General features: G+C 36.4%; 2 protein-coding genes and 2 pseudogenes across 2 annotated transcripts; all 4 read left to right on the top strand.

Moving 5' to 3' along the window:
- The first annotated feature begins 5,785 nt into the window (after positions 1 to 5,785).
- On the top strand, positions 5,786 to 6,745 carry LOC103606013 (olfactory receptor 7C2-like). The gene has a single exon (XM_008590603.1). The coding sequence runs from the start codon at positions 5,786 to 5,788 to the stop codon at positions 6,743 to 6,745; it is 960 nt and encodes a 319-aa protein (XP_008588825.1).
- Positions 6,746 to 36,503: 29,758 nt separating this feature from the next.
- Positions 36,504 to 38,461, top strand: LOC103606011 (annotated as a pseudogene).
- Positions 38,462 to 46,595: 8,134 nt separating this feature from the next.
- Positions 46,596 to 47,549, top strand: LOC103606010 (olfactory receptor 7A10-like). Its single transcript, XM_008590602.1, has one exon. It carries the CDS (start codon positions 46,596 to 46,598, stop codon positions 47,547 to 47,549), a length of 954 nt encoding a protein of 317 aa, XP_008588824.1.
- A 1,031-nt stretch (positions 47,550 to 48,580) lies between these two features.
- On the top strand, positions 48,581 to 53,990 carry LOC103606009 (annotated as a pseudogene).
- Positions 53,991 to 54,986: the final 996 nt, after the last annotated feature.

The raw sequence follows: 54,986 nt of genomic DNA, 5'->3' as shown, positions 1-54,986 counted from the left end.
TCAACAACCTCAGTGATGTACACTGTGGTCACTCCCATGCTGAACCCCTTCATCTACAGTCGGAGGAATAAAGACATAAAAAGGACACTGAAGGGGCCAGCCCGGTGGCGCACTGCTACAGTGTGCCACTTGGGAGTGCGGCGGCACTCCCGCCGAGGGTTCGGATCCCACATACAGACAGGCTGCTCACTGGCTGAGCAATGTGCGGGCGCAACACCGAGGGTTGCGATCCCGTTGCCGGTCACGAAAAAAGACAAAAAGGAAAATAAAAAAAAAAAAGGACACTGAAGGACATTTGTGGACAGAAACTAGGAAACAGACAGTTATCTGTGGCTAAAGACGTGCACCTGATTGCAGGGTTTATATCCTCAGATCCAGAAATTGTTATTGTTTAATCAGATCATTGACATATAACTTGCTCCTTTTATTATATCCAGTACTTTCAATTTCTTTGATTTTGACTACTTTGTAAAATGTAAGCAATTTTCCACTATTAAGCATTCTTCTCTGTCAAATATACATTTTCCATTCATTGTTTTTCTGCTCTCTCAAAGTAATTTCCATCGGTGGATCAGAAACCATTTGGAGATTACCATATGTCTCATATAGTGATAAAGTTACACTAGTTTATGGAATAGACGATGCTTATCAACTAAGGCCATTTATAAAATCCTATTGTGTAAGAATTTCTGACACCACAGCTTCTCCCTTTTGTGTCTATCATTCATTTCTCTATCACTACTTTAAATTCTCTTTCTGATAATGCAGACTTTCTTAGACACATTAGTAGACATTTGATTGTGTCAAATCAAGGAGAATGGGTGTTTAATAGCTGGTTATGGCATTTTGTGCTTCTGTTAGGATCCTGTTCTCTTGTTGAGCTCAGTGTCCACGGTTCTTATTCTATTTTCTGGCACACAGTATTTCAGGCACACTGTCACTTCCGTGATATTCTACAGGCCGAAGCAACTAAAAAATTCTACATCCAACCCAGACTCAAAGGTGGAAAAACAGACTCTACTTATCATCATGAGGAGCTTCACAGTCACTTAGCAAAAACATGGATACATTACACCTTCAATAGTAGGAATAGAAGTTGTGGCAAAGTCATTGGAATAGTTTTGTTTGGAGTATGTGTGGTCCCGTTTCACAACTGCAAGTTAAGGTGCTTGGGACTCAAAGTGTCTCCAAAAATGTTCCTGTTCATGCCTTTGATAGACCAAACAAGCAAAAGCCTACCTCAAATATTTAGAAAATGCTCACAGAGGAGGACAATGGAAAATGTAGGTCAGATCCAGGTAAAAAATACCATGAGCAAAAAGGCCTGGGGAAAAGGATACACACATCTGGTTTCCAAGATGTTTCCAAGGATACAAAACTAGCAGAACATAACTTTCTTTCCACTTTGGCTGCCTCACTCACGGGAACCAAACTGCTCAAAGAACAATTAATTTAATGAGCATTTTGAGATTTCTACCTCTGAGGCCCTTGAAAAAGTAAACAAGCTCCTGATTCCTCTTCCCTGCAACTCTACTGTCACAGGAAGGAGGGAGGTCAACTGGAACCTTCCAGAGGACTTATGCCTCATGCCACCTCCATCACCAAAGGAAGAAATGACCCAGGGAACTCAAGGTTCTGCAACACCATTAGAGCACCTTGTGTGAGAAACAGGTGTGGAGACAGGCAGCGCTCTCACAGGAGGAACTTGTCTGGCAAAAATGGTGATAATGTGTTCATGAGAGTCCATCCACTCAAAGCACTTTATGCAACCTATTCTTGTATCTCTCCCAATTTCTCTTCCCCTCAGCTTCCTCTCATCTTGCTTCCACTCTCTTCTGGAACACAATTCTGAGGATCTCTTACCTTCCCAATAAAAATGGACCTTCTCTTAGCCTGCAGCATCTCTCAAAAGTTTATACCCAATCATCTCAGTCATTTTCTGTAGTCATTACAAGTACTTCCATTTTTTCTATCAGGGATGCTCTTTTATTCTTTTATCTGCAATATCTTACTCATTCATTCACTTATAAAACATTTTCTGAGGTTCCATGTAGTAAAAGCTTGCCAGCCCATTTCATATATCTTCTGACATTACCTTACTGAAAGTTTCTGTGTCTCTGTTTTCACATTTGTATAATGGGGATATTAGAGTTATCCAGTCCATAGAACTAATGTTAAGATGGCATTGAAGGAGATCATGTGTGGGAAGTATTCTAATAGCCTCTAATAGCTAGTGGACACCTATTCATTGTATTTATTATCACTGCATTGCTATAAACACATTTTTATTTGTTAAACCAAAAAAAAAGTGATAATGATAATATAAGCTAAGACATAAAGCATAGCACAAGTGCTTGTCAAACAAAGTTCCAACATAAATTTTAGTTATTATTACTCTCATTTGTTGACTGCTTAAAAGTTTCTAGCCCCTGTTTCTGGAGTTTTATATTTTTGTTAATATTTGAGATGATCAAGATCTGTTTCCTAAGAACTTCAACTGTACATAGGAATGCTATCCTTTTTCACGTATGCCCACATTTTGTTAATTTTATTTTTGCTTAATTTATGCTTATAGAAAAGTTGCAAAGAGAGGACAGAGCTCCCATAGTGATGAAAATGTTTGGAACTAGAGAGATGCAGTTGTTGCAAAACATTCTGAATGTACTACATGCCACTGAATGCCACATTAGAATGGCTACCTTTTTCCTGTATTTGTTTTGTATCAACAACTTACTAAAATGCTCAGACACAGTAGGTTTCCAGCCACCAATTCACTACCTGCAGCCATCATCTGAACACAGTGATATGTTGCCTCTTCAACACTTAGCTTTCATTTGTTTTTCTCTTTGTATTTCATTGATTGGAACTTCCAGGGCACTAATACACAATTACTGATCATAAACTTACTTTACTTCTTTAATACTTAAAGGAGAATTCTGCTATTGCTCCTGGCACAAGGGTCTAAAGTGCATTTTTGCAGGTAAGTTTTGCTGTACATTTAATTTTTTCCTTGTTGATTGATGTGTTTTCTTCCATCCTGAATGAACTTTGCACACACATTTTCTCAGAAATAAGTTTGATTTTGATGATATTAATGCCTTGAGCATGAAGTTGTAAGTAATATCATCTACGGCACCTGAGCGCTTATCTCTGTGTCCACTTTCGTCATTCTTAAATCTCGGTATTTCTGTTCTTTCTCTCTTTTGTTATCCCTTCCCTTAGACTTCTGTCTATTTTGATCTATTCATTAGTGAATGCTAAAAATTAGCTCTGAAATTTATTTTTCAGTTCTAGAGTCTTTCTTTTTTTTTTAGTGCCTTTCTCTTTTTTCTTTATCTGCTTTTATCTTTGCCTGCTAATTTCTACTTTAACTCGGTTTGTTTTCTAAAATTTTTAATGTCGATGCTTTCAAATTTTGAAATTTTTATTTCTTGAGTACAGACTACATCGTTATTCACTTGAAATTATTGAAAAATATACTAGAAAATGAATCAAAACTCATCGTTAATATTACCACTTAAGCATGATCCCTGTTCATATTTTGGTGTACCTTGTTGAAGATAATTATTCCTTTGCAAATATGTGTGTAATTAGAAAAGATCTATATGTTAACTTAATTTCTCCAGCCCAGAGAAGGAGACCAAGGACCTTTTAATAGGAGTATCTGAAATGTTATTTCTCTTTCCCCATGATAGAATTTTGCATTTTTGATCTAAAAAAAAAAAGAGGTCTTAATTTCCTCATTAAAAAAGGATATCTTCATTTTAATTTTTATTTCTTTGATTAATACTAAGAATGAAAAAATTTTTAAATACTTTTTCCATTCCTTCATAGGGATCTTTGATATTTCTATGCCTTTTTCCCAGAAATGCATTAATCACTCTATGATTTATTCTTAAGGTTTTAGAGATTAAAGTTATTAACTTTTATCACACAACTAGATTATTGTTACATTCTAATTTTCTGCATAAAACGTTTTTAACTCAAAAGTTTAGTTTATGATTCCATTATTTATCTTTTCTTCTGTTATTTCCATCAAAGTCATTGAACACTTATTCATACCATCTTTTAAAACCTCCAATGTGTGCAGAAATAAACAATACAAATTAACATGATAAAAAATTATATCTTTTAATCATGATGAGCATAATATTAAATTACAAAAATGTAGGGTTATTCCCTGGGGGAAGGGGGGGAAGGAAAAATAAGAATTTCAGCTCATTATGAATTGGAACAGGGTTTTGAAATTTCAGCCCAATGCAATAAGACATAGGAGAGAAATAAATGTTATTAATTAATATTATTCTAACAAAGTAGATGAATACTAAATTGTGAAATTAATAAGAAACACAAGAAAAGTAACGATACACCTCATCAATAGATAAAAAACAAAAGCTTTCATTATATAATAGCAATAACAGAGATAATGTGGAGAGATATCATTTGGAATAACATTAAATCTAAAATACACTAACTTCTCTTAACAAGAAATGAATGTAATCTACATTTTTTAAAAATTGCACAAATGTTTACTCATATAGGATTGAAATATCATCAGGGAAATTCCTGTTACTTGAATGGGAATCTGAACATGATAAAGATGTCCATTTTTTTCCAAATTAGTTTATAATTTTAATGGAATCACCAATAAAATTATAATGCTATCTTTCTTGTAACAAGTATACATGATTCTATAGTTCCCTGTGAGAATAAAGGGAAAGAGGAATAATTTTATGAAAGACAAAATTAATACTAGATGAGTTTCTCCACTCAACTTTTAAGCATATTATGAAAATAGATAAACATATACAACAAAAACTTTGACAGCCTACTTACAATTATGACACAGATGATGAATTACCAGAATATGAATAAGGAAATATTTTAACTTTTAACAACTGACAAAGGTCATTTATAGATTATCCTAAAAGAAAAAAATATAAAATTAAATTTAATCTAAGCTGTATTTTTTATTAAAAATCTTAGAAAGAAAGTAAATTTGTCCAGAAATCAGCAACATTTAAATAGCCATTTCCATTGGGTGGAATATTTTGATTTGATGAGAATCAGACGATGAAAAATGTACCTAACATGCACTGCTACATGTAAAACTCTAGGATACTACACCATCGAATTTCATGTTTTTTTGAAGGTATATAAAGAAATTGGTATAAAATTGAAATGGAAACAGCGATTCATAATAACAGTGGTTATTAATCATTTTTAGCAGAAGAAGCACCCAAGGTCCAGAGTATTTAACAAGTACACATCACAGAGAGGCAGCACAATGACAAAAAGAGCCTTCCACTGATTGAAAATCTGCCTAGATTTAGGAAATCTTCCTTCCACCATGGATTAAGCAGAAAGGGCAAGAGCAGCCCCCAGGGATGCTGGGGAAGGGAGCGCTGCTTAGGAATGTGGGAACTGCAATGGTGGTGTTCAAACTGTGTGTGCATCAGAATTCCTGAGAGGGCTTGTTAAATCACAGAGTGCCAGATGCATACACCAGGGCCTGACAGTACACATTTCTAACAACTTCCCAAGCGATGTGATGTTACTGTTCCAGGGACTACAATTTGAGACCACTATCCTAGAGACAATCTCCCCAGGTATTGATAGAAGCCACAACTTGTGCACAGTAGGATCCAATGGTTAGCCAAAATGAATGACTTCTTGAGTCACCCGGGTTTAAAAAAAGGATATTGCTCTCATTCTAGAGAATGTTTACTTAGAATGAACTTTGTCTTGCCTTTCCCCCCTCCCTCTGAGCAAACACAGCAGCCCCATGGAAGAAGGAAACCAAACAGGAGAGAAGAACTTTCTCCTCCTGGGATTCTCGGGGAACTCTGACCAGCAGTCCCTCTTCTTTGTGCTGTTCCTCTCCATGTACCTGGTCACAGTGCTTGGGAACCTGCTCATCATCCTGGCAATCATCTCAGACTCCCACCTCCACACCCCCATGTATTTCTTCCTCTCCAACCTGTCCTTTGTGGACATCTGTTTCACTTCCACAACCATCCCAAAGATGCTGGTGAATATTCAGATGCAGAGCAAAGATATCAGCTTTGCAGGCTGCCTCAGCCAGATATTTTTTTTCATTCTATTTGGATGCCTGGACAGTTTTCTCCTGACAGTGATGGCCTATGACCGGTTTGTGGCCATCTGTCACCCTCTGCACTACATGGTCATCATGAACCCCCGGCTCTGTGCACATTTGATTCTGGGGTCCTGGATCATGAGTGTCTTGGGCTCCCTGCTTGAAACTTTGACTGCTTTGAGGTTGTCCTTCTGTACAAACATGGAAATTGCAAACTTTTTTTGTGATCTTCCTGAAGTCCTGAAGCTTGCCTGTTGTGAAACTCTCATCAATAACATAGTGGTTTATTTTGTTACCATTGTCCTAGGTGTTTTCCCTCTGTCTGGGATACTCTTCACTTACTCTCAGATTTTCCTCTCCATCCTGAGAATTTCATCATCCACCGGCAAGTGCAAAGCCTTCTCCACCTGTGGGTCTCACCTATCAGTGGTCTCCTTGTTCTATGGTACAAGCCTTGGAGTTTACCTCAGTTCTGCAGCCACACTGTCCTCTAGTTCAAGTCTGATGTCCTCGGTGATGTACACCATGGTCACCCCCATGCTGAACCCCTTCATCTACAGTCTGAGGAACAGGGACATGAAAGGGGCTCTGGGGAGACTCCTCGGCAAGGCTCTGTATGAAGGGCCATTGCAGGATTCTCTTAAATAACATTATGTGCAATACTGAGGACCAGAAAGCCTAGCCTCTGCCATCCAATATTTTGAATAATTTGCAAAGCAAATCTTTCCTTGCCTTTTCCTTTGAGTTATTACCTGCTTTAGCTATTACTTATAAAGTTATATATTGGATAACACTTTTTACTTTCTAACCAGTACTTTTAAATTTTTGTAAATAAAACCTGTCATATTCTCTGTTATCTTCAGTCATAATTTTTTTTTTAATAAATCAAATTTTACATGTTTAAAATAAATCCTTAAAAGTGATGGGATGTGTTCCTCTGTTGGAAATGTTTCCCTGGAAACTCACTAACAAAGATGTTTTCTGATGTTATGTGAATAAAATTAACTCAAAGATTTCCTTTCTTTTCATTCAATTCACTTTTATTTCAGGCACAATGAATTTACTAAAGTTTTTTACTTTTGGAAATTGAAATTTCAGAACTATATCTCATACATCTTTGCACCCATGATACATAGAACAGTTTTGGTCAGGAGTATATGCTCAGTGAATATTTCCCAAATACAGTGAAAAATGGACAGATGGTTGGTTAAATACGACTCTGGACCAGAAAAATCCTGATTAGATCATTATAAAATGCATACATGTATTGAAGCAATCTGTTGCCAAAAAAATGTACAATGAAAACATAAATTCAAAATTTTCAAAAATTTTACAGCTAGAAAAGAAATGCAAAGATATTGATATTAATAGTAACGACACTCAGTATATGTCAGTACTGTTTAAGCATTTTATAGAAATTTGTGTTCACTATCTATTACCCAATCTCAGGTGTTGTTTGTTTGTTTGTTTAATTTATACTTTTTATTTTTCATTATACACAGTAGTTGATTTTCATGGCCCTTTGCCAATTCCTTCCTTTCCTCCCTCTCTCTACCCCTTTTCCCAACCCCATTAACATCATATCTGTTCTCTTCACTTAACAAGTTCAAGTAATTACTGTGATTGTTCTTTGTTCTATTTATTTATTTGTTTATTTATTTATAGCAGCACAACCAGACTAATATAGTGACTATAGTTAATAACAATGTAGTGAATTTCTCTTTCAAAAATTTTTAATTCACACATTGTAATTATACATATTTATGTGGTACAATCTCATGTTTTGATCCAGATATATGTTGTATAATAACTGGGTCTGGGTAACTAGTATCCCCAACCACCTGAATGGGCTCAGACATCCAGGCACCTGCACAATCCCAGCCACAGAGGCAGCTGCTGGCATCCACCAGAACTACTAAGTCTGACCAGAATTACTGAGTCTACCCTGAAAAAGTGAGTCTACCCAAAACTGCTAATACTATTCAGCCTGCCTGGAACCAAAATTAAAACACCGCGCTAAACAGGAAATGTGTAACAAATCTGTAGGAGGAAGTCTTTCTCCTCAAAAATGACCCCAGAATAAAAGAAGAAGCAAGAGTTCCACTGGATGACTAGATATCAACATAAGGATAACAGAAATATGAATAAACAAGAAAATATGGCACCACCAAAGTAATACTATAATTCTCAAATATCAGATCTCATACAAGAGAAAACACTTGAAATATCTAAACAGAAAATCCAACCAACAATCATTAGGAAACTGAGTGAAGCAAAGGAACACTCAGTTAGATGATACAATGAAATGAGAAAAACCATCCAGGTCATCAGGGAGGAAATTTAAAAAGGAATAAATACCATTAAAAAGAACATAACAGAACTTCTGGAACTGAAAGACTCATTCATTGAAATAAAAACTACAATTGAGAGTGTAAGCAGCAGTCTAGAGCAAGAAGAAGAAAGAATTTCTGATTTAGAACTCAGTTTTTTTGAGGTAAATCAAGGGGGAGAAAAAGAAAAAATTATTTTAAATAATGAAAATCTAAAACCCCTTGTAGACAAACTAAAGCACACAAACATCTGAACCGTGGTTGTTTCAGAAGGAAAGGAGAAAGTAAAATGTACTGAAATACATTCATTGAAACAATAGTGGAAAATTTCCCTGGTGTTTGTAGAGATACAAACTTACAGATCAAAGATGCTGAAAGGTCCTCAGATATATTTCAGAAATATCCTCTCTTGGACACATCAGAGTAAAACATTCAAAAAACAATGAGGAAGAGACAATCCTAAATACAGCATGAGAAAAACATCAAGTCACCTATAAGGGAGTCCCCATCAGTAAAACAGAAGACTTCTCAGCAGAAACCGTACAGGCAAAAGGAGAATGGAATGATATATCCAAATGACTAAAAGAACAAAAAAATGCCAAAGGAGAATACTCTATCCAGTAAGATTATCTATCAGAAATGAAGGGGGAAGGGTATGTTGCAAACAAACAACTGCAGGAATCCGTCACCACACAACCACCCCTACAAGAAATCCTGAAGGGAGTCCTGTATCTGGAGGCCAAAAAAATGATAATCACTGCTGGAGGAAAATGAAGAACACATGTTAAAAATGGAGGCACTCTTCCTCTCCAGGATTTAGACTATGTCAGCAGAAATGCAAATAGACTGGGTCAGCAAGAACTGGGAAGACTTAACTGCAAACCACAGACTTCCTATTGAGTAGCCTAGGAGATGAGGAGGGATGAGAGGGAATCACAGCTGGCTAAAACAAATACATGCCTGTAGACAATAAAGTTGCTTAGCTCATGTGCTAGGTCCCAGAACTTTGTTTCTGGTTTCTGGTTGCCCACCTCCCTAGGCAGCAGCTCAAGGAGTGACCTGAGAAATTGGGGGACTCCTGACAGAGGCTATATAAAATCTTGCCTCCTGAAACCCCCTGGACCGAGAGAAACATGCACACCATGATGAATACACAGGAAAGAACAAAACCCACTGGTAGAACAAAAAACATATAATCTTGCCTCCTGAAACCCCCTGGACCAAGAGAAACATGCACACCATGATGAATACACAGGAAAGAACAAAACCCACTGGTAGAACAAAAATTCAAATGAGAAAGAGAGAGAAATGACATCTAAGTCAAACACTAAACAGGGAAGAAAGAGGTATAAACCATCCCAGGAAAATTGATAAATTGCCAGGAGTAAGACAACATCTTTCAATAATAACCCTAAATGTAAATAGATTAAATTCTCTACAAAAAAGACACAGATTGACTGGATTATAAAGCTAGACCCTAGCATATGCTGTCTACAAGGGATTTACCTCACCAGTAAAGACACACAAAAACTAAAAATGAAAGGACAGAAAAAGATAGACCATGCAAACAGAAACCAAAAATGAGCAGGGGTAGTTATTCTTACATAGAGTAAAAAGGCATTAAATCAAAAACCATAAAAAGGGACAAAGAAGGTCACTACATAGTGATAATGGGATCTATCGAGCAAGAAGACAGAGTAATCATAAATATACACCCACCCAACACCAGACCACCAAGAATATAAAGCAAACACTACTAGACCTAAAGAAAGAGACCCCACGATGATAACAGTTGGAGACCTGAACATACCACTCTCAACCTTGGACAGATCATCTAGGCATAGAGAAACACAGGACTGATATCACACTTTAGAGCAATTTGGACTTGGCAGATACCTACAGAATATTTCTTTGAACAACTGCAAAATAAGCATTCCTCTCATCAGCACATGGAATATTCTTCAGGATAGATGACATGTTAGGTCACAAATGAAGTCTCAACAAATTTTTAAAAATTAAAATCATTTCAAGTATGTTTTCAGATCACCATGGATTAAATTTACAAATCAATAACAAGTGAATCTCTAGAAACCATACCAATACATGGAAACAAAACAATATGCTCCTGAACAACTTATGGGCCCAAGAAGAAATGAAACAGAAAATCAAAAAATGTTCTGAAACATATAAATAAAGATACATCATACCAAAAGATGTCCAAAACGCCCAAAGAAGTACTGAGCAAAGTTTGTTGCAATAAATGCTTACATCAAAAGAATAAAAAGATTTCAAATAAAAAACCTAACCCTACTCCTGAAAGAACTAGGAAAAAAAGAACAGTCCAATCCCAAAATTAGTAGAAGGAAAGAAATAATTAAGACCAGGGCAGAACTAAATGAAAGAGACCCCAAACGTGATACAAGAGGTCAATGAAACAGGGAGTTGTTTTGAGAACAGAGAAAATACGCAAAAGATCAGTTAAGCTACCTAAAAAAAGAAGAGAGAAGACCCAAATAACAAAAATCAGAAATGGAAGAGGAGACATTACAACCAATACCACACAAACACAAAGAATCATTAGAGACTACAACAAATTACTGTACACCACCAAATTTTAAAACATGGAGGAAATGGATAAATTTCTGGACACATACTGCCAAGGCTGAAACAAGGAGAAATAGAAAACCTGAACAGACCAATAACAACCAATGAAATTGAAGCAGTAATCAGCAGTCTCCCTACAAAGAAAAGTACAAGACTGGAAAGATTTACTGCTAAATTCTACCAAAATTTTAAGAGAAATTGACACAATTCTCTCAAAACTATTCCAAAAAATTGAAACAAACACCACTCTCCAAACTCTTTCTATTAGGCCAGCATCATCGTGATACCAAAACCAGACAAAGATACAACAAAAATAGAAAAGAATAGGCCAATATCTCTGATGAGCATAGAAGTAAAAATCCACAACCAAATATTAGCAAACAGAATACAGAAACACATACAAAAAATTATCCACCATGATCAAGTGGGCTTCTTCTAGGGAAGCAAGGATGGTTCAACATATGCAAATCAATAAATGTGACACACCACATCAACAAAATAAAAATAAAATTCTACAATTATCTCAATAAATAGCAAAAGCATTCAACAAAATTCAACATCCCTTCATGATAAAAGGTTTCAGGTAATTAGGTTTTAAAGGAGAGTATCTCAACACAATAAAAGGCATATATGACAAACCCACCTCTAGTGTCATCCTGAATAGGAAAAAGCTGAAAGCTTTTCCTTTAAAAACAGGAGGAATAAGACAAAGACGCCAATTCTCACCACTCGTATTTAACAAAGTATTGTAAGTACTAGCCAGAGCAATCAGGCAACAAAAAGAAATAAAGAGCATCTGTATTGAAAATCAGAAGTCAAACTGTCCCTATTTGCAGATGACATGATCCTATACGTAGAAAAAACCTAAAGATTCTACCAAAAACCTTTTAGAGCAGATTCATGATTTCAGTAAAGTTGAAGGATACAAAATCAACATGCAAAAATCAGTAGCATTTTTATACTCAAATAATGAACTAGCTGAAAAAGAAATCAAGAATGCGAACCCATTCACAATACTCATGAAAAAATTAAAATACTTAGGAATCAATTTATCCAAGGAGGAGAAAGATCTCTACAACAAGAACTACAAATCACTGCTGAAAGGAATTACAGAGGACACAAAAAAATGGAAAGATGTTCCATGCTCTTGGACTAGAGAAATAAACATTGTGAAAATGTCCATACCACCCAAAGAGATCTATACATTCAATGCAATCCCTGTCAAAATACCAATGACATTATTCACAGAAATAGAAGAAATAACCCTAACATTCATATGGAACAACAAAAGACCCCAAAGAACCAAAGCAGTCCTGAGCTAAAATAAAAATAAACTAAAATAAAGCTGTAGGCTTTATTTACGAATATTTTTGTTGCCTGTGTGGAAGATCAATTGGCCATTGTCGTGTGGGTTGATGTCTGGGTTCTCTATTCTGTTCCACTGCTCCAAGTGTCAATTTTTACACTAGTACCATGTTGTGTGGTTGCTATAGCTTCATACTATAATTTTTTTAGTTTTTTTATATTATTTTTATTGGTTATGAATATTCATGAAATAGAACACTGATGTCTCTACTTCTTAATTTCTTAATTTATTTCTTAATTTATTTGCGCATGATTGCTTTGGCTCTTTCGGGTCTTTTGTTGTTTTATATGAATGTCACGGTTGTTTCTTATATTTCTGTGAAGTACGTCATTGGTATTTTGATGCAGATTGCATTGAATGTGTAGATTGCTTCGGGTAGTATGGAAATTTTCACAATGTTTATGCTTCTAATCCAGGAGCATGGAATGTTTAAACAGCTTGACTTCCTAATTTCACAATGGTGAAAGAGCAGTCTCTTCCTTAAATTGTGTCTGGAAAAGTGGGTATCCATATACAGAGGAATAAAATTAGAACCTTATCTCAACCCATGTATAAAAGTCAACTCAAAATTGATTCCAGACTTAAATGCAAGAACAGAATCTACGGAATTACTACAAGAAAACGTTGGGGGAAATCTCTGTGACATTGGTCTGGACAATGATTTTTTTTCAATGTCACCTCAAAAGCACAAGCAACAAAAGCAAAAGTGAACAACTGGGATTAAAGCAAACTAAAAAACTCCTCTAAAGCAAAGGAAACAATCACAGAGTGAAGACACAACCTGAAGAATGGGAGAAAATATTTGCAAACTATACATCTGATAAGGAGTTCCTCAGTCTTAGACTTTGGGAAAAAAAATTTTTTTTTGACTGATAAGGGGATCGCAACCCTTGGCATGGTGTTGTGTGCACCACGCTCAGCCAGTGAGCGCACAGGCCATCCCGATATAGGATCCAAACCCGCGGCCTCGGCACTGCCCCGCACTCTCCTTAGTGAGCCACGGACCTGGCCCAACTTTGGAAAATTTTTGAATCAAGATTGGGATAAGATATTAGGAAGTTAGATCTGAAAGGCAGGTAATTTCATGAAGGAGTAAAAAAGCCTGGATTTCCCTGATGTTTCATCTGGTGTCTTGGGAACAGAGACTCTATAGGGGAAAAAATCATTTCAGTACAGAGCAATGTCCCATAGGAAAATTACATTCTTAGGCCTGTAGTGACAAGAAGGCAATGTGCCTAATGAGCAGGTATGTGGAGCTGTAAATATCTCTTCTGCTGTTTTCCCTCAGCATGTCCAACCTTGGGCTGGATGGTAATGGTTATTTCTTTGGGAGGCCTAAGTTTGACTCAGGGACTGCTGCTTGACCCTTTCTAGCTGTCCTGTCTGGTGACAGAGCTTCAGTCTCCATCATCAACTTTCCAGGAGAAATTCAGATTCCACATGGAGGCCTTCCTTTCATAAAACCAATCTAGGTGAGTCTGAGAGCCCAATTAACATTGCAGGAAGAGTCAGGAAGATGAAAACCATAAACATGTACCTGAGGTCACCTGGGAGCCAATCCAGCCTATCCCAGTGTGGAGAAATTTCTGTGGTTATTTGCTTGCTTGATTAATTAATTAAAAAAATTTGTGTATATATTATGATGTTGCAAAGAGGATGAACATTGAACTCATCCATGGAGGGTGATTGTCAACAATTAAATGATTGTAATAGAAGCCTAATTATAATAGAGAAATGGAGGTTTAACGTGGTTCCAGTAAAAGTAAAACATATATGCAAGGATCTTTGAAATTAAATCAAGATGACAAATAGGGTATTAGATGTGGAGGAATATGTGCTGAGATGAAGGCATTTCTTTTTTGTTTTTAAGATGAGGCAATTTGAATGTTTCCATATTGATGAGAATGGTCCAGACCAATGGATTCCTTTGAAATACTACCTCATGACCTCCATGAGGTCTAATTTTGCAATATTTCTCTCATGCTTGATACTCAAATAAAAATTTTAAAATTACGTAAAAGGTGAAAAGTGGTAAGTAACAACCCCCACTTTACAATTATTTCCCCACTCCCATGTCTGATTATATTTGTGTTTGTTATATTTGTGTTTGTTAGATATTTACTACTTATTACAAATTGCCTGTGCAAGTTCCTTGCCTTTGTGTGGTATATTGGGAGTATTTTTATTTCTGGTTTTTAATGCATTATTTTAAATATATGAATTGGAGCTTTTCAGTGGTTTCGATATTTGTCACTCAGTTCTTTCATGGAAGTATCAATGCATTTGGTGGGTAATGTATCAAAGTTTATAAATGTTCTGTAACTAAATCCATCTATCGCTTACACTGTGTTACTCTTACTGCTTCAACAATGTAGAAAGTTCTTCTGGACCATTTGGCTAAGTAAATTGCTTTCTATATATAAATTTCCCATTTGTTTTCATGCCTCCGTTATTCCTTATTGTGCCTTTTACCTTTTTGTATTAGATTTGTTTCTAAATGTTGCTCAAACTTGGCTCATCATTTGAAAGGTATTTATTATCATTTGACTACAATTACCTTTATCTTTCATAAATATATTTGAATTCTTCTATCCTTACATAAGATGAAGTTATAATATTAGAAACTGCTTCCTCCCCACATTTTACTGCATTTTCTGTTATATGGTTTTATTTCCAAGCCTTTGGCAATTTCATGTTGAATTAGAGACCTATGTTCATCTCATTAAATTACTATTTTATACCTTTATGTAAAGTTAGTTTCTGATTTTCATTCTATTCTGTTTCACACCATTATTTGGAAACCACTACATTTATCCCAATTGCATGCTCACTGCCATTCCTTGGTCTCTAAGTTCTTAGTTTCATTTAAAATTTCTCTTTCTATATTATGCAAATACATCCATACTCAATCGGTGTTTACTGAAATGCATGAGTAGTATCCTATGCACATCATGAATGTTCCTTGGGGTTTGGTGTACATTTGGGCTTGTCTTCCCTTTTCCTTTTTTATTTTATCAATACTATAAAATATTTGGGTATTTTTAGATTAAAATTGTGGTTCTCACCTCGGGGTGATTTTGTCCATGAAGAGATATAGAGCTATGACATTTTTAGCTTTCACCCCGGGGGAGGCACCCTATGGCCAGGGATTCTGATCAATGTGATACTCCAGAATGAGTCCACCACAAAGAGTGATCTGGCCCAGACCTTCAGCAGAGTTGGGACTGAGAAACTTTGAGTTAACAACCACCTGTATTTTTCCTACTAATAGCTGTCTTCAGATTGTTCTCCCAAGACATTGTAACACTTCACATTCCTGCCAGCAAAATCAGACAGTAACCCCTTGTTACCTGTTTAAAAGTTCCATCCCTACTCAGTGAGGCAACTCTTTACTTTTTTTCCAGGCTCATGTGTTTGAAAGAGATTTCTTGTTGTTGTCTTAAACCATGACTGAGTTTGAGCAAACATTCATATATAAAATCACCATCTTCATTTGCTCATTGTTAGTATATGCCACTGTTCTACAGTTATCAGCATCTCAAGTAATTTTACAGATAATTGTTTCTTTGTTGACATTTGGAGGGATATTTTAAACCATAAAATGTTTCATATTTTATCTAGTTGAATATATGTCTATCTTCTTACTTCTGTGTTTCTTGCCTTGGTTTTCCCATCATTCAGATTTTTGTATGTAGCTGTCTAGACATTCATCTAAAAGGCACTGTTTACTATTACACTGAGGTCCTTACGTCCTCTGAATTTTTGTAAGATGTGTGAGTTAGGGGACCAACTTCACTGCCTTCCAGGTAGATATCCATTTATGTCACCTTTAATTCATGCTTTTCCAAATAAATTCAAACACAATCTGGTCCTATAAATATCCTATATATATCCCTAAATATCATATATTTACTGAGACATTTCCTGATTCATTAAACAAATATTGAGTATGGGCCATGTGCCAGAACTTTCCAGGAACATTGTAAATTATATTGTTTTATGTGTAGATCCTTATTGAATTAATAAATAATTAATAGATAACTAAAAGATATTAATTATAATTAATAATTAATAAATATTAATTATGATGAATAAATTATCGATTATAATTGATAATAAATTATTAATTGTATGGTTAATAAAGAATAAATAATTAATGAATAATTTACTTTATACCAGTAAGTTATTGTTATATTATATCTTGTTTCAATTGCTTTTTGATGCTCATTCAATTTTGTTTAACATGGTTGTTTAAAAACCTCTATATTTAACCTGGTTTTACTCCCCCACCCTTCTTTTTATTTCATAACTTCTTCATTAATTTTTTCTACATAATGCACCCATATCCACACATCCTTGAGAAAATACATTGGAAACAAATCAGGTGAAGTCTCTGCTCATTTTTCTCTTGCACAATAAATATTAAGGTACAGAACAATAAAATAAATGTGTGCATGACATAAAATCCTCAGAGATTAATTTTTTGAGAACTTTTTTTCGGTGTAAAAGAGTAGAATTATCATGGTGTGTGCAATATTTCATGGAGTGATGTCAGGGAAGCATTTGTGTGTTGGACAAAGACCAGAACCAGAACTAGGGTGTACCTGCTGGATTTGTGAAACAGATCAAAATTCAAAGACTGAGTATAACAAAGAGAAGATGCCACACCAAAAAAGTGAGAGAGGGGCCTCTGTCATTCACTATGGAAACATAGAAATCTAATAGTTCAAGTAAATATGGAATAAGCACAAGAAGAACTAGTCTTCTGTTTTCATGTTTATTAAAACGCCCACATAAGTGTGTTATTTGTGTATTTCCTTTTTTTGCATTTTTGGTTTCTTCCATTTACTCATTTTTTCTACTGAGATGGTCCATCTATGAGCGTCTTGGCCCCCAAAATATATCATTCTCTTTGTTGTCTGATGCTGTAGACCGGATGCCCCACCTCCAACCTCACTGAAGCTTAAATCTGTTGAGGGTGGGAATCCTATTGTGGTAATTGAAATTTGGAGCCTTGAAGAGGTGATTAGACGGTAGGACCATGCAGTAGTAAATGGATTAAAAATGGTGGTCATGGGTATGCTTTGGAGGGCTTTAAAAACAGGGAGAATGATGAGCTTAGTCCTTTGCTGTCTCTGCTCCACAATTTTCACGATGTGATACCCTGCTGTCACTGTCACCATCACCAAGACCTTCCCTAGCTGTGTTCCTTGGACTTCCCAGCTGCATAAACTGTAAGCAATAATTTTGCTTTCTTTTTAAAATACCCAGTTCCATGTATTTTGATATAAGCAACAGAAATGGACTGATACATCTGGAAAATTTATCTTTGCCTTTTATTATTTCCTTTGGCCCTCAATGCAACATAACATGAGTAAGATTATCCCCAAAACCAATAAAACTTTTTCTTTCTTGCAGTTTCTTGAGGTCTATCTGAGTTTATTAGATGTTTCCCCCATTTAGTTTAAGTGAATTCATCTCCCTCTGTTTAAATGCAGATCTTGGGCTGACCCCGTGGCTCACTCAGGAGAGTGCGGCGCTGGGAGCACAGCTGTGATGGAAGCGCCCATAGGGATGGCCGGTGTGCTCACTGGCTGAGCATGGTGTGGGTGACACTGAGCCAAGGGTTACAATCCCCTTACTGGTCACAAAATGAATGAATGAATGAATAAATAAATAAATAAATAATGCAGATTTTTTGTCTTTCTTAAAACACAGGGCAGAAAATTGCCACTCCAGGGGCCGGCCCGGTGGTGCATGCGCTAGTGCGCCGCTTGGGAAGCACGGTGGCACTCCCGTCGAGGGTTCGGATCCCACATACAGACTGGTTCCCGCTCACTGGCTGAGCGAGGCGCGGGGGCAACACCGAGGGTTGCGATCCCGTTGCCGGTCCCGGTCCAGTACGGGGGCGACACTGAGGGTTGCGATCCATTGCCGGACATGAAAAAAGACAAAAAAAAAAAAGAAAGAAAATTGCCACTCCAAAATACAGCCTCAGGGAGCTGTATTTCAATCAAAGGGCACCTTTACAACCAAATTAATAAAGTGACATGCCACATCTGGACAGACAGACTCCTTGCATCTTGACATTTCAGCAGCTATGAGGCCTCTTCTTTCTTCAACATTCTCTAAGGCCACCTCTTATTACTCCTCTTGCTCATTCCCCTACCTCACTCATTACATGTATGTAGATTTACTAACTGGAAATCTGGGGACCAATTCTACATTCTCTGGGGGATAGACAATCTGATACTGACACCTTGCCCAGTATCCAACCCTTTCTAATAGACTGGGGGCAGGAAAAACATGGTATTAACATGGCCAATAGGACCACATTGTGCTGCTTGTCTGGGTGTGTGTGCATGCGTATACCTTTTGGGGTGGACACAGGTTTCAGTAAAAAGGTGCTGGGCTCAACATATTTGAAAAGATGACTAACAATATGAAGGGCTAAACAGAAGACCACCTGCGGAAATAGAATGAGCAGCATTTCTATCATAGGGGACATTAGCAAACAAATAAATAAAGTGACATGCCAAATCGGACAAAGGGACTCCTTGCATCCTAAACTTTCAGCAGCTACAAGGCCACCTCATTCTTCAACATTCTCTGACACCTCCTCTCATCACTCTCCTCTTGCTCATTCTCCTACCACACTGGCATCCTGTTGTCCATGAACAAGCACCTTCCTCAGGACCTTTGCACTGGCTGTTCCTCCTGCTGGGCACACACTTCTGCAGGTTATGTTGAGACACTTGCTGTGTGTTCTTTCCCATTTGTTCAATTGTCACCTTGTCTGGTGGTCTTTCCTGAATTCCCAGTAAAAAAAAAATAACATCACATCCCCTTTTTCCTTTCTATCTTCTTTTTTTCCTTCACAAAATGTGTCAAAATCTGGCATAGTTTATGGCAGTTAGAAATTTGGTTTTGTTCCTTCTCTATTTTTAGATTGGAGGGACATTTCTTTAATAGCTCTGTTCACTCAATGTCTAGAAATTCCTGGAATGTGCCAAAATACAATTTATTTTTCTCAAGTGCATTAAAGATTTTCTCATTAAAATTGGAGAAAACATGCTGTCAGGAAAAGGCTGAGAGTGGGATGGAAATTCTTAATCAGAGATAGAGTGGGTATCCCTACAGGGGATCACATTCACACACAAAATATAGAAATTACCTTCTTGTAGATTGGAGATTACCAGAGAGGAGGACAGTAGTAATGGGGTGGGGTTGGGGTTGAAAGAATATAAGTGGGAAATAGAACAATACACTAAGATAAGAGGAATATGTCCAAGAGATCTATACTTCAACATGGTGGCATGTTAACGGTGGTAATTTGTACTATTGAAAAATGCAAAGAAAGCAGACATTAAGTATTCTCAGCGTTACAATGATGACTGTTGAGTAATGTATAGGTTAATGGCTAGATTTAACCATATCAAAATGCATATATATTACAAATCATGTTCTACACAATAAATATATAAAATTTTATCTGTCAATATAGAAAGAAAAATGAAAGAATAATAGGAAGAAAGAATTAAAGAAAAAGAGAGAAGAAGAAGGAAAGGAGAACAGGACAGAAGACAGGAGGGAGGTAGAAAGGAATGAAGACAGAGAGAGAGAGAACTTATCTTCTCCCACTTTTTCTGTGAACTTCATCAGGTGGTCCATCTTGCCTGTTCTGACACCTTTCTTAATGACATGGTGATGTGTTTTGCAGCAAGGCTGCTGGGTAGTGGAACCCTCTGTAGGATTCTTTACTGTTATTCCAAGATAGTTTCCATCATTCATGGAATTTCATCAGCTCAGGGGAAGTATAAAGCATTTTCCACCTGTGCGTCTCACCTCTCAGTCGTCTCCTTATTTTGTGGTACAGGCCTGAGAGTGTACCTTAGTTCTGCTGCTGCACAGAACTCACACTCAAGTGCAACAGCCTCAGTGATGTACACTGTGGTCACACCCCATGCAAAACACCTTCATCTACAGTATGAGGAATAAGGATATAAAAAGGGCTCTGAGAAGATTCTTCAGAGTAAAGCAATGAAAGAACCATATTTTCTTTCTTTTTTTATCATGATAAAATTTATAAAACATAAAATTTGCCATTTAAACCATATTTAAACATAAAATTCCATGGAATTAATTACAGTCACAATGATGTAAAACCATCACCTCTGTTTCTAAACTTTTCCATCATCATCACAAACATAAACTCTGCACCAATCAAGCATTAACTTCTCATTATTCCTCTACACCATACCCCACCCTCAGAAGCTTTTAATCTACATCTGTCTCTGAATTTTTCAAATTTATATTTTCTAAAGTGACCCATGATAACTGTATACATTTATTCAGTGCAATGTGATATTTGGGTACATTTATATAGTGTGCGATGATCCTCCAATAGCTGGGGGGCATGAGAAAGGTTCCCTCGGAAAGGCACCTGGACTTTGAGAATGAGACAGAGAGCGAGTCAGGGGAACCTGAGATGAGAAAGGACTGACCTACTGATTCACCCTTAATTGAGGCCATTGTTGGATGCATTGGTCTGAAATGGCAAAAGGGGAGAGTCCTGAGTGTACCCGGTTTGGCAGGTCCAGGAACGGTGGCCGTGGGCCAGTCAACCCAAGCAAGGGGACCATCCAACTGTCCAGCCAAAACCCTTCCCATGTTTCAGCACCATAATGAAGGAAAGTGAGCTGAGACACCAGGTACCAATCGAGCTTTATTAAAGGAAAGGAATCTGCCAGGCTGCACTCAAAATGGGACACAGCACCAGGTGTGGGGGTAGGAGAGCTTATATAGTGTGCAAAGGGATAGCTGATACCATCAAGGAGGGGCATTATGTTAATGTGGAAACTATGTGACGAGGGGGTACTGCACCCTTGCAGAAGCAAAAGGGTTTCTGTTTAAGTCGCAAGGCTTCTCATAAAGGGAAGGGGGAGAGGTTTGGTGCTGGAGTGGAAAACAAGGCCAGCAGCTATTTCGTGCTTATTGTGAACACAATGGCACCGGTCACATCCAAAATCCATCAGTCCTCACTTTGTTTATTGTACCATTTACTATTGCTACATAACAAACTATCTTAAAAGCAAATGGTTTAATATAATGCCTTTATTAACAATTGTGATTGCATGGCAAGGAGTTCATCTGAGCTCTCCTGCTCTCTTCATACATATTTAGTCTGCTGTGGGTTAGCTGGGGAGTCTGCTGATTTTGGCTGGGCTTTCTTATATCTTTGGTACTTGGCTGGCTTTTAGTTAATGTATGGTGGCCTTGCCTGGGACAATGGCTTCTCTTCCACATGTGTTCTGTTTCTACTAAAGGCTAACCTGAATATATTCATGTGGCTGAAGCAGGGTTCCAAGAAATATCAGTAGAAATGCAACAAGGACCCCTCAGGCTGGTTATCAATATCAATATTTTCTAATGACCAAAACAAATTAAAATGCCTAAATCTGGCTCGAGCCTTGAAGGACACCTTCCACCACCTTCCACAGTAGCTGGATGATCTTAGATAAGATAGTGAGGGTGAATGTATATGTTTAATTAGCAGCTATAAAAATTCAATTTCAGGGAGTCTAGCTGACCCAATTGTAAATATTCCTTTTCTACCCTGCCCTTCTAGCTCGCTACTCCTAGGTGAAAAAAAAAAAAAATGAACATTTTTGCTCCCATTTACTGCATAAAGGCCAGAAACATCACATCTAATTAATTGATTAACAGAGCTAGAAAAATGATGCTCCACTGATAGTGTTGATGCCATCCTCATGGATGCATTGCTTTTCTTTTGAATGACCTGAACTTTAATATATTTGTAAAGGTTTCCATCCAGATACTGATGTTTGTTAAAAGAGTCTTTATTGGAGAAAGTGGCACTGGGAATTCAAATAAAAGGAGAGATCTAAAAATTGAAAAGAAGAGGGGAAATTCAGATACGAGTTCCATTGTGAATTCACTGAAAGTAAGGCTTGAGAAGAGATGGGAATCACTAGAATCCACAGGATACCCAGGAGGGACAGAACTAATAGATGTACAAAAAGCTATGCCACAATCCTTTACATTTTCAGACATGTTTCATCACCAGTAAGCCTTCACTTCTGCAGAAAAAATAAAAGAGTGGTTCTTAATTTGTTAAGGGATACACAATATAAAAAGATGTAAATTTTGACAACAAAACCATAAAATGGGGTGAGAGTGGGAGAGTAGTTTTGATATGCAATCAAAGTTATCAGCTTAAAATACTCTGACATATTTATAAATTATTTCATCCAAATTTCATGGTAACCACAAAGCAGAAACCTGTAGTAGATACCAAAAATTAAAAAGTAGTAAATCAAAGCCTTCCACTAGAGAAAATCACTTAATCACAATGGAAAATACAAGCAACAAAAGAAAGAAAGGATCTACAAAACAACTAGAAAACAATTACAAATTATTTACATGGCATTAATTTCCTTGACTGTAAATAACCTGAATTTTCCAGTCAAAAGACACAGTGGCTGAGTATATTTAAAAGAAAAAAATCATACTCTACTACAAGAGATTCACTTCACCTGCAAGAACACACTTAGACTAAAAGTGAAGGTATGAAAAAAGATAATCCATGCAAATGGAAAGCAAATGAGAGCAGGAATAGCTTTATTATATCAGCTAAAATAGATTTTAAGTCAAGAACTGTAAAAAGAGACAAAGAATGTTGCATAATAGTAAATGCACCAATTCATCAAGAGAATATCATCATTTTAAGTAAAGATGCACTCAACATCAGAGCACCTAAACATATAAATAAATTTTAGTAGGTCTGAAGAGAGAGATAGACTATATTACAACAAGAGTAGGGGATCACAATACCCAACTTTAAGCAATGGACACATCATCCATAATAGAAATCGATTAGAGCACATTGACCTTAAATTACACTGTAGGTCAAATGGACCTAACAGACATATACAACACATTTGACAGTAGCAAAGTACACATTCCTCACAACCACATAAAGAGCATTCACCATATAGATCATATGTAAGACCACAGAACAAGTCTTAACAAATTTTAAGATTGGTATCATATTAAGTATCTTTACTGACCACAGTGGTATAAAACTAGAAATCAATAACAGGAGAAACCTTAAAAATTTTACAAATAGGTAAAAATTAAACAACATGCCCCTGAATAACCAATAGGTCAATAAAAGAATTAAAAGGGAAATTTTTTAAAATTTTGAGAACAATAAAAATGAAAACAAAACATACCAAAACCTATGGATACAGTAATAGCATTTCAAATAGTTAAGTTTTTAGCAATAAACATCTATACAGAGAGAGAGACTACAAATAAATAATCTAATGCTACACCTCAAGGACCTAGAAAAAGAAGAACAAACTGAGCCAAAGATTAAAAAGATAAGAACAGAAATGAATGTGATAGACACACAAAAAAGCAATATAAAAGGTGAGCAACATGAGTTGGTAGTTTGAAAAGACGCACAAAATTAACAAAACTTTATCTAGACTAGCAAAGAAAAGCAAAGACTCAAAGAAAGGATAATATAAGAGATAAAACAGGAGATATTGCAACTGATTTCACAGAAATAAAAAAGACACTATAATGGACAATTTCATGCCAATTGTATAACACAGAAAAATTAATACACTTGTGGACACATAGAATCGATCAAAATTGAATTACAAAGAAATGGAAAATCTGAACAGATCAATAACAAGTAAAGAGATATAATCAGGAATAAAATGTGTCTCATGAAGGACAATCTCAGGACCCGATGGTCTCACTACTGAATTCTATCAAACACTAAAAACAAACAAACAAACAAAAAACTAATAACAATCCTCCTCAAACTCTTTGAAAATATTGAAGAAAAGGGCATACTCCCAAACTCATTTTACAAGGCCAGCATTACCATTATACCAAAAACAGACAAGGATACAACAACAACAACAACAAAGACTATAGGTGAATATCCCTGATTTTTACAGATGCAAAAATTTTCAACAAAATATTAGGAAACTGAATTCTACAGCACATTTGCAAAAACCATTCACCACGATGAAGTGGGATTCTTCCCAGGGATGCCAAGAACGGTTCAACATATGAATATTAATAAATGTCATACATCACATTAACAAAATCAGGGACAAAAACCATATGATTATGTCATTAGTTGCAGAAAAAGCACATGACAAAATTCAACATGCCCTCATGATGAAAACAACAAAGTAGATGTATAAAGAACATGTAGCTAACATCATCCTGAAGAAGGAAAAGTTGAAAACTAATACCTGGAAGAAGACAAGGATTACCCACTCTCACCACTTTTATTCAACACAGTATAAATCCCACACAGAGAAATTAGACAAGAGAAATAAAAAGCATTTGAATTGAAAATATATAAAGAATATATACCTAACATCATCCTGAAGAAGGAAAAGTTGAAAACTAATACATTGAACAAAACAAGGATTATGCACTCTCACCACTTCTATTCAGCACAGTATAAGTCCCACACAGAGCAATTACACAAGATAAATAAATAAAAAGCATTTGCAATGAAAAGGATCAAACCGTCTGTTTGTAGATAACATGATTTTATACATGCAAAACTCAAAAGACTCCACAAATAAACAAAAAAAGAACTAATAAGAAAATTTGGTAAAGTTTCAAGATACAAAATCACATAGAAAAATCAGTCATCGTTCTAGAATCTAACAGTAATCCGAAAAAGAAGTGAAGAAAATAATCCCATCTACAATAGCTACAAAAATAAAATAATTATGAATAAATTTAAACAAGGGATGAAAGATTTTACACTGAAAGCTATAAAACATTGATGAAAGGAATACTTTTTAAAAACAAAAACATTTAGAGTTATCCCATGTTCATGTATTGGAAGAATTAATATTGTTATAAATGTCCATACTACTATTAGAGTTATCCCATGTTCATGTATTGGAAGAATTAATATTGTTATAAATGTCTATACTACTCAAAGAGATCCATGGATTCAAAGCAATATCTATCAAAATACCTATGACGTTTTTCACAGAAATAGAAAAACAATTCTAAAACATGTGGGCAACTACAGAAGACCCCAAACAGCCCAAGCAATATTGAGCAAAAGGAACTAACTGGAGGCATCACACTACCTGACTTCAAAATATACTACAATGCTATAGTAACCAAAACACCATGATACTGACATTACAACAGACATGTGGACCAATGGAACAGAACACCATTCAGAAATAAATCCATGCATTTGCAGCCATCTGAATTTCCACAAAGATGCCCAGAACACACAGTGGGAAAAGAACAGTCTCTTCAATAAATAGTGTAGGGGAAACAGTATACCTACATGCAGCAGATCAAAATTAGACCCTTATCTCAAACCATACATAAAAATCAGCTCAATATTGATTAAAGACTTAAATGTAAGAGCAGAATCTATGAAATTACTACAAGAAAACACTGGGGCAAAGCTTGGTGATACCGGTCTGGGCAATGAATTTTTTTAATGTGACCTCAAAAGCACAGGCAACAAAACCAAAGGTAGACAAATGGGACTGCAACAAATGAAAAACCTTCTGCACAGGGCCGGCCAGTGGCGCACTCAGGAGAGTGTGGCACAGGGAGCGCAGCGATGCTCCCGCCGCGGGTTCAGATCCTATATAGGACTGGCTGGTATGCTCACTGGCTGAGTGCGGTGTGGGCGACACCACACCAAAGGGTTTGCGATCCCCTTACTGGTCACGAAAAAGACCAAAAAAAAAGAAAAGAAAAGAAAAGAAAAACCTTCTGCACAGCAAAGGAAAAAAATCAACACAGTGAAGAGACAACCTGCAAAATACGAGAAAAAATGTGCATTCTCTATATCTGATAAGGGGTGTCTCAGGCTTAGACTATGGGAAAGTCCTTACTCAGGGTTGGGTAAAGTGTCAGGAGGTTAGATCTCTGAAAGGCAGGTAAATTCATGAAGGAAGAGTAGAAAAGACTGGGGGCTGCCTGGATAGCTCAGCTGCTTAGAGCTCAGTGTTGTAACACCAACGTCAAGGGTTCACTTCCCTATATTGGTCAGCTGCAAAAAAAAAAAAAAAGACTCATCAGAGTCTTAAAGACTGGATGCTTCTGATATTTATTTTAACCTGATGTCTTGGGAACAGAGAATCTGCAGGAAAAAATTCCTTTTGGCACAGAGGAATATCCCACAGGGAAATAATGTAGTGTAGACAGGGATGAAATAACAAGAGAGAATTGTAACTAATGAGCCGATACACAGAGCTATAAAATATCTCCTCTGCTGTTTTCCCTCATTGTGTGCAACCTTGCTCTGAATGGGATGTGCTTGTTTCTTCTGGAGTCCTAAGTCTGGCTCAGAGACGAATGCTTTACCCTTTTCTGCTGACTTTTCTGGTGCTAGAGTTTCATTCTCCATCATCAGCTATCCATTGAGAACTTCACACTTCAACAGGAGACCTTCCTTTCAAAAAACCAATCTAGGTGAGTCTAAGATCCCAGTAGGTACTGCAGGAAAGGAACAAAAAGAATAAAAGTAATGAATGTGTACCTGAGGTCACTTGAGAACCAATACAGCCCAGCCCAGAGCAGAGAGATTGCTGTGGTTGTTTGCTTGCTTGCTTGTTCAATTGATTCATGTATATATTTATCTTGTTACAAACAGAAGTGAACATTGAACTCAGCAATGGAGAATGATTGTTGACAATTAAGTAATGTTAGGAAGCCTAATTAGAATAGGGAATGAGAAGTTTAAAGTGGTCTCAATAAAATTAGAATATATACTCAAGAATTTCTGCAATGAAATGGAAGTGAAATATAGGGTATTAGGTGTAGAGGGATATATGCTGAAATGAGTGCATTTCTTTTTTATTTTTAAGATGGAGCATATTTGAATATGTTTTCGTATCAATGAGAAAGATCCAGACCAATGGATTCCTTTCAAACCCTACCTCATGCCAGCTGTGCTTGAGGTAAACACTTTGCAGTATGTTCTCCCATGCTACAGAGTCAAATGAAATAGAGGATTTATTTAATAGATGAAAAGTGGTATACTAAAAACACTTACTTTGGAATTATTTCCTTACTCATGAAGTAAAATATGTTTGTGTGTTTGTTAGATATTTACAAGTCTATTGCAAATTGCCTGTGCAAATCGTTTTTCCTTTGTGTGTTGCACTTGGAGTATTTTTACTTCTTTTTTATCACATTCTTTTCAATATAAGAATTCAAGTTTTTGAACAATTTTCATGTTTCTCATTTAGTTTTTTTATGTAAGCATTAATGTATTTAGGGGAATATATGACAGTTCATAAACTTTGTGTAGCCAAATCTGTCTACAAATTATTGTATTTCCCTCATTGCTTTATCAATGCGGGATGTTCTTCTGGATAATGTGGATTACTTAATTTACCTTTCATATATACATATATACATACATACATATATATATATATATATTTCCTACTTGTTTTCACACCTCTGTTATTCCTTATTGTGCCTTTTGACTTTTATTTTATTAGTAGATCTGTTACTAAAAGATGCTTCACCTTCGGCCATCATTTGAATGACATTCATTGTCATTTGACTAAGTGCCGGAGTCCAGCTCCACAGGATTCGTTGGACCTGAATAGGTGGAGTGGATTCAGTGAAAGAAGAAAGACGTGGACCACAGATGTCCAGTGCAAGTGTGGACCATGACCACATGAATCTTGCTTTATTTATATCTTTTTACTTAATTTTTTACACGGTGATTTGTATTTTAATCAAAACATTTCTTATTTTGTTTCTATTGAAAAAGAAAGGTCAAAATGTTCCAAGGCACTCATGCTGTGACAAAAATATCTACTCATGCATCAATAGTTCACCCCAAAGCCTGTGACTTGTGGCCAGGAAACTATACAAAAGCAGCATGTTTAGTTTCAGAACATCAGACTTTCGGTCTGAATCACAATTCTTAACCTTTTAAACTTGCACATAAACTTATATTCTAAATTCCTATTAAATCTTACTTATACTTATATTTAACAATTTAATGTTTTATGTTTTCTATTAATTATTCTAATTCTTAACTAAAAATCACAGTGTCTATAACATGCTTTTTAAATGAAAATTATAAAGTTCTATTGTATTTTATACTACTATTAAAAACTATTACACTTTAATCTAAACAAAATCTATTAATATCAAAACCTTTTTATGTATCTCTACTATTTCACATATCTATCTCTATAACAAAATTTTCTGTTTCCTTGCCAATTGACTCTGGGAACAGTACAAAGAACAAAGTGAAAAATTAAATGATCCTACTCAAACTAACAAAAACACACTATATCATTCTTATTATTACTAGGGAAACTACATGTTCTTTTTAAGTCAAGTGAAACTGTGGGAATGGGGGAAAACAAAGAAATCTGTAACTGGTTATGATCAAATAGTTGTAAACACTGCTGCACTTGGACCCACCGTCTTCCTAGGAGACGTGGAATTATAAAAATTTAACACAATAACTTCATTCCGCACGCACAAGTGTATGATCACAACTATAAGGCCAATTGTTCCAAAATCAATAGGTCAATGCACACACTACTAACAAAAAGATTAATAACAAAATTAAATCAAGCCAAACTATACTGGGAACATGCATCAAAAACACCTTTAGTACTGACAATGCCCTTTAAGTAAACCAGTTAATTTTGATGTATTTTAACATGTCTCTGAGAAACTCCAGGGCCCTCAGAATCTCCCCAAACCATACCAAGCCAAAAAGTTAGCCTGTTTAATTCTGGGAAGCCTTGTCAAGCAACCAATGGTAAACAAACAGGAAATTCCACAGAGCCGTGCCACCTACGTGGGACCCCCTGCAGCCTAGCTGAACAAAGGGTGTCACTCCTCAGGCTCCCATGCCATTCCTATAGCAGGACAGCTCTCAACATCTCCCCCGTTTTTATTTTTTTTTTAAGCAAAAGCTATAGATCAGGTTGGCACAATAAAGACAAAAGGCATTTTGTTAAAACAAAGTATCATTTAGCATTGCAAGTCCTTTTAATTTACTTCCACTGAAAACTCATGATGTAATCATCTCTTAGGGTGGCTGCAGCTGCACCACTCCAGGTGCTGTGAATTGGGTGTAATTAACAATTGTTGAAGTTCCCAGATGGTATTTTGCTCGCCTAATAGTTGATTTTGAGTCCAGAGAGTTTGTTAAAGTTAAAACTGGCCAGGACATTACTGTTTTCAGAGCATCTAGTCTTTTGTCAAATCTTTGATGAATTACAAGTCTTTTGTCTAAGAACAGGGTGTCTCATCCAAGTTACAAACCTCTTTAAAGCCAGGAAAATTTAGAGATCTGTTTTTGTAGAGAAGACTTTTTTCCCCTTATGATCAAGGCATTCCTCATAAAAGCATTGATGATCAATATCTAGATTGGAAAGGTCTTACTTTCCTTTGTATAAATCTCTCGTGTTGGGAAGGCTCTTTCCCAGGTGGTGATTGAAAGAAGCATCTCAGCTCACTTTCTTTCAGTGATCTGTCCCACGTTGCTGGGAAGACTGTTTCCGAGGTGAAGATCTGTCTGTCCCACGTCAGGGGAAAGGATGAACAGTAGGATGAAGCAGCACCAGGCCAAATTTTGGCAACATAAAAAGAAGTCAGCAACATGGAAATGAGACATGTTACCCTATACCCAAAGTTTTAAATTATATCATGTTATAAAGAGAGAGAGAGTTAATTTTCATTGAACTTATAAAAATAGCCATATTGTCATAATAATCATGAGAATACTCAAAGTTACTAAATTTGGGGGGGAATCAAATAAAGAAAAAAACAAATGCTTTTATCTCTGTTTTAAATGACATTTCACCAAACTGTTGTTAGTTATAGAAAGCTGAGGAGAGAGGGAGAGTTTTCTTGCATTTGGAAAACATTAGAACCAGCAGTGTTTTACAAAAAGGAAATCGTAAAAATCCATAATACTTTTTAATTAATTTACCAATTAACTTTTCTTGTTTTGACCTTTGTGAGCAATTTCACAAACCCATTGGTTTCTTCATTAGAATTTTTGAACTTCAGTTTAAAGCTATGAACTTAAAGTTTGTCAGGAAACCACACCTATCAGAGTTTTTTCATGAAATATTTGAAGACATAATATTTTAAAATTAAAATAAAACCAAAATTATGACTGGTAATATTTATATTAAAACAAAAATATTTAAAAACCTTACAGGATTTTGGAACACATACCCATAACACCTTCAGTATTGACAATGCTTTCCCATATAGTCTAATTTATTAAATAAGCCAATTAGTTTTGATACATCTTTTATATATCCTTTGAGAAACTCCAAGGCCCCTTGGAATTTCCCAAAGTTATTTTAAAGTTTCAGAATTTAGTGTTGGAAATCTTGTTAAATAACAAAAGGCTTAAAACATTTAATTGATTAAAATCACTAATTACTTATCATGAAACTTATGATGAAATAAGTTTTTTAAACCAATTATCTGAGGGACAAAACAAACAAACAAACAAACAAAAAACATTTACAACTTTGCCTCAAGAACAGTTAAGTGAAAAAACCTTTAATAATCCTGTTTGATTAGTAAACCCAAACAACAATGTGTGTTGAAAAGAACATTTTTATACATTTACGTTAGTAAATAAGCATCCAATTATCCGAATTATGCAAATTTGGGTAGTTGAGCAAAATTTGGATAAAGAGCAAATTACTCAAAACCCAATTTTAGTGTTTTTTTGTTTTGTTTTGTTTTTGTCTTTTGTCTTTTTCCGTGTCCAGCAATGGATCGCAACCCTCGGTGTTGCTCCCGCGCCTCGCTCAGCCAGTGAGCGGGAACCGGTCTGTATGTGGGATCCGAACCCTCGGGCGGGAGCGCCGCCGCGCTTCCCAAGCGGCGCACTTATCCAGTGCGCCACCGGGCCGGCCCCCCAATTTTAGTCTTAACTAAATTAACCAAATACATATTTATGGTTTCCCAGCCAAAAACTTGGTGTATTAAATCTATACCCTTATCAATTAATGCTTACCAGGCCTATGCGATATTTGGCATAGGTTTCTCTCCACTAGCCATTTTAGGTCCCAGGCTTTAAAAGCTATGTGGAATCCAGAGAAATAAAAGGCAGTATTCACTATCTATGTCTAAAAGATATTGTTTCTCCCAGCATGGCCAGGAGGCAGAGCTGACATAACGAGGAAACATGTTGACCTAGAAACAAATTTAAGTAAAAAGTTTGAATCAAATTTTGAAAATACATTTATCAAAACTTTAGAAAATTTGTCACGTGAACTTGAAAAGTAAACTTATTTAGTGAGCGTGCATTAATTATAAGCCAATTAGGTACCTTGCACATAAAACAATTACACAGAAATGAACATATAGACAAACAAACATATCATACAGCTTACACACGCATATATGCAGACATAAATAACAAGAACAAACAAGGATCTTATAAGTTTTGTTTAAGATGTAAAAGAAAAAGCTCACTAGTAAAAAGGACAGTCAAGTTCAAATTGTGTTTTTTTTTTTCAAAAAACTTATTGGTGAGGCCTCACCTTGCCTAAAAGAAAGCAAAATAACAAGTTTACATTGCAAAACAAAGTATGAAAACCTTTTCAGGAAGATGCAGAGATGATTTTCTTCCTTTAAGAAGATAGCATAGAATTCTCCCATAGAATTTTGTTAAAAATACATACATGAGACCAGAAGAGAGTTTGGAAATCTGTTTTAGATAACCAAGTGGATGCGAGAAAATTTGAGGCCATCTAGTTAAACAGGTAGATCTAGTCTAGTTTTTGTTTCTCAAATGAGTTATTGAGCTCAAGAGCTGAGCTAACAATCAGAGATGAAACCATTTGACTCTTCAGGTTTTTAGGAAAAAAACAGCAGACCCAAAAGGGGTCTGGTTGGCACCATGGCTGTTTTCTTCACAAAACTCCAGAGTCTTCAGAGAAAAAGAGTAGCACATGCAGTCATGAAAATAACCACTGCTTATCAGAAAGGAGAGAAGCATTGTGCAGATGAGAAAGAAAAACACGCTCAAACAATACCAACACTGTAAAGAAATATTAACTTCTTTTACTTTAGATCTTTTTTTTACCACAAATGGCCAGTCGGCATATGAGGGGTAGAAAGAATCATAAACTGCCAAATCTCTTTGTATTTAAGCCAGATTACTTTACTTTTAAAAATCTTTTTTGAAAAATTCTAACACCTGGAAGGCTTGTGACGTCAACTGTCTGGGTGAGCGAGGGTCAGGATCGCCCTTTAATATATCAAATAATGATTGTAAGTCTGCAGTAATTAATTTTAAATATGGTCTAATCCAATTTATATCACCCAAAAGTTTTTGGAAATCATTTAATGTGGTAAAATTATCAATTCTTAACTCTAACATCTGAGGAGTAATGAAATCTGTATAAATAACTCGCCTAAATAGAAAATTAGTGGTTGAACTTGAATTTTCTCTGGAGCCACCTTAAGGCCAAAAGACTGCAAATCAAAAATCAATTGGGTAAGGGCATCCTGTAAATAGGCCCTCTCCTTGTGAGACAGAAGAATATCATCCATATAATGAATTAAATAAATTAAGGGAAAATCTTTACAAAATTGTTGGAGAGCCAAATCTATAAATTTCTGACAAAGTGTAGGACTATAATCTGTAACTGCATATTTTAACTCCTTAAGTAACTTGTAGGGCAGTGGCTCCCATCTAGGCTCATCCCCCTCATAAGATGCAGGAAACAAAAGAAATCTCCTTCCTTTTAGGCCTCTTTTAAAGCTCCCTCAAGGCCTTCTTCATAAGCCTTAAGGTGAGACTGAAACTTTATTTTTAATTTTGGCAGACAGCGGAGGGAGATGTTATTTAAAGATGGCTCATCTGGATAATGATATTTCACAGCTTCTATATCTAATTGAGCTGGTTCCTCAGGAGATAAGCGATCTCCATCATCATTGTTAGTATGTTTTCCTTCATTTAAGGAATCATTGGTTAAAGTTAAGTTGGATTTTTTTTTCCCTCTAGAAGAGGCAACTGGGAACAAATTTTCTTTGGACCCATAATTTGATTCCTTTGTATGAGACAAAAGAGGACTTTTCTTCTGAGGTGATGCAGAGGGAGCAGGAGGAGGATAAAAAGACTCATTTCCTATATGTAGTGTTTGTCTTAAAGTGCTCCAAACAGAGAAAGCAAACACTGGCACATCTGCTCTCCCATGACTTTGATGCCAATGTGACTCATTTCCTATATCTAGTGCTTGTCTTAAACTGCTCCAAACAGAGAAAGCAAACACTGGCACATCTGCTCTCCCATGACTTTGATGCCAATGTTTCTGTTGTTCCCCACCTGATCCCAGCTTTCCAAATCTAATGTTCCTTCATTGGGAAACCATGGGCTCACTGTCTGAACAAACCAAAGAAATTCCATCAACTGTTTCTTACTAAGCTTAATGCCCTTCTAATGTAAAGCATACTTAATAATATCTGCATAGAGACTCCTCTCGTTGGAGGCGGCCTGTCCCATTTTCCAGGACAGATGAAATTTAACTTATTTGAGATACGTTCTGCCTTGTACGCACTCTGTCCTATTCTTTCCAGAACAGAGGGTGCTAACTTCTCAAAAGTCCTGACTATTCACCCCTCACTTTCCTGGTCTACTACCAGGGAGTCTGCAGCACCCACGGGTGGAGGCCTATCCACATAAAACAAAGAAAGACTTACCTAATTCAGGTCCCTTGTTCGGGCTGTCAACAGGCTACAACATTTATTTTCAGTAACTGTTTACACTGCGTTGTGGTTAGATCAGTATAGTTAGCTTATTCATCATTACAATATGAAATCCTTCTTTGTGTCCATTGGCCAATTCCTCATTAACTCCCTCACCTCACCCACCCCTCCCTTTTTCCAGCTCTAGTTCTCTAAAAGTGAATGTGTTACTGTGATTAGAAAGAATTACTGAGTTTGAACAAAGGCTTATTTATATTATCACCATTTTGACTTGCTTACTATTATTATATGCCCATTTTAATATAGTTTACAGCATTTCAAATTATTTTTACAAATTATTGTTTCTCCATTAACTTTGGGGGGGGGGATGTTTTTGCCCATAAAGTGTTTTGTATTCTGTCTAGTTAATTATACATCTATCATCTTATTTCTGTGTCTCTTGCCTTAGCTTAGATGTTTCCCACACCTGTAGATTTTCTATGTAATTTTCTAGATATTTCTGTAAAATTAGTTGTTTACTTTCACCCTGAAGTATTTAATTCCTCTAATTTTTTGTAAGTTGTGTGAGGTATGGGACGAACCTGATTTTCTTCCAGGTAGATAGCCATTTATGTCAGCTTTAATTAATCCTTCTGCAAATAAATTGAAATACAATGTGGTCATATATTAAATGTATATTATTAGTGACACTTATTTTGTGATTCATTCAACAAATATTAAGGGGGCATCTACCATGCACCATAGCTTTCTAGAAACATTATGTATTATCTTCTTTTATGTCTAGATTTCATATCAACTTAATTAATTCATTTTATATCATTAAATTATTGCTATATTATACCTAGCTCCAGTTCATTTTTGATGTTCATTCAATTTTGTTTAATACAGTTGTTTAAAAACCTATATACTTAACAGAGTTTTATTATACTGGCATTCTTATTTCATAACTTCTTTTCTTTAATTTATTTCTATATATTGCACACATATTTGCATACCTTCAGGAAAATACTAAACTAAGCAAAGCAGGTGAAGTCTCCGCTCATTTCAATCTTGCATAATAATGATTAAGATACAGTACAATAAAATAAATATGTGCAAGATATAATGCACTCAAGAATTAACTATATGAAGAAGATTTTTTAGTATAAACGGAAGAATTGTCATGGTGTGTGCAGGATTTCATGGAGTAACATCAGGGAAGGCTTTGCATGTTGGACAAAGACCAGACCAGGACTAGACTGTGCCTATTATATTTGTCAATCAGAGATCAAAACCCAAAGCTTAAGAATACCCCAAAACCCAAAGCCTAAGAAGATGTCAACCAAGAAAAATGAGAAAGGAGTCTCCATCATTCACTAAGGAAACAATAAAAACTAATCAGTCAAATAAATATGGAGTAGGCACAGGAAAAACAAGTCTTCTGCTTCACGTAAAAATGCCCTAATGGTGTGTTTCTTAGTCTATTTCATTTTTTGCATGGTTGATTTATTCCATTTGAACACTTTCTTTCTATTAGGTTGTGAACACTTTTTTTCCATCTCTAAGTGTCTTGAGCCTGAAAAGATATCATTGCATTGTTCAGCAAATTTACCTCTTTCTTTTATTATTTTTGCTGGACCTCCAAGTGGTATAATAGGAGTTAGATTGTCTCCAAAAGCAAAGAAGCTTTTTTGATATTGCAATTTCTCAGACATAACTGAGCATTTTAGATCTTTTTTTTTTTTTTTTTTTTACTGTGTTAGTTCAATGAATTCCGTTCTGTTTACTGGCAGATATTTCAAGTTTCTTTAAACACAGAGCAGAAAATGTCCATTCCAAAGTGGAGCCTCAAGATTACATGTGTACAGGAGATTCACAAACTGGAATTTCTGGGATGAATTCTACATTCTCTAGGGGAGAGAAAGTCTGATATTGACCACTTGCCTAGTGTCTACTCCTGTCTAATACTGTGACTGGAGGTATGAAGAACATGGTATTAACATTGCCCAAGCAGGCCAGTTTGTGCTGAGTGTGTGTGTGTGTCTGTGTGTGTGTGTGTGTGTGTGCGTGCATGTGCACGTGCAGCTTCAGGAAAGAGCACAGGCTTAATAGAAAGGGCCCTGGGCTCAACACATTCCAAAAGATAACATAATAAAAAGCAAAAAACTCAAGACCACCTATGGAAATAAAAAGGAGCTGCATTTCTATTACAGGACATCTTTGCAACCAATTTAATAAAGTAACATGCAATATCTAGGCTGAGGGATGCATTACGTCCCAAAGATTCAGCAGCAACAAGGCCACCTCTCATCACTCTCCCTTTGCTCATCCCCCTGCCACACTGGCTTCCTTGTCGGCCATGAACAAGCACCTTCCTCTGGGCCTTTGCACTGGCTGTTCCTCCTGCTGGGAACACACTTCTGCAAGTGACGTTGAGACTCTCACCCTGTCTTCATTATGGTCTCTGTACAATTGTCACATTGTCTTGTGCTCTTTCCCAAATTCCCAGAAAAAAAAAAATAACACCACACCCATTTTTTCCTTCTTATCTTCTTTCTTTTTCTTCACAAGTTTTTTCACCATCTGAGGTAGTAAATGGCATTTTAGAAATTTGCTCATTTTCTTTCTCCATTTTTAGATTGTAGGGACTTCTGTTTTATAGCTCTATTCATCCAATTTATTCAATTTATTTTTCTCAAATGCATTACAGAGTGTCTCATTATGACTGTAGAAAACATGCTATCGGAAAAGGCTGAGAGTGGGATGGAAATTCTTAATCAGAGATGGAATGGGTATCCCTAAAGGGGATCATATTCACAAGCAAAATATAGAAATTACCTTCTTGTAGAATTGAGGTTACCAGAGGGTGGGGCAGTTGCAATGGGGTGGGGTTTAGATTGTGGGGATATACGGGAAAAAATAGAACAAAACTCTAAGTGAAGAGGGGTAAGTTCAAGAGACCTATTGTGCAACATGGTGACTATAGTAAATTATGATAAATTGCATTACTGAAAAATGCAAAGAAAGTGGAAGTTACATGTTCTCAACCTTGAAATGATGACTGTGGACTAATACATAGGTTAATAGATACATTTAGCCATTTAAAATGTATATATATATCTTCAAACATTCTTGTACACAAAAAACATATAATTTTATATGTCAACATAGAAAGAAAGAAGGAAAGGAGGAAAGAAGGAAAGAGACAGAGAGACAGGAAGGGATGGAGAAATGCAGGGAAGGTGGGAGGGTGGTAGAAAGGAATGAAGACAGAGAAAGAGAGAAGTTAACTTTCTGACTGTAGAAAAATAATGATAGCATTTCTGATCAGTGAGTACTACATGCTTATGTCATGGTGTCTTTCTCTTTTCTATGTAGTCACATCAATGACATGGAACCAGAGACTGATACATGAATTTCAGAATTCCTTCTTCTGGGATTTTCAGAGGAACAAGAATTGCAAACCTTCCTCTTTGGGCTGTTCCTGTCCATGTACCTGATCACTGTGCTCGGAAACCTGCTTATCATCTTAGCCACAATCTCTCGGACTCCCACCTCCACATGCCCATGTACTTCTTCCTCTCCAGCCTGTCCTTTTCTGACATCTGCTTCACCTCCACCATCATCCCAAAGATGTTGGTGAACATACAGACTCAGACCAAAGTCATTACCTACGAAGGCTTCATCACCCAGATGCACTTTTTCATACTCTTTGTAGGGTTGGAAGACTTTCTCCTGACTGTGATGGCCTATGACCATTTTGTGGCCATCTGTCACCCCCTGCACTACACTGTCATCATGAACCACTGGCTCTGTGTGTTGCTAGTTCTGGTGACCTGGATGATGAGTGTCCTCCATTCCCTCTTACAAAGCTTCATGGTGTTGAGGCTGTCCTTCTGTACAGACTTGGAAATCCCCCACTTTTTCTGTGAACTTAATCAGGAGGTCCATCTTGCCTGTCCTGACACCTTTCTTAATAACCTGGTGATATATTTTGCAGCAGGGCTGCTGGGCAGGGGAATCCTCTGTGGGATTATTTATTCTTATTCCAAGATAGTTTCCACCATTCATGAAATCTCATCAGCTCAGGAGAAGTATAAAGCATTTTCCACCTGTGCATCTCACCTCTCAGTTGTCTCCTTATTTTATGGTACAAGCCTAGGGGTTAGTTTTGCTGCTGCACAGAACTTGCGTACAAGTGCTACAGCCTCAGTGATGTACACTTTGGTCACACACATGCTTAACCCCTGCATCTTCAGTCTGAGGAACAAAGAGATAAAGAGGGCTCTGAGAAGATTCTTCAGAGGAAACAAATGAAAGACTTTTTTTCCTTTCTTTGTCATGGTAAAATGTATATAACAAGATTTGCCATTTACATCATATTAAAAAATAGAATTATATAGAATTAATTACATTCATGGTGCTGTAAAATCATCACCTCTATTTTTAAAATTATTCAAAATCATCCTAAATATAAACTCTGTACCAATTAAGCATTATTTTCTCATTATTTGTCTCCCCACCCCCTCAGTTTTTGGAAGACACTAATCCATTTCTGCCTCTCAATTTTTTTAATTTGTTTTTTCTTAAATGACCCATGATAATAATTATATATTTACAGAGTACAGTGTGATGTCTGGGTGCATTTACACAGTTAGCAGTGATCATTACAGGGTAATTAATATGTACATGAACTCAATCATTTGTTATTTCTTTGTGTTGGGAACATCCAGAATTTTCCTTGCTGCCTATTTGAAATTATACAAATAAATTGTTACCTGTATTCTTCCTACATTGGTAGAGAACACTAGATCTCATTCATCCTATCTACAATTTTGTATCCATTGATCACCCTCTCTCTGTAATCCCTCCAACCTTCCCTTATATAACAACTGTTATATAACCACTACATAGTCTATATAACCACTATTCTACTCTCTATTTCTGTAAGATCAACATTTTTAGATCCCACATACGAGTGAGAACATGGGGTGTTTCTCTTTCTGTGTCTGGCTTGTTTCATTTAACAAAATCATCTTCGAGCTCATCCTTGTTGCTGCAAATTACAGAATTTCATTCATTTTAATGTCTGAGAAGTATTTCGTTGAGTATAGACACCTCATTTTCTGTATCCTAACATCTAAGGATGGATATTTACATTGATTCCAATATTGGCGATTGTAAATAAACCTGCAATAAACATGGGAGGGCAGGTGTCCATTCAGCATGTTGATTTCTGTTCCTTCAGATATATACCCACTGGTGGGATTTTTTGGATCATATGTTACTTCTGTCTGTAGTTATTTTGAGAAACCTCCCTTCAATTTTCCAAAATGGCTGTACTAATTTACATTCCCACCAATAGTGTATAACACTTCCACTTTCTCCACATCTTTACCACTATTCGGTATTTTCTGTCTTTTTGATAATAGTCACTCTTAATGGAGTGAGATGATATCTCAGTGTGATTTTGATTTGCATTTCAATGATGATTAGAATTTTTTCGTACACCTGTAGGCCATTTGTTTTTCTCCTTTTGAGAAATGTCTCTGCAGCTCATTTGCTCATTTTTTTTAATTGTGGCAAAACATATATATAAAATAAAGACCATCGTTTTAAGCGTGTTTATACATACAGTTGAGCCATCTGCCTGACTGATGGCACCAGTGCACCCTACAACTCACCGGCAGCAGCACTCCCTATTGCTGCCACAGACTCCAGTTTTGAGAGAGTGGCCCACGACACCCACCACCACAGCCACTGCAGCTGCAAGGGTGGTTTGCTGCCACAACCACCTTATAGGCTGCCCACTGATCACTCATTGGCATAGACAGAAGGAAAGGCACCACTGGATCTCAGGTAAAGAGGTGAGTGACCACCAACCCAAGACCCACTGACCCAACCCACAGGGAGAATTATTCTCTCATATGTGGTGTCACACCATGGTTTGGGAGGTATGTGCACAGACCATGGGACTGTCTTCATCTGGGGAAAGACACACACAGTACCCCAAAAAGTATGCAAACCCAGGGTAACCAAATAGAGTTAGGAAGAAAATACCCAATCACCACCAACCAACCCCCCAACCAGGAGAAGCAAGGTCCCAGGAGGAGTCTCTGCCTATAAAAAAGATGAAATAGAAAACCCACCCAGGGTAGCTCATTAGAACTGAGGAGCACCAGTATACCCCACTATCATCATCAGAGACTGCCTTCCTCCAATGCATGTTCTTGGCTCCTTTGTTGAAAATCAATTGGTCATAGGTATGTGGATTCATTTCTGTATTCTCCATTCTGTCCCATTGGTCTATGTGTCTGTTATAGTGCCAGTAGCATGCTGTTTTGATGACTATCACTTTGTAGTATATTTCAAAGTTAGGGCATGTGATATATCAATATTTCTGTGAAGTATGTCATTGGTACTTTGATCAGGAAAGCATTGAATCTGTACATTCCTGTGGGTAGTGTGCTCATTTTGATCATATGGATTCTTCCAATCTATGGGCATGGGGTGTACTTCCTTTTCTGTGTGTTTTCTTTGATTTCTTAAATCAGTGTTTTAAAGTTTTCATTATAGAGATCATTTACCTCTTTGGTTAATTTATTTCTACGTATTTTTTTTGGTTGTTATTGCAAATCATATTGCTTTCTTATTTCTTTTTATACTAGTTTGTTGTTGGCATATAGCAACACAACCAATTTTGCTATGTTGATTTTGTATCTTGCAAGTTTACTGAACTTGTTTATCAGGTCAAAGAGGGTTTTGGCAGAGTCTTAAAGTTTGTCTCCCTATAACAATATGGCATCTGCCAACAGGGACAATTGGTTTTTCTTCTTTCCAATTCAAACACTCTTTATTTCTTTCTCTTGCCTAATTGCTCTTCCTGCAAAAGAGGGATTCTGGAAAAAAAGAAAAAAAGGAAATCTGTTTATGATAAGATAACTGCACCCCCGTGTTTCTTCCAGTACTATTCACTACAGCAAAGATATAGACTGACCTATGTGTCTCCTGACAGAAGAAAGGCTAAAGAAGCTGTGGTATACATACACAAAGGGTTTACTCATGGGCTTTCAAGCACTCTGCCCTCTGTGAGGGGACCTAGGAGGAGGACCCACTTCATGATCACAGCACCCTGTCTCCCAGGAACAGGGCATACTAGACCTTCCTGTCCCAAGAAATCTTTCTGGTGTCACAATGAGATTAGTAAATGTGGAAATGAGACTTAGTCAATGACAGCTGCTATCCATTGAACATCTGTGCCAGGTAATTTTCAATGAGCTTTAAAATATTATTTTCTTACATAAACTCCATAAGATAGGTGGAATTTCTAAAAGTTTCATTTCTTGTCATGAAGGTACTTCTCAAGAGGCAAACATCATTGTTTATGCAAAGGCTGTGCTACCAATTCAACATTTGATCACTTTAAGCCAGACCTGAGGTGGGTGGTAGGATGCTTGCTGAGCAAGTCCTCAAAATACTTGGGGCTGACTTTAACACTGCACCACAGCGTTGCTCCTCAAACAGTGGTCCATAAACAGGTCTGGAAGCACCAACATCAAGAGGGAAATAGTTACAAATGCAGAACACTGGGGTCCGTCCTGGACCTCCCAAATCAGAATTGGCACTTGAAAAAGAACCCCAGGGGATTCATATACACAATGAAGGTGGAGATTCTCTGGTCTAGAACAGTCTTTCAAACTCTTCGGTGTTGATGTATGTGCTGAATAATTCTTTGTGGTTGGCAATAGTATCATGAGTAGCACCCTAGGCTTCAATCCATTAGATGCCAGTAGTACCTCCCCAGTTGTGACAACAAATAATTTTACCAAAAATTTCCAAGTGTATTATGGAGGCACAATCACCTCTCATTGAGAACCACTGACCTAAGGCAAAAGAACTGGATACACCATCCTAAAATTCAAACTAAAGTCCATCAGTTACCTTGTTCAAACTTTGGCCAGATTACTTAATCCTTCTAAGCCACATTTCTGAAAATGTAGAATGAACTTTATCATAGTGTTGACTACATAGGAGGGAGTTTTATAAAAATTAAATAGAGGACTACTTAGAAGGTGCCATTCTCAGTGCGATGTGCACAAAAATGTCTGAATGTACCTGATATAATTATCAAGCCTTTCATAAATAAAGGACTAAATGACAGCTCTGAACTTATAAGTGTGGAGTTTCTAATTCTTTCTGCAAAATTGTTGTGAATCAAAGAAATGTATTACCCATGTTTAAAATCAGAGGGTCACAGTTGTTGAAAGGACAATAATTTTCTGGAGATTTCTGGGGCTGTGTCTCACTACAAGTCAAGGCTATGGAGACCCAAAGGATATAGTCAAGACAGATTGGTTAGTCTTAGACTGTAGCCAAAACATTAAGTCAGGGATGGTATAAGGTTGTGGGAGGTGAGACCTCTAGAACACAGGAGAGTTTATGGAAAAGGAATAATAAAGACTGGATGCACCTGATTTTTAACCTGGTCTCTTGGGGACAAAAATCTGCAGGGAAAGAAGCCCTTTCTGTTCAAAGCAATATCCCACAGAGAAATGATATGCTCAGGGTTTAAAGTAGCAGTTGAGAGATGTGCCTAAAGAGCAGATGTATGCAGCTGTAAATATCTCCCCTACTGTTGTTCCTCAGAGTGTACCACCGTAGGCTGGAAGGGACATAGTGGTTTCTTCTGGAGTCCTAAGTCTGACAAGGGGACCGATGCTTGATGACTTACTGCTGTCATGTCTGGTGACACAGTTTCAGCCTCCATCATCAGCCATCCAGGGAAGAACTCGGATTTTCACACAAAGACCTTCCTCTCAGACATCCCACCTAGGTGAGTCCAAGAGACCAGTGGGCACTGCAGGAAAGCTTCAGAGAGAACGGAAACCAAGAATGTTTACTCGAGGTCACTTGAAAGCCAATTCAGCAAAGCCCAGGGACCAGAGATTTCAGTGGTTGTCTGCTTGTTTGATTAAATAATGAATTAATGTTTTTATTTATGATGCTAAAAAAAAATGAAGTGTGCATCGAACTCATCAATGCACTAGTCATGATTGAAATTTAAGAGTAGGTAATGAAAGCTCAATTAAGAGGGGATTGTAGGCATGACATTGTTCCAGTAGAAGTGCAACATGTGTCCAGGGTCACTTCCCATTCCACGGAGTAGAGAAATATGTTATTAGATGGGGAGAGATATACTGTGATGTGAGGGTATTTCTTTTTTATGTTTAGGATGGGATATATTTGTGTACGCTTGCATAGTGATGAGAAAGATGCCGAACAATGGATTCCTCCCAAATACTACCTACTAAGAGCTGTTCATGAGGCACATATTTTGCAGTACCTACCCTCATGCTAGATATGGCTATTTTTAAAAATCACTTAATATGTTTTTTTAAAAAAAAGAAGTGTACTAATGAGCTTTGCTTGCAATTATTTCCTTACTTCTGAGTCTGAATATATTTGTGGACTTGTTAGATATTTACTTTGTCTAATCCAAATTGTCTCTGTGAGTTCTATGCTTTTGTCTAGTGATGTCATTTCTGTTTTTGATTGCATTTTTCAAATATAAGAATTGGATTGTCAATGTGTACTAAATGGTGACCCATGATTTACAGTTACATAGAAGAAGTAAGTTCTGATGTTCTTTTGCATAGTAGGAGAGCTATAGTTAACAATAAGGTATTACATATTTCAAAATAACTAAAAGAGAGGTTTTTGAATGTTCTCATAACAAAGAAAGAACATATTTTCAAGCTGAGGGAAATGCGAATCACCCTGATTTGATCATCACAAGATATACACATATATGGAAACATCACCTTATACCCCATAAATATGTATAATTATCACGTGCGAATCATACATTTTTTAAAAAAGAAAGAACTAATATGAGATGCAAAAAAAACAAAAAGAATAGAATTTCAGTTTTCATCACCTTTGTTGTGTACTATCTACTTCTTTTGTGGGTTATCTGGGGAATGTATAAAAGTTTGTAATTTTGTGTGGTAAAATTTATCCTTCAGTCACATTTTATTTTCCTTATTGCTTTTAAATGTACAAAGTACATCTGCAGTATCTGAGTAAATAAATCACCTTCTCTATGTATTTCCAATGTGTTTTTACATTTCTGTTACTCTTTAATCTGCCTTTCTTCCTTTTGTGATTAAATCTATTTCTACTATTTACACTTCCTTCAGCCCTCAATTGAAAGGTATTCTTCATCCTTATACTAAAGATCACCTTTATATTTCATAAACATATTTGATCCATATATCTTTATGTAAGATAAATTGTAAGATTAGATGATTCTAACTCAATTGTAGGATATATTCTCTTATGCATACGTTTTTGCAAATTGAATTATTAATCCATGTTGAAATCATTAAAATATTGCTTTTTTATTTCTTTGCTTTAGTTATTGATAAACTTTTCATTTTGGTTAATGCCATTGATTTGAAACGACCCAGTGTTAGTCTCCTGCCATTTTTTTTTTTAATCTCACAACTTCTCTTTTTCTTAACATTTGCTTCTATATAATGCACATGTATTCAGGTACCTTTGTGAAAACACAAAGGTGGGAAGAGCTGGTGAAATCCTGGTCAGTTAGATCTTACATTATAATGATGAAGACAGAGCACAATGAAATAAATGTGGGCATAGTGCAATGCCACCAGGCATGAATTATATGAAAAATGTTTTTTCAGTGTAAAAGGATAGAATTGTCATGTTCTGTGCAGGATTTTACAGAGTAACATCAGGGAGGCTTTGCAAGTTGGATGAAGACCAGAACCAGGAATAGAATGTGCCATGGGATGTGTTAGAAAATATATACAGAATATCAAAACCTAAGAATACCGAAGAATAGATTTCCCCAAAAGAAAAGGAGGAACAGGCAGCCTTAGATACAATCAGAGCATACAAAAACCAATTGTCAGAATGAAGGTGGAATAGGCAGAATAACAAATGGTCTTCTACCATTTTAGGTAGTAAATGGGCAGATTTGGTTGTGTTTTTATATTTCCTTTCATGATGTGTTACTTTATTCCCTTTGTTCATTCTCTCTGTATGATTGTTTTATCTGCAAAGTTTGTGACACCAAAAAGATAGCATTACTTTAGTGTTTTAGACAAACATGTTTTTCTGTTTTATTATTTTTTCTGGGTATGAAAGGGATATAAGGTTATTTGGATGTGGACATAACCAAGGAAGCTTTGCCTTTTTCACAGTCTCTCAGGAACTACCTATGGATATTAGATATTTTTTCCCCATCAGGTCTATTTAATTCCCCTCCCGGTGTTGATGAAACAGATTTTTTACATATATTTCTTAAAACAGAGGGCAGAATGTAGCCATATCAAAATGGAAAGATAATTTGAAAATGAACACATGCCTGGTATTAACTCATCTGTAGTAGGTTACCAGGGGTCAGAAGAATATGGTGTTAATATGTCCCTAGAAGTCAAAGTTTGTTTTATGTGTTTTCATGCTCTGTGTATGTGAATGCTGTGTGTGTGTGTGTGTGTGTGTGTGTGTGTGTGTGTGTCATAATACAGAGGCCAGAACTCAGGGCAACTTATGGAAATAACAAGCAAATGCATTTAAATGCAAGAGCACATTCTAAGCCAATTTATTATAGTGTAAATACAACAAGACCTGGAGCGAGGGACCTTCTGAGTCTTTCAATTTCAGCAGCAGTAAGGCCACCTCATTCTTCAACATTCTCTGACCCCATCTCCCATCACTCAGCTCTTCCTCATTCCCCAGCCACACAGGCTTCCTTGTAGGCCTCAGACATCTGAAAAAAGCATCTTCCTACAGATGTTTCCACTGGACATTCCTCCTTCTGGGTACACTCATTCCCAAATATCCTTTTGGCTCCTGTCTTCTCTTCCTTGTGGTATTTTTTCAGATGTGACCTTGTCTGCTCATCTTCCCTGAATGCACAGTCAAAAGTCACACTTCCACCCACTCCCTCTTTTTTACCTTCTTTCTTTTTCTTGATAGCACTTATGACCATCTGAATAATATATGATATTTCTTATTTGCTTGCATTCTTTCTACATATTTTACTGTTGAAATTTTTATTGTTCTATACGGTCCAGTCATAGTTTACACAGTGCCTGGAACATGGAATATATCCAATGAGCATTTCTAAATGATTGAAAGAATTAGTTACTAAAATTTTTAAATACATGACCTCTTGGGAAAAAGGTAAACATGTGACTGGAATTCCTAATCAGACATGGGATGAGGAATCATTTACAGGGGACCAGATTGATAAAAAAAAAAAAATACAGGAATTAGTGTCCTATCTGTAGAATATAAATGATAGCATTTCTGGTAGGGTCATAATGCATGTTTGTTTCAAGTTCTTTTTCTCTCACTCCTTATTCTTCTTTTTTTTTTTCTTTCTTTTTTTCTTTTTTCTTTTGGCAGTCACATCCACCACATGAAACCAGAGAATTATACACAAACTCCAGTATTTCTTCTTCTGGGATTTTTTGAGAAACCAGAATTGCAACCCATCTTCTTCGGGCTGTTCCTGTCCATGTACCTGGTCACCTTGTTTGGAAACCTGCTCATCATCCTGGCCATCATCTCAGACTCCCACCTCCATACACCCATGTACTTCTTCCTCTCCAACCTGTCCTTTGTGGACATCTGTTTCACCTCCACCACCATCCCAAAGATGCTGCTGAATATGCAGACACAGAGCAAAGTAATAACCTACACAGTCTGCATAACCCAGATGTTCTTTTTCATGCACTTTGTAGTGTTGGATGGCTTGCTCCTGACTGTGATGGCCTATGACCGGTTTGTGGCCATCTGTCACCCCCTGCACTACAAAGTCATCATGAGCCCCTGGCTCTGTGTGTTGCTGGTTCTGGTGTCCTGGATGATGAGTGTCCTGCAATCCCTATTACATACTTTAATTGTGTTGAGGCTGTCCTTCTGTACACACTTGGAAATCTCCCACTTTTTCTGTGAACTCAATGAGGTGGTCTGTCTTGCCTGTTCTGACACCTTTCTTAATGACCTGGTGAAGTATTTTACAGCAGCACTGCTGGGTGGGGGATCCCTGGCGGGTATTTTTTACTCCTACTCCAAGATAGTTTCCTCCATATGTGGAATCTCATCAGCTCAGGGGAAGTATAAAGCATTTTCCCCCTGTGCATCTCCCCTCTCAGTTGTCTCCTTATTTTATGGTACAGGCCTAGGAGTGTACCTTAGTTCTGCTGCTGCACACAATTCACACTCAAGTGCAACAGCCTCGGTGATGTACACTGTGGTCACACCCATGCTGAACCCCTTCATCTACAGTCTGAGGAATAAAGACATAAAAAGGACACTGAAGGATTCTTTGGGAAAGAAACTAAGAAAGAGCCAATTGTCCTGTTGCTAAAAATGTGCACCTGGTTGTAGAAATTAAAGCCTCAAAGCCCAAAATTACTCTTATTTAATTAGATCATGGATATATGACTTGCTCCTTTTCTTATATCCAGGAATTTCAATTTCTCCGATTTTGATTCTTTTGTAAAATGTACGCAATTTTCTTTATTAATCTTTCTTCTCTGTCAAATACACAACATACTTTCCCATCATCATTTTTCTGCTCTCACAACTTAATTCCCAACATTGGATCAGAAACAATTTGGAAATTCGTATGTGTCTCATACAGTAATGAATTATACTAGTTTTATGGAATAAACTATACTTATCTACTAAGGCCGTTTAGAAAGTTCTATTGTAGAAGAATTTCTGACACTACATCTTCTCACCTTTGTGTCTATCATTCATTTCAATATCACAACCTTGAATTCTTTTTCTGATAATGTGGAATTTTAGAGTCCCATTTGGATCCTGTTCTCTTATTGCTCAGTGTCCACTGTACTTATTCTATTTTCTGGCACATATATTTCAGGCACACTGTCACTTCCATGACATCCTATGGGTCAAGGTACCTAAAATTTCTAAGTCCAGCCCAGATTGAAAGGTGGAAAAACAGACTCTAATTCTCCTCATGAGGAGCTTCACAGCCACATTGCAAAAGACATGAATATGCTGTACCTTCAATAGTAAGAATAGAAGTTGTGGAAATGTTATTGGAATTGTTTTGTTTGGAATTATGTGAGGTCCCTGTCCACAACTGCAAGTTAATGTGCTTGGGACTCAAATGGTCTTTAAAAATGTACCAGGTCATGCCTTTGATAGACCAAACAAACAAACAAAAGCCCACCTCAGACTTTTAGAAAATGCTGACAGAGTAGGACCAGGCACAATGTATGTCAGGCCCAGGGAGCAAAGAGCAAAAAGCCCCAGGGAGATGGATACACCTCTGGTTTCCAAGGATACAATACTAGCAGAAGATAAGTTTCTTTTGAATTCAGCTGCATCACTCATGGAAACCAAACTGCTAAGAGACCAATTGGTTTAATGGGCATTCATGAGAATTCAACCTCTGAGGCCCCAGAAATAGTAAATAACTCCTCTTACCCCACTTCCCTGCATCTCAACTGTCACAGGAAGGAGGGAGGTCAACTGATCCCTTGTAGAGGATTTATGCCTGATGCTGCCTCCATCACCCAGAGAAGAAAGGACCCAAGGAGCTCGAGGTTCAGCAACACCATTGGAGTGCCTGGTGTGAGAAACAGGTGTTGAGGCAGGCAGAGCTCTCACAGAATGAACTTTGGTGCAAAAGTGGTGATAATGTGTTGATGAGAGTCCATCCACTCAAAGTACTCTATGCAATCGATTCCTGTGTCCCTCTCAACTTCTATTCTCTTCAGCTTCCTCTCATCTTGTTTTTCTCTCTTCCGGAACCCAATTCTGAGGATCTCTTACCTTCCTGATAGAAACACACATTCTCTTAGCCTGCAGCATCTCTCAAAAGTTTGTATCCAATCACCTTAGTCTTTTTCTGTAGTCATTACAACTGCTTCTGTTCTTCTCTATCAAAAATGCTCATGTAGTCTTTTTTTCTAAAATATCTTACTCATGCATTCATTCATTCACTCAAAAAACATTTCTGGAGGTCCATGTAGCAAAAACTTGCAATCCCATTTTATATATCTTCTGACATTAGCTTACTTCACATTTCTTTGGTTCCATTTTCACATTTGTAAAATAAGGATAATAATGTTATCTACTCCACAGAACTAATGTTAGGATTTCATTAAAGGAGATCATGTGTGGGAAGTTTTTTTAATAGGCTCTAATAGCTAGTGGACACCTATTCGTGTTAATTATATCACTGCATTGCTGTATACATTTTATTTGTTAAACCAAAAAAAAAGTGATAATGATAATATAATCTAAGGTATATAAAGCATAACACAAGTGCATGCCATACATAGTTCCATAATAAATTTTAGTTATTATTACTCTCATTTATTGAGTATTTACTAGTTTCTAACCCCTGTTGCAGGGGTTTAATTTTTTGTTGATATTTGAAATGATAGAGATCTATTTTCAAAGAGATTCAACTGTACATAACAATGTTATCCTTTTTCCCTTGTACCCACATTTTGTTAAATTTATCTTTGAATAATTTAAATTTACAGAAAAGTTGCAAAGAGAACAGAGGTCCCATATGATGAAAATATTTAGAACTAGATAGATGCAATTGTTGCAAACTTTCTGAATGTACTATATGCCACTGAATGCCACTTTTATATGGCTATTTTTTTCTGTATTTGTTTTATATCAACTGTCTTACTTAAATTCTCAGACACAATAGTCCACAGGCCACCAATTCACCACCTGCAGCCATTATCTGAGAACAATGATACGTTGACTTTTCAACACTTATGTTTCATTTCTTTTTCTCCTTTTGTTGGATTGATTGGAACTTCCAGTGCACTAATAAACAATTGCTATGATAAACTTAATTTTCTTCTTTAATACTTAAAGGGGAATTCTGATATAGCTCCTGGCACAGGGGTCCACATGTGGATTTCTGGAGGTAAGATTTGCTGTTCATTTAATTTCTTCCTTAGTTATTGATGTGTTATCCTCCATCCTGAATGAAATTTAGACACACATTTTTTCAGAAATAAGCTTATTTTTGAAGATATTAATGCTTTTTACATGAAGTTATGAGAAATATCATTTAGGGAAGTTTAGCACTTATCTCTGTGTGCATTTATGTCATTCTTAAATCTAGGTACTAGTATTCTTTCTCACTTTCATTATCCCTTCCCTTAGACTTCTGTCTATTTTTGTCTATTCATTTGTGTATGCTAAAGAATTAGCTTTGAAATTTATTTTTCAGTTCTAGTGTCTTTCTTATTTTTAGTGCATGTATCTTTTTTCTTTACCTGCTAATTTCTGCTTTAACTAAGTTTGATTTGTAAACTTTTTATTATTGATACCTTCATATTTTGAAACTTCTGTTTCTTGAGGGTAGAGTACATAGGTATTCACTTGCAATTATTGAAAAATATACTAGAAAATGAATCTAAAAATCACCTTTAATGTTATCACTCAAAGTTGATCCCTATTCATATTTTGGTGTACCTTGTTGAAGATAATTATTCCTGTGCAAATATGTGTGTAATTATAAAAGATCTATACACTGATTTAATTTCTCCAGTCCAGAGAAGGAGACCAAGGACATTTCAATAGCAGTATCTGATATGTTGTTTCTCTTTCCCAATGATGGTATTTTGCATTTTTAATTTTCAAAAACGACATCTTAAATCCCTCATTGAAAAGGGTATCTTCATTTTAATTTTACTTTCTTAGATTAATAGTAGGAATCCAACTTTTAAAATACTTTTTACTTTTCTTCATATGGATCTTTAATATTTCTGTGCCTTTTTCTCAGTAAGACATTAATCTCTCTATGATTTATTCTTAATGTTTTAGAGATTAAAGTTATTAACTTTTATCACATACCTAGATTACTTTTAAATTCTAATTTTCTGCAATGAACTAATTTTAATTCACAAGTTTAGTTTATGGTTCCAGTTATTGATCTTTTCTTCTGTTTTTTCTACCTAAGGCTTTTAATTTTGAAAGAATTTTTAATTTCAAAGGTTATACATATCCATGCATAAATTTATAGATACCTTATGTAGTCCCTTGTTCTATATTTAATGTTTGAAATTTACTTCTAAATAAGGAGATAAGATTTAACATTACTTTTTCTATGTAGTATTGGACACTTATTCATTCCATTAAAAAAAACCCTAAAGCATCCAGAAATAAATGATACAAGTTAACATGGTTAAAAAATTATATATTTTAATCATGATGAACATAATATTAAATTGCAAAACTCTAGGATTATTCCCTTGGGGAAAAAAAATAAGAATTCCAGCATATCAAACATTTTATCAGGGGTCTAAAATTTCAAACCAATGCAATAAGACATAGAAGAAAAATGGGTGTTATTAATTAATATTATTCTGACAAAGTAGATAGATACTAAATTAGGAAATTAATAAGAAACACCAGAAAAGTAACATAACACTTCATCAATACACAAAAAGCAAAAGCTTTCCTAATATAATAGCAATAACAGAGATACTGTGGAGGAATACCATTTGTAATAACATTAAACATAAGATAAATTAAAATACTGCTACGAAGAAAGGAGCATAATCTACATTTTTAAAAAACCTGCAGGAAATTTACTCATATAGAATTGAAATATCTAGAGGAAAATTTCTGTTACTTGAATGGGAATCTGAACATAATAAAGATGTCCATATTTTCCAAATTAATTTATAATTGTAATGGAATCTCCAATAAAATTCTAATGCTATTTTTTGTGTAACGGGGATAGATGACTCTATACTTCACCTGAGAGAATAAACAGGAAGAGGAATAATACTATGCAAAACAGAGTTAATACTCGGTGAATTGCTCTACTCAACTTTTAAGTATATTATGAAGATTGACAATAAAGCATATAAAACAAAGATTTGACAGCCTACTTAAAATTTTGTCACAGATGCTCTCAATTACAAGAATGTGAATAAGGACATACCTTAATTTTTAATGACAGAGAGACCATTTACAGATTATCCTTAAAGAAAAAAATGTAAAATTAAAATTAATCTAAACTGCATTTTTCATTAAAAATCTTAGAAAGAAAGTAAATATCCAAAAATGTGCAACTTTTAAATAGCCATTTCCATTGGGTGGAATATTATGATCGGATGAGAATCAGAACATGAAAAAATGTACAGAGATTCACTGCTATATTTAGAAACTCTAGGACTTCCACACTGACAAATGTCATTTTTGCTAAATATATGTAAATAAATTGGTAACAAAACTGAAATGTAAACAGTGATTCATAATAACAGTACTTATTAATCACTTTTAGCGGAAGAAGCACCCCAGGTCCAGAAGATTTAATGAGTATAAATTACACAGAGGAAGCACAATGACAAAAAAGAGCCTTCTAATGACTGAAATATCTCACTAGAATTAGGGAATTTTCCTTCCACCAGGCATTAAAAGGAAAGGGCAAGAGCAGCCCCCAGGGATGCTGGGGAAGGGAGGATTGCTTAGGAATGTGGGAACTGCAACGGTGCTGTTCAAACTGTGTGTGCCTCAGAATTCCCAAGAGGGCTTGTTAAATCACAGAGTGCCAGCTGTATACACCAGGGCCTGAAAATACACATTTCTAACAACTTCCCAGGTGGTCTGATGCTGCTGTTCCAGGGACCAAAATTTGAGACCATTGACCTAGAGACAATCTTTCCAGATAGGAATACTAGCCACAACTTGTCCACAACAGGATCCAATGGTTAGCCAAAATGGATGACTTCTTGAATCCTCTGGGTTTAAAATAAAGGATATTGCTCTCATTCTAGAGAATGTTTATTTGTAGTGAACTTTGTGTTGCCTTTTTTCCCTCCCTCTGGGCAAACCCAGAAACCCCTTGGAAGAAGGAAAACAAACAGGAGATAAGAACTTTCTCCTCCTGGGATACAAAGGGAACTCTGACCAGCAGTCCCTCTTCTTTGGCCTGTTCCTCTCCATGTACCTGGTCACCGTGCTCTGGAACCTACTTATCATCCTGGTCATCATCTCAGACTCCCACATGCACTTTTTCCTCTCCAACCTGTCCTTTCCTGACATCTGTTTCACCTCCACCACCATCCCAAACATACTGGTGAATGTGCAGACACTGAACAAAGTTATCAGCATTGCAGGCTGCCTCAGCCAGATATATTTTTTCATTTGTTTGGATGTCTGGAAGTTTTTCTCCTGACAGTGATGGTCTACAACCGGTTTGTGGCCATCTGTCACCCTCTGCACTACATGGTCATCATGAACACATGGCTCTGTAGGATGCTGGCTCTGAGGTCCTGGCTCATGAGTGTCCTGGGCTCCCTGCTTGAGACCTTGAGCACTTTGAGGCTGTCCTTCTGCAAAAACATGGAAATCCCAAGCTTTTCTTTGTGACTTTCCCAAAGTCCTGAAGCTCACCAGTTCTGACACAGTCATCAATAACATAGTGATTTCCCTTTTGCCCATTGTCTTAGGTGTTTTCCCTCTGTCTGGGATCCTCTTATCTTATTCTCAGATTTTCTTCTCAATCATGAGAGTTGCATCAGCTAGTGGGAAGTGCAAAGCCACTTACACCAGTAAGTCTCATCATTTGGTGATTTTCTTGCTCTACAGCACAAGCCTTGTGGTCTATGTCAGTTCTGTGGCCACACTGTCCTCTAGTGCAAGTCTGATGTCCTCAGTGATGTACACCGTGGTCACCCCCATGCTGAACCCCCTCATCTACATTCTGAGGAACAGGGACATGAAAGGGGCTCTAAGGAGACTCCTCAGCAAAGCTCCTTATAAAGGGCCATTGCAGGACTCTCATGAATAACATTACGCATAATACTGAAGACCACAAAGCCTGGCCTCCTCCATCCAATATTTTGACTGCATCTGCAAAGCAATTCTTTCCTTGAATTTTCCTTTGGGTTATTTCCTGCTTTAGATATTGTTTATACAGTTATATATTGGATCATGCTTCTCACTTTCTAACCAGTACTTTTAAATTCTTATAAGGAAAACCTGCCATTTTCTCTGTTATTTTCAGTAATAATTTCAATATTTTAAATAAGTCAAATCTTACATGTTTAATATAAATCCTCAGCAGTGATGAGACTTTAACTATGTTAGAAATATTTCCCTGGTAACTCGTTTACAAAGATGTTTTCTGAGGTTATGCGAATAAAACTAAATCAAAGATTTCCTTCCTTCTTGTTCTTTCACCTTTATTTCAGAAACACTGACCTTACTGAATTATTTTACTTTTACAAAATATGGATATTGGAATTTCAGAACTATATCTCATCTTTCTTGGCAACCGTGGTGCCTAGTATAGTTCTTCATCAGGAGTATAAGCTCAGTGAATATTTCTCAAACAAAGTGAAAAGTAGACTGATGGTTGGTTCAATATAAGACTCTGCACCAGAAACATGTTGATTAGATCATTATACCATATGTGCATGAATCAAAACAATAACCTGTACCCAATAAACACATACAATGAAAAAATAAATTAAAACTTTAAAAAATTTTAGAGCTAGAAAACAAATTCCAAGGTACTAATATTGTCATAAAAAAGAACAACACTTGGATTTTGGCCATCCTAACTGGGGTGAGATGGTATCTCAGTGTGGTTTTGATTTGCATTTCCCAGATGCTGAGTGATGTTGAGCATTTTTTCATATGACTGTTGGCCGATTGTATATAGACGCTGAAAGATAAATGCTGGCGTGGTTGCGGAGAAAAAGGAACTCTCATACATTGTTGGTGGGAATGCAAAATGGTGCAACCCCTATGGAAAATGGTTTGGAGGTTCCTCAAACAGCTG

Source organism: Galeopterus variegatus, unplaced genomic scaffold (genome assembly GCF_000696425.1).
Source record: "Galeopterus variegatus unplaced genomic scaffold, G_variegatus-3.0.2 Scaffold6226, whole genome shotgun sequence".
Taxonomy (NCBI): domain Eukaryota; kingdom Metazoa; phylum Chordata; class Mammalia; order Dermoptera; family Cynocephalidae; genus Galeopterus; species Galeopterus variegatus.
Note: the sequence above shows the minus strand (reverse complement) of the source record. Positions and strands in the feature narration are given on the sequence as shown.

What these genes read in the sequence shown, in the direction of transcription:
- LOC103606013 (XM_008590603.1), top strand. Translation starts at nt 5,786, where the DNA reads ATGGAAGAAGGAAACCAAACAGGAGAGAAGAACTTTCTCCTCCTGGGA.
- LOC103606010 (XM_008590602.1), top strand. Translation starts at nt 46,596, where the DNA reads ATGAAACCAGAGAATTATACACAAACTCCAGTATTTCTTCTTCTGGGA.